The following is a 72,089-nucleotide window of genomic DNA, read 5'->3' on the forward strand; positions in this document are numbered from 1 at the left end:
TCTGTTGTCAGTGTCATTTTCATAACTTTTCCTGATACACAGCTCAGACCTATGACAACTGACATGCCATTATCATTGGCTTGTCACCATAACCAACTCAGGCCCACTACACTGAGCATAAGCATCACAGCGAAGCATAAAGTGCAATACAAGCACTCGTTTAATGGAAGCACACATCTTCTACCTAATCAAGTGCTGGAGTTTGGAGAATCAACATGTGGGCAGAACTGAAGCCCCTCTCTGAGTAGTGCTTTTTAACGCTCCTTTTCTATTGATCACATAAGGTAAAGAGATAGTTCTGCTGTAAAGCCAGACATAAAAACTGTAGTTTCCAAAGGAAAAGGTCCCCGTCATCAGAGTGCGTAGAGGATGTCACTTTCTCTGGCGACTCACTCAGGATCCCGGTAATGAGAAAGAACGAGTCCAGCGGTTGAACACACAGCTCACACTGGCCCCTCCCTGCACCACGTACAGCCATTTCCCTCGCGGGCCGCCAGACTGAATATTGATCAGCGAGCGGCTACTGATTGGATTCAATTAGAGTACAGCAGGCCAAGGAGCCAGAGCCAGTCGTTGCAGCTTGAACAAGAAAATGCATTTCAAAACTACAGAGTCATGGTTTAAGATGATTGGTTGACAATAAATACAGCAGGCGTCACGAAACGCCAGATGCGCGGCCATGTGAGCGCACGTGCAGGAGAACATGGTGGAGAGCTTAACTCTGTTAGTAGAAGGCAGTAAAGCAAGTTATTTCAGAATAAAAAGCTAAAGAGCAAAAAGTATACTCAAAATACAGACTGACAGAACATCGACCATACTTAATAATCTTCATGCAAACATTTTAATTTGCACCCAATACCACCAAGCTCTTGCCGCCATGTAGGCTGAGAATGGACTTGGAGTTGTAAACTGATGCATTTTTAAAATAGGTTGGTAGTGAGTTTGTCTGGATTTAGTAATTTTAAAATACATAGATAATTATGTCTCTATGATAGATAAATGTTCTTGTGCCACATAGTCAAGGTTTTTATATGGAACGGGAGGAGACTGCTTTCACTCAGTCTTTTCAATATTTCATGTACTAACTCCTTCACAAGTCCCCTCACTGTAAGAACTGAAGAAGGACTTTCAGCACTAGATCATGGAAGCACTGCAGACATTATAGTTAATCTTAGTGAACAATTGGTAACTATTCAATTTTGATGGATCCTTGTATATTAAACAATCACACTAGATCATATCAACATTTCGATTCAGTAGCAACATGAATAAGCTACTTTGCATGAAATTTCAGAGACCTACTATATTTTCCTATAATGACCTAAAACCTCTACTTGGACATTCTGCCTGCCCTCATTAACTGCATTGTAAGAGATTCACGCCACTCTATGTATTTTGGCCTGCTCAAAATTATTGGGGAAAAAAGTTAAAAGGTTACATTCAAAATATTAGTGTACATTTATTATAAATGAATTTAATAACCTCTAGTATTGGTTATGCGGTACGTTGCTAACATGAAGGATTTTAAGATTGGACTATTGCATGCAGAAACTTGTACACCATATACGCCTTCATTTACTATGATGGGCAAATAATTTGTGAGCGGTAATTAAATTAAATGAAAGTGTTGAAAAAAGTAGAGTTAATGAACTTTACAAGTAAGGCTATTAGTTTCCTTGATTAACAGACGCACTTGCAGTAAAAATATACTTATGGGGTTGGCTGTGAGCATGTCAGTGGTAATACAATTACCCCATACTGCTTTAATAAGTTAAACAGATACTTTTTTTAAAATACTATTTACAATACAGCATGGGGGTGATGGAAGAGATGGAGTGTGGGTAATAAACATTGCAGGGAGTAGGTGAGAAATCTCATTAATGCTCTTCCTCCTTTTTTTGGCAAAAAAATAAAAATCAAAAAGCAGGCTGCACTACAGCTGCAAATACAAACTATTCCTGTGCGGCGCGGTGTCTCAATTCTTGTAAACACATGCCTACCTCTCACGCGTACAATCCATTTATTGCGTTTTATGGACGATTTCCATTGGCCACTGCTAGTGTCACTTAAATATTATAGGATAATATTAACCTATCAGTGTTACTCATTGAGGCAAACTCAGATGTATGAACATTGAAGAAATATCTGCAGTAGGCGCTCAGCTCCTCGGATATCTTATAAAACGGCGCTGCCCGACGGGTGGTCTGAGCCCACGCCGAGACCTGAACTCGACATCAAGAATAAATAAATGAAAAAGCCAGGTTTTGGTTCCTCTCACAGGCGCGCGCTCGCTGCTCGTGAACCGTGGCTGCTGAGAGGACGTGGATATTATCTGGTAATGGCAGAGGGAGCTCTGGCCGGTTTTGTTTTCCCTGGTACTTCAAACCCCCCGAGCGGCTCATTTCATGAAGATAATTGCGTTAGGATTGCGGCCTTGCAGGCTGCCCCTTGGACGCCGAGCACTTTGCAGCGCGCGGCGCCAGGGGTGGCTTCACCCTCCGGATGGAGCTAATGTGGCCGGTTGTACACAAAGTCTCCCTTCCCGCTGAGCAGCCAATGTTTAACGACGCAGGGACCAGTGAGCATGGCGGCGAGATCTGCTTGTGGAAGAAGCAGCTGTGCAGGGGTCTTAAAATGGAGGGGACACCTGCCAGTAATGCGGCATAATTTACGTGCGCGAGCTGCAAGGGCTTCTGGGAGCAGGAAGATTTCTAGACGTACGAGTTCAAGATTTTTGGTTTGGAGGATTTAGCAAACCATTCCAAAGTCTAATGATAAAAAAAATATCTTGCCCAGTGACAAATGTTATGTGCCCCTCACCCACGCAGGGTAACCAGCAAACTGGGACAGAAGCGTGGAACCTGGCTGCAACTTATCCAAGTTGAGGTAATGATAGTGGTAGGGAGGAAGGCATGTGAGTACATGTATTTTGACCAAGTGACCTTTTTCCTCCACAGGTAGGAGGTCAAAGGGATAGCTTGTACATATGTCACCAAGTTTAATACCTAAGCATTACTAGTGGGTTTTTGTGAAAGATGGCAATTTTCTCAACCAAACGCGAAAAAAGGGTGTGCAGAATTTGTGTAACCTTTATGCAATTACACAACATTTTGGAGCTATATTTTTGTGTAAAATGCATCCTGCCATCAAATGTGGACGCAAGGACACATTCTGCGCCAAACAAAAAACACAACTGCTGCAAATAATAGCTGCTCGCATTCTACTCATTCGCTTTGTTCTTGTACCCAACATTTTCCAGTGAACACAGCTTAATTGCACCACGGGGCATAATGGTGTCATTTTGGTCGTTTCACATAACTCGCATAATGTGAAAGTCAATCAATCATAGGGATTTGTATAGCGCACTGCTCACCCGGAGGGTCTCAAGGCACTGGGGGGGGGAACGCTACTGCTCGAACAGCCAGGTCTTGAGTTGCTTCCTGAAGGCGAGATGGTCTTGCGTTGTCCGGAGGTGGATGGGGAGGGAGTTCCATGTCTTGGCTGCCAGGTAGGAGAAGGATCTTCCTCCGGCTGTGGCTCTGCGGATGCGGGGGACGGTGGCGAGAGCGAGGCTGGCGGAGCGGAGCTGGCGGGTGGGCTTGTGGAAGGTCAGGCGGCTGTTGAGGAACTTGGGGCCCAGGTCGTGGAGGGCCTTGTGTGCGTGGGTGAGGAGTTGGAACGTGATTCTTTTGTTGACGGGGAGCCAGTGCAGGTCTCTCAGGTGTCCGGAGATGTGGCTGTGTCGGGGGATGTCCAGGATGAGTCGTGCTGAGGCGTTCTGGATCCTGTGGAAATATGGATTTTTCTGGTCAGTTATGTCCCCTATCTTGGACCCCAACGGTTCTATGTGCATGTTACAAGTACATGTATGTTCCCTCCAGTTCCAGTTATGAAGACGCAAATACATGTGCGTCCACCGTTAACATGTCCTCTGTTGATCCGCCATGAATGGGCCGGATATTCCATTCCTAAGTACGAAAGGCCATCGCCTTTATATGGTTCACTTATGCCATTTTACAGTCCAGGCAAGTAGGCCCTGATTTTGTCGTCAAACTCTTCTTGCCTTCTGCCTCTGAAAACTCCAGTCTGAGCCTGCATCTGTGACCATGAACTTTGTCTCATTCTCTGCGCGGCTCACAAAGCCTGACATCAGCCTATTCTCTGCCAAGAACTGTATTTCACCTTCGAGTTATCTGCTTCACCCCTTAGCCGATGCATTCCTGTCTAGTAGTTTAAATAAACATTCTTCCAGCTACCGAGCAATGGCTCGGCTTCTCTGTCTTTATGCAAGTAATTCATAGTCCTGTTACCATGGAATATTCCTACCCCCTCGCATTTAGTGTAGACACTTAGACGCTTGTACACGCACGCACGGTCAGTATAGAATAGATTCTGTCCGAGAGTCCTTCTTTTGTGGATAACATAGTTCTTTAAACATAGGATGTTAGATATGATTTGGGATTAGGTTGACTTGACCCCCCAGACTTTTCGTCTCCACATATAGAGCTAAACGTCAAGTCCCCTTCACCCCCTAGTTGCACGTCAATCACACGTCATGCTGCTGCGCGCGCATCTATGCCAAGTATTATCTTATAGATCCACCTATATATGACATCATAACCAATTATGTTCCTTTTTACTCCTTATTACACCCATTTTCGGTTACGCATATGAATCGTCATTTTCCTTATCAATTGTTACGCCTACTGCATTCGCTTCATTGTAATGTATGTACTATAAAAGTCATTTCTTGTCAATAAAGTATGTACTTCACTTCCTGAACCTCCGTGGTGATGGAACTTGGAGCAACCGATTATAATCGTTCATTGGAATAAAGCCCATTCCGAACCTCTGATACCACGGATTCTGCCTCTCATTTTACTGAGCTATTTTATTATGTTTCCGTATCAAATTAAGTCCCGGTAATGAATTTTATTTACCACATGAATGGCGCCCGAACAGGGACACTTTCTCATCTCACGCGCCGGCGGTGAGTTGCAGGCCCGGTCTCCTGCCACAGCTGGACGGACAATAACGCGTACCAGCAGGATTTCCTGTATCTCCCTCCGGTCAAGCGGGGGCGACTGAGGCTGCGATCAACACCCAGACGAGGCGGTGAGAAGTGCGAAGTATCCCGACCAGAGCCTAGCTGAGAGAGCAAGATCCGAGGTATACAGAGGCCCACCAGTTCGAAGTCGAGTCCAGTTTCCGACGAGTCGAGTCGAGTCCAGTCCGGTCCGGTCCAAGTTCAGTTTCCGAGGCCTTCCGTTTCCGAAGCTACCCGGTGAGTACCATTGCTGGGGAGGCATTTCTGACGTGCACATAGGTTGTGCCGGTCAAGACGGGTTTGGGTACACAAATCCGGTCTGCACTGTTTTAGCAGTGTATATGTAATGTTTAGCAGTATATCAAGTATTCCGAAGTATCTAGTTATTGTCAAAGAATTATGCTTGGTGATTAGTTATGCAGACGATCATCATTGTTGGTTATTTCAAAGGTTAAAAAAATGTTTAATGTTTAATGTGTTAAACGTCCTGCATATTGTGGTATGAATGGTTGTTCATTATTGTGCTTTTGTACTAAGTGTGTTCAAGATTAAGTATCAGATCAGTTCTCAATATGCCGCTCTTTTCGAAACTAAGACAGATCACTACAAGAAAAGGGGTACTCGAAGAAGCCGTTCCTATTCCTCCTAGGGACACTCCAGGGTACTTCATGTATCATAAACATGGCTTAGACGCTATATTATTTCTTGATTTATGGGTAGACTACACCAAGGAATTACCAGAAAGCCAGAGGTGGCCCACAGCGGGAACCTGGGATGCAGAGTGCATCATGAAAGTAGAGGAAGAATTATGGAAAAAGAAAGCTAGACAATCACAGAAAGACGCCATTGAGTTATGGCGTAAAGAATCACATAGACGAACAGAAAAAGCACGTAGACAGGAGGAGAAGAGTAAAGAGAATTCCAATAAAATTCGAGAAAACGTGTTAGTTGAGGAAGGTATCCGAGTGAAATCAGAACAAGTAGACAGACAAAGAAATGCCCTTATGAATGGTATGTATCCCCTTCTGGCCGAAGGATTACCTAAAGCTACTCCAGAAACACCGAAAGACTTGCCGCCCCCATTATTCCCAATAAAGGTACATCCTAAGGGGCATCCTAGAACCGCAGAAGATGTTTTTCTTTCCTCATATTTAGATGACGCAGCTCCCGAGTATGCTAATTCCGCCCCACATAGACCGCCTATCAGGGAGGTTCAACGCCAAGACCCAGTACCCGTATCCCTACAGCAACAGATCGTGTCACAAGTTCCGACAAGCACATCTGTTTCTACATCTGTTCCTACAGCTGCTTCTATAGCTGTGTCCACACCTATAGTTGCTGTGTCACGTTCAACGAATCCTTTCACACCCGACACCCCAGATGGGGCTACGGGAGGTGCTAGTAACATTTTTTCTACGCCACCCAGAATAAATAAACTTACTTTTCAAGAGTCAGCACATTCACGTACCCCCAAACTCATAAATGCCCGTACGCTTAAGGAACTTCTTATAGATTGCAGATATGACCCTGTGCCCGGCAAAGAGGACGAAATGATCCTGGCATCATTGCGTATCAGACGAGCCGCAGTGTACTTAGGGAAGTTACCAGGAATGACTGCGCACCTAGATAAAATATACCATTTTGTCCAAACAGGGCGAGATCCAGAATGTATTAACAGAGCTATGGAATACCAGAAAGTGGAGATACAGGGGGAACTGTTACGTTTCCTCATAAATTGTGTGATCAGAAATGAAGACCGACCGGGGGTAGACCCGGAAGCAATGCAAATTCTTACCAGATGGAGCCAGAATATATCAGAAGGTAGACATGATAAACAAAATTGTATAATAGCCATGTGCCGAAAGATCCGTAAAGAAATAGAACGCCTACACGAAGAAAGATTAGAGGTAGACGAGTTCGAACAAAACGAGGAGGAAGGGTCAGGACTGCCCGCAGGACAGCCAGACACCATAGCCTATGTAGGTAAAGGAAGATCTTGTAATAGTAATAGATGTCCTATTGACCCGATACGTCCGATATGTCCAGATAATAACAGGAATTTCCAAATACCTATAATTAACATCAGGTCTAACGAGCATTCGTTCCAAGCCGCCGACAAACTACTCCGAGAACGAAGGGGTTATCATTTCCTCGATTCTATGGATGAACAAGATTTAGCTAGGGCAGCTGTCCATTGGGTGGACAGTCCCGGAAAATATAGTGATGATACAGTAGCACGCGCATTTTTGAATCTCACCCCAGATGAACAGCGGTTAGCTGGGATTTATATGATTCAACAACTCATTATACTATATCAGAGTCAGCATTCGGACCCTGGTCCCTTACCTGATATATTGACTGAATTGCTTATGAATAGATGGAGAGGTTCAGGTACTAAATTAATTAAAGAAATTCTAGAATCAAGAAAGCAGTATATTCTTTTTGTATGTTCAGACCGTGTCTCATTGCCCATCAAGGAAAGAACCACGTATTACATGGATAGACAGAATCCCTTACGAGAAGTGCACCCAATAAAGGGCGAGGACAACGAGTTTAAGCGCGTATTTGTATATACGCCCATATCAAAAATAGAATTGTTAGAAATGAAGAAAGTGGTACCCAGTCATGACAAAGATCCAGCGGGTTTTCACCGAGAAATTAAAGACATGTTACTCATGGGAGAGTATACCTATCCCGACATTATGACAATATTAAAGGTATTGATGCCTGCTGGCATTTATGAGAAACTCAGGGAAAAAGAGTGGGAGGTAGGAGACCAAAAGATAGAATGGTCAGTATTAGAAGCAGAAGAAAAGGCCCGAACTGCAGGAGCAGGACTCGGGGATAAAACTAAAGCACTACCAGGTTTATTAGTACAGGTACTGCCACGTTTATTAACTACGAAAAAGGAAGATTGGGGTACAATTTCAGCCTGTAAACAGAAGCAAGATGAAGACACTAGTGATTACTATGCCCGATTTGAAAAATGTTTTGGTATAAATAGTGGCATAAAAGCGAGTAGCGAATCATACCCACATTTGTTTGTAACAAAATTAGTAGAAAATGCCCTGCCCCAAGTAAAGAATAGAGTATTAAAATTCGAGAGTACCTGGCAAGGTAACACTCCATCACAAATGTTACAAATGTTACAGTACCATCACAATAGAATTAGAGAGGAACAAGAACATGAACACAGACGCATGAAAGACACGAAAATGAAAATGTTAGTTTCTCAGACAGTTCCAGCTGAAGGACATAAAAAGGGTATGACACATTCCGGTGATTCAGCCGGACCTGTAAAAGGGACATGCAATTATTGTAAAAAGCCAGGTCATTACGTACACGATTGTCCAGTTTTGAAACATAATATCACCATAGGTAAAACACAAGAAAGACCACGGCCACCTAGACAGGACCAGAATGAACAAGGAGCCCCGCAGCATGCACAGTCCATGCCAGCTCCACCACAGTCTGTACAGTTTGTGCCAGCTGCACCAGCGCTGCCCGTTGCTGCCACACAAACCACGACACGACAACTGTACCAGACCGCACAGTACGACTATCCTGATTATCAACGATACGCATGAACCAGCCTAGAGAGGGAAGTTGACTTACCCCTTATCGAGATCCCTGTAGATCAAGAAGGACCTTATGTACATAGTGAATTATTAGGCCAAGACAGAAAATTTTTACTCGATACAGGGGCAAGTCGAACGACCATAAAACGTAGTGAAGTTCCAGGGGCACCCCTCTCAGGCTCACAGAATATTTCCCTTGGTTTTTCAGGAAAACCTATTGTTAATGAAGTGTCACAACCTCTTCCACTTACGATAGGACCTTTGACCCGAACTACAGATTTATTGCTTACTAAATCATGTCCAGAAAACCTGTTAGGAATAAAAACACTGAAGGCTCTAGGAGCTATAATATGTTGTTCTCCGGAAGGAGTAAGATTGTTTTTACGTGATTTTAAAGGTCATTATGTGTCTAGAGACATGGATCCCCGACTGCAGACTTTACCTACACATCTATGGGCACAAGGCCCTACTGATGTTGGATGCATGAATATTACACCATATCGAGTCACATTAAAGGCAGGAGTGGTGCTACCACGAATGCGACAATACAAGTTACCACCAGATGCTGTAGTGGCTTTACTACAAATCATTGACGAGCTCATTACCCAAGGAGTGGTTGTAGAAACAGACTCCAATGTATGTAATTCACCGATAATTCCGATTCTTAAACGAACAGATCCAAAGGCCCCGCCAGTATATCGATTGGTTATTGATCTGCGCGAATTAAACAAATGCATTGTGCCACAATTTCCTGTGGTCCCAGATATCTCGTCATTACTGACAGCTATTGATTCCGAAGCGACATTCTTTACTGTAATCGATCTCAAGAATGCCTTTTTCAGCGTCCCAATAGATCCGGAAAGCCAATATTTGTTCGGATTTAGTTTAAATGGACGTAGCTTTAAATTCTCACGCGCACCTCAAGGATTTACAGAAAGCCCCAGCATCTATAGCCAAGCACTGAAACGAGAACTCGACCGTATCCACATGCCAGTTAACACTGCTCTGCTTCAATACGTCGATGATCTGTTGATCACCGCGAGAAGTGAACCGGAATGTGAAAAAGCATCACTGACAGTTTTACAAGTTCTAGCCGAAAAGGGGCACAAGGTGTCCCCTTCTAAGCTGCAATTCTGTGTCCAGCGAGTTATTTATCTTGGACACTCGCTGTCCAAGGAGGGAAGGCAGCTTACACCCGACCGCATTCAGTTAATAGCTAACATGCCAATACCCAAGACACAAAAGGAGGTGCGGGCTTTCATAGGCCTCACGTCATATTGCAGGCAGTGGATCCCTCAGTACGCATTTCTAGCAAAACCACTCCTTCAGTTGACAACACAGGAGGCAGCCACATCGACTGTTCTCCCTTGGACTCAGGAACATACACAAGCTTTTGAAAGCCTAAAGAAAGCTTTATGTCAAGCACCTGTTTTAGCAACGCCATGTTACAGAAAACAGTTTACACTCTGTTACAGAACGCGAAGGTACTGCCTTGTCAGTACTCACACAGGAACAAGCAGGAGCACACAAACCATGTGCTTATTTTTCTAGTACATTAGATCCCGTAGCTCAGGCTTTGCCTGCATGCCTAAAATCAGTGGCAGCGACAGCTTTAGCAATCAGATAAAGCGATGCCATAGTGTTAGGACATCCATTGACAGTTCAAGTACCACATGCAGTAGAGGTTCTTGTAAATAGAACGCAAACACAACACTTGACTATAGCGCGACTTACAGGGTACGAACTTACATTGTTTCAGCCACACATAGAAATCAGACGCTGTAACACATTGAATCCTGCCACACTTTTGCCAGTAACCGGAACAGACCCACTAGCCCATGACTGTATTGAAGTTATTACAATAACGACGAAACCTAGACAAGACTTAACCGATGTCCCATTGTCAGACCCAGACCAGACATTGTATGTAGATGGTTCATGTATGAGAACAAATACAGGAGAGTTGGTGGCTGCTTACGCAGTCACAACAGATACTGAAGTCATTGAAACTAATCGTATAAATACTTTGTCAGCTCAAGCCGCAGAGCTTATTGCTCTGACACAAGCCTGTATTCAAGCCACAAATAAAAAAGTCAACATATACACTGATTCACGTTATGCATTCGGAGTTGTACATGACTTCGGCGTGCTATGGCAAGAGAGAGGTTATTTAACTTCCCACGGTGCCCACATTCAGCACGGACCCCTCATTCATGCCTTATTAGATGCAATACATCTACCTACTGCAATATCAATTATGAAATGTAAGGCTCATACGAAGGTTACTGATATCATTTCTCAAGGCAATGATCTAGCCGACAGAACAGCTAAACAGACTGCTCAAACCCAAACATCCGACATGACAAAGACAATAGTCCCGATGCCGACACATTGTATGACAGTTAAAGATCCTACCCTTGACGTAATTGACATACAGACACATGCTACACCAGACGAAATAAAGAAATGGACTGAATTAGGAGGGATCCAAACGGACCAAGGATGGATGATGAAGGAAAAGTCTGTGTGGTTCCTTCCTGATTCAATGGTCCAAGTTATAGTTAACACTATACATAGTCCAGCACATCTAGGAGAAAAAGCTATGCTAGACAGCATTCAACACATTTGGTTCAATAAACATTTACGAGCAGCAGCCAAACAAAAGGTCCATACCTGTATGATCTGTTGCCAGTTCAACCCAGGAAAAAGTGTTCCCGTAGAACAAGGTGGATTTCATCCTCCTAATCACCCTTTTGAAGTACTCCAGATGGATTATATCCAGATGGAACGATGTCGAGGATTCAAATATGTTCTCGTAGTTGTCTGCGCTCTGTCCCGCTGGACGGAGGCATACCCGGTTTCAGATTACACTGCCCCGACTACTGCCAAACAGTTAGTTCGAGAATTCTTCCCACGATACGGTTTACCACGTGTTGTTCACTCAGATAACGGCCAGCCGTTCTCATCCGAATTAATGAAACATGTTTCACTTCTGTTAGGTTATCAGTGGAAATTTCACTGTGTCCGACACCCCGAAGCAGCAGGTCTCGTAGAAAGACATAATCAGATACTGAAAATCAGACTGTCCAAAATATGCAGAGAGAAAGGTGTCGACTGGGTAGTAGCGTTACCAGTTGCACTCTTCTACATGAGAATGGTAGCACACTCTCGAACAGGGCTATCCCCGTATGAGGTGATCTTCGGCAGACCACCAAATATGTGGGGGACGCCTATACCACGCAAAATAACTGATGTTGACTGTAATATGCTGACAGATTACTTGGCTTCCTTGATGTCTGCACTACAATCTTGTCGTTCACAGGTAGCTGCAGCCTTTCCCGACAACACTGAGGTGAAACCCCATGACGTAGTTCCGGGGGACCTTGTGCTTGTGAGAAATTTCGACCGAAAGACTCAGCTGGAGCCCAGGTGGAAGACACCCCAGCTGGTCCTGCTGACCACAAGGACAGCCGTGAAGATCGAAGGCAGAAAAGGATGGATTCATTCAAGTCATATCAAGAAATTTCATGGACTGAAATCAGATGTGAATACCACACCTCGTGTGTCCTCACCAATTGACTCAAAACTACCTCTGGCTGAGGCCGACAGTAAAGAACTATATAAACTGAAATTAAGGCCTAGACCGTCGGACGATTTGATTGTTTAAGTCCTCTCCTAGGTGAAGCGGTTGAATCTGTCTCCGACATGTATCGCCTAGACCTGAATCATGGACAGTCGCGAAAAATGATGAAACGACAGGCGTATTGTAAATCACTGCGTAGCCATTGCATAGTGACATTATTAATCTTGTTTTTCTTAAGTCTTTTAATAATTACTGCAAGTATATTGTTGCACATATATTACCCTATTGCCAGAAATGTTTACAATGTTACTGCTGAACATTCTTTTAGTGACCTACCGCCACATGAATTGTCTTATAGACTTGCGCTGCGCAATAACACTTTCATTAGTATGTTACATCATTCCCATCAGACTAGTAATGCAACTAATTGTTGGGTGTGTGGCCGGCTCCCTCCCTATCAGAATTATGAAGGAGTCCTGCCTTTCTTTCCACATCCGTTTACACATAATGGCTCCTGTGGAGCATGGTTTAGTTTAATCAATTCCATAGACTCAGATACAGCCGTTTACCAAGACCAGTGGGTATGGGGAAATCTGAACCTAGTTTTATTCAAAGTCTGTTACCCTGACAAGGAGGGTCGCCCCAAAGGAACAGGAACTGATCTAGAAAATGAAGTATATGGATTAGGTAACTTTACTCCTAATCTCATGGTTCTAAATGTCGAATCCGAAGTTGAACTAGTTTTACCAACCATGTCAGTATTCCCAGCGAAAGGTGAATTGTGTGTAAGAAAAGTTGTTTCCATACATATGGGCCATAGTAAATGCACTACTACAGTAGAATTCAGTGATCAAGGCAAATCTTCATTTAGAGCTTATCGCCACTCCTACTTTATATGTGGTCAGACTGCATATATGCGTCTACCTCTAGATTGGGATGGTACCTGCTACATTGCATTCCTTTTGCCACCTGTTTTCCTAGCTCCTCCTGATTATTATAGAAATATTCATTTAGTACACAACAGAGAGCGGAGAGATCTCCCGATAGTCGATTACACTGAAACGGCATGGGAAAAATACACAGATTTCAATAAAGGTCTCTTTCCCTATATAGGTACTGTTACTAATAGTAAGCTGATACGTAGATTGACTAGAACCCTTGAAGCAGTAGTGAACGAAACTATTTCCGCTTTAGGCAATTTAACAGAAGAGCAGTCTGCTATGCGGATTGTTGTGCTTCAAAATCGTCTTGTCCTTGACGTCATCCTGGCTGATAGGGGCGGAGCTTGTAGGGTCATCGGATCAAGCTGTTGCATTTTCATACCAGAAAATTCGCCATCTGTATATAAGGCCATAACCCGCCTTCATAAGATTGTAAGCCAGATACACCAGAATCCAGGCACCTGGACTTGGTCCGGTTGGTTTTGGAGCGTGATATCAGCCTGGGGATGGAGAGTTCTATCCTTCCTAGGTATTGGCCTTCTCATATTATTCAGTTGCTGCTTATGCCTGCAATGTGGACCAGCGATTTGTGGTCTGTGTGCCACATCGTGCATTCCACATCAAGATTTTCATTCAAGATCCCGGAAGAAGAAGGAAGAACAAATGATGCTATATGAACAGATCAATGGATTAATGAAGATTGATATCTCTTGACGGGCAAGTAGGGGACAAGGAGGGAATGTGGAAATATGGATTTTTCTGGTCAGTTATGTCCCCTATCTTGGACCCCAACGGTTCTATGTGCATGTTACAAGTACATGTATGTTCCCTCCAGTTCCAGTTATGAAGACGCAAATACATGTGCGTCCACCGTTAACATGTCCTCTGTTGATCCGCCATGAATGGGCCGGATATTCCATTCCTAAGTACGAAAGGCCATCGCCTTTATATGGTTCACTTATGCCATTTTACAGTCCAGGCAAGTAGGCCCTGATTTTGACGTCAAACTCTTCTTGCCTTCTGCCTCTGAAAACTCCAGTCTGAGCCTGCATCTGTGACCATGAACTTTGTCTCATTCTCTGCGCGGCTCACAAAGCCTGACATCAGCCTATTCTCTGCCAAGAACTGTATTTCACCTTCGAGTTATCTGCTTCACCCCTTAGCCGATGCATTCCTGTCTAGTAGTTTAAATAAACATTCTTCCAGCTACCGAGCAATGGCTCGGCTTCTCTGTCTTTATGCAAGTAATTCATAGTCCTGTTACCATGGAATATTCCTACCCCCTCGCATTTAGTGTAGACACTTAGACGCTTGTACACGCACGCACGGTCAGTATAGAATAGATTCTGTCCGAGAGTCCTTCTTTTGTGGATAACATAGTTCTTTAAACATAGGATGTTAGATATGATTTGGGATTAGGTTGACTTGACCCCCCAGACTTTTCGTCTCCACATATAGAGCTAAACGTCAAGTCCCCTTCACCCCCTAGTTGCACGTCAATCACACGTCATGCTGCTGCGCGCGCATCTATGCCAAGTATTATCTTATAGATCCACCTATATATGACATCATAACCAATTATGTTCCTTTTTACTCCTTATTACACCCATTTTCGGTTACGCATATGAATCGTCATTTTCCTTATCAATTGTTACGCCTACTGCATTCGCTTCATTGTAATGTATGTACTATAAAAGTCATTTCTTGTCAATAAAGTATGTACTTCACTTCCTGAACCTCCGTGGTGATGGAACTTGGAGCAACCGATTATAATCGTTCATTGGAATAAAGCCCATTCCGAACCTCTGATACCACGGATTCTGCCTCTCATTTTACTGAGCTATTTTATTATGTTTCCGTATCAAATTAAGTCCCGGTAATGAATTTTATTTACCACAATCCGTTGGAGTTTCTTCTGGAGTTTGGCGGCGGTGCCGGCGTAGAGGGCGTTCCCGTAGTCCAGCCGACTGGTGACGAGGGCCTGGGTGACCGTCTTCCTGGTCTCGGTGGGGATTCACCGGAAGATCTTTCGAAGCATGCGCAGGGTGTTGAAGCATGAAGACGAGACGGCGTTGACTTGTCTGGTCATCGAGAGGGAGGAGTCTAGGATGAAGCCTAGGTTGCGTGCGTGGTCCGTTGGCTTGGGGGTGGCTCCCAGGGCGGGGGGCCACCAGGAGTCGTCCCAGGCGGAGGGTGATGATCCCAGGATGAGGACCTCCGTCTTGTCTGAGTTCAGTTTCAGGCGGCTGTTCTTCATCCATTCGGCGACGACTTTCATCCCTTCGTGTAGGCTGGCTCTGGCGGCGTCCGGGTCGCTGGTGAGGGAGAGGATCAGCTGGGTGTCGTCGGCGTAGGTGATTATCTTGAGGTTGTGTTGACGTGCGATGGTTGCGAGGGGGCTCATGTAGACGTTGAAGAGGGTGGGGCTGAGCGATGACCCTTGTGGAACGCCGCAGATGACTTCGGTGGCCGCTGACCGGAACAGGGGGAGGCGGACTCTCTGGGTTCTTCCGGCGAGGAATGAGGTGATTCACTCCAGGGCCTTCTCCTGGATGCCGGTGTTGTTCAGGCGCTGTACCAGGGTGCGGTGGCAGACAGTGTCGAACGCTGCGGAGAGGTCCAGGAGGATGAGGGCCGCAGTTTCCCCGTTGTCCATTAGGGATCTGATGTCATCTGTGGCTGCGATGAGGGCGGTCTCCGTGCTGTGGTTGGCTCGGAAGCCGGATTGCGAGTGGTCGAGGGATCCGTTGGTCTCGAGGAAGGCGGCTAGCTGTCTGTTGACGGTCTTCTCAATGACTTTGGCAGGAAACGGGAGGAGCGAGATGGGGCGGTAGTTCTTGAGGTCGGAGGGGTCTGCAGTTGGTTTCTTCAGCAGGGCACTGATCTCGGCGTGTTTCCAGCACTCCGGGAAGGTGGCGGTGTTGAAGGAGGCGTTGATAATGTCGCGGAGGTGGGGTGCGATGATGTGGTCGGCCGTGTTGAAGATGTGGTGTGGGCAGGGGTCCGTAGGGGATCCGGAGTGGATGGTGTTCATTGTGCGTGTTGTGTCTTCGGTGCTGACTGGGGTCCAGGTGCGGAGGGTGGCGGTGGGGGGCATCGGTTCGGTGGTGGGGTTCGTGGTTGGTGGGCCGAAGCGGTTGTGAATGTTGGCGATCTTGTCATGGAAGAAGGCTGCGAGGGAGTCGCAGAGGTCTTGCGAGGGAGTGATGTCATTGTTTCCGGCGTCTGGGTTGGAGAGCTCTTTGACGATGTTGAAGAGTTCCTTGCTGTTGTGGGTGTTGTTGTCCAGTCGTTCCTTGAAGGCTGTCTTCTTTGTGGCGCGGATCAGTTGGTTGTGTTTGCGGGTGGCGTGTTTGATGGCCGTCATGTTGTCTGTGGTCTGGTTGGTGCGCCAGGTGTTCTCCAGGGAGCGGCAGTTCTTCTTGGAGGTGATGTGCTCGTCTGTGAACCAGGAGGCTTTCTTGCTGCCGCGTCTGCTGGGGGGGTTCTTCTTCAGTGGTGCGAGGGCGTCTGCGCAGTTGGTGATCCACTGTGTGAGGTTGTTGGCGGCTTCGTTGGGGTCCGTTGAGCTGGTGGGGGGGTTCTGGCTGAGGAAGGTGGTGAGCTGGTCGCCGGTGATCTTGTTCCAGCTCCTGCGGGGGGCTTGTTGAGGGTGGTGGTGGGTCGTCGTTTTACTGAAGCTGAAGTGGACGCAGCTGTGGTCAGTCCACTGGAGATTGGTGGAGTGTCTGAAGGTGACGTATTTGCTGGATGAGAAGACTGGGTCAAGCGTGTGGCCGGCGTAGTGGGTGGGGGTGGTTACCAGTTGCTTGAGTCCGAGGTTGGCCAGGTTGTCCAGCAGAGCAGTGGTGTTGCGGTCCTTGTTGTCCTCCAGGTGGAAGTTGAGGTCCCCCAGGAGGATGTAGTCGGTGGAATTGATGGCGTGCGGGCTGACGAAGTCTGTGATGTCTTCACTGAACTGTGTGCGTGGTCCCGGTGGTCTGTAGACGAGGGGGCCTCTGAGCGTGGTCTTGGGGTCGGTGTGTATCTGGAAGTGGAGGTGTTCGGCGGAGGTGAAGGTGTCATCGGAGTTGGTCGTGATGCGGATGGTGTTCTTGTGGATGATGGCGATGCCTCCTCCTGTCTGGTTGACGCGGTCCTTCCTGGTGATTTTGTAGCCTTCTGGGACGGCGATGGCGACGTCGGGCGCTGAGGAGGCGTTCATCCAGGTTTCCGTCAGGAAGGCGATGTCTGGTGCTGTCGAGTCGAGGAGGTTCCAGAGTTCGACGGCATGCCTGTGAATGGAGCGGGTGTTGAGCAGGATGCACATCAGGTGTTTGTTGCTGGGGCTCGGTTTAGCAGGTGCGGTGTTGGGTCGGAGGCCGGTGAAGCGGCAGGTCAGGCAGGTGAAGGGTCCGTGGGTGCATCTCGGGGTGGCTCGGTAGCAGGCGGTGTTTCGGCCGGCGTTGAGTGCGTGGAGGGTTTTGGCGTCGTAGATGTGCAGGGTGTGCTGGCGAGGGCGAGGACCAGGGGGTCTGGCGCTGGGCGCGGTCCAGGCGCAGACGGGCTTACCTTTGGCGCACCTTCGGCGCTCAATCGGCGCTGCCGCTGCGCGCGTCCGCTGCGCGGTCGCTCCGGGGGCGTCATAAGTAAGGAGCCGGGAGGGAGGAGCAGCTGGGTGGCGGGAGCGGGGAGGCGAATGGAATCACAGGGGGGCGGGGCCGCAGGGAGGCAGCGGCGGGAAATTCCAAGAAGCAGCGAGCAGCGGGAAATTCCCAGGACCAGCGGGCAGCGAGCGAAGGAATCTGCAGGCAGGAGGCGGCAAAGGCAGGCAGGAGCGGCAGCAGTGAGTGGGGCGACCAAGCCCTGTGGAGGGCTGAGCGGTCACCGCCAGCCAAGTCATGAAATTATGCAAGATTATGCTAGTTTAATACAAAATTTGTCCACGCCTATTTAGAGGATGCAGGGTACAAATCCTTGCACAGACAAAAAGTAGCATGAAGACAGTGGTGTAACGAAATTTGAGGAGGCCTCCCCTACAAGGTGCAGGGAGGGGTCCGCTCTGGATATTATCAGGAGCTCTCGGACAAGAGTACTGTGCTGTGGTTGCCCCCTGCAGCTCGGGCCCCTCCGCACTGCGGGGCTCTGTGCCCCTCCGCACTGCGGGGCTCTGTGCTACGTCACTGCATGAAGATAGTTGCACTAGTTCTGGGTGAAGAATGGCTCTCATGGACAGCAAGGTCATACAACCGGGTGCCCTTTTGAGGCAGATGGTTTAAGTATGGGTGGGCGGAGATAGCACAGCACATTGTTTGCCGAAAGAAAATTTGAGGGTCACTCAAACAAGCTAATTGAGACACCCATTGTGTTTGAAGCTGGACTCCTTTCTACACATGTCCCCTCTTGATGACAATATAGAGCAGGAGAGAAGATGACTCATTAATATGGGATGCTGCGCGCTCATCACGGACGCTGGGCATGGGATCGGAGAGGGCACTGTGGAAAGCGGTAAAGGTCAGCAATCCTGCTTGCACCTGATAGGTGGTGGCAGCGCTTTACTAATAAAAAAAGAAGATGTGCAAGGGGTGAAGGTTTTTCTTCCAAGCTTACCAAGAATACTGCCAGAGGTGTGAAATGCCAAGGCTTCCTAGATTTTAGACCCGATCAATCCTCTTTCTTCCACCGCCCTACATTTCCTGTCTCTTTAGTTCACTGTAACTGGTTATTTTTCACCCGTGCATTCTTCGTTTGTCACTCTTTCCTTCATCTTTCTTCTACCTTCGTTCTTCTATTTCTCTCTTTTGCTCTTTCTCAGAGTTTTATGATGAAAAATAAACCCCTGAAAGCTGTAACCAGAAATGAGTGCCAGAGCTCGCCACCCGCAACCACCAGCACAAATTAAGCACTGTCCGTGGTGCCCAGTATGAATGTTGTGCAGCTTAATTCTGTTAACTAGAGCACCTCACGTAGCTGAAAGGTAAGACTGGCTCTGAAGGAGGTTGGAAGAGCGGGCTATTTTCTGCTCTGTGCTTCTCTGCAGACGTCAGATCCAAGGACTATGCTGTTCCGAGGCTGGGGCTCCGCGCGGAGGGCTTAAACAGGCCGCGCCGTTCGCCGGGCCCCGTAGTCTTGTCACAATACGTGCCCGTCCGCCACTGACTTCGGCGCGAAAAGCTGCAATTTATGTGCGCAGACAAAAGTGTTCCAGCGAACTCCGCCACCTCCAAACAGTGTTTAAATGACATCCCCGAGCGGCTTTAATCGAGTGGCGCGCCCACGCGCAGTCCCCAAATGAACGTCGTACTGTGGAGGTTCACCGAGCGCGGGCTGCCTGAGACCTACGGCAAGAGAGGCGGCGGAAACCGGAAGTAGGCGGCGATGGAGGGGCACTGAGCTCAGGCCTCGGGTGGGAGAAGTTCACCCACTCCTGGGTTATAAAGGTGTCCTGTGACAGCGGAGTCAATCGACAAGTCCGGGGATCTCGAAGTGTCCGGTTCCAGAAGTGAGACGCTCACACAGTCCAGAGAGCTCAACTTTCAGGCGGCGTTAATTCTTCCATTCCAGAGATCCCAAGCGGCCCCATATCCGGTGCGAGTCATTGCGACCTATCGCCGTCATGCTATTGGGTGGATCGGTCTGCCTCCTCAGGAGTCCTCGCAGTGCAATGCTCTAGGGACTATTTTACATTTAAAAAGCACACCCAGCTACATTCTTTTGTTGCCATATGAAAAGGTTTTCGTATACATACACTGTATACAGAAAGTAATGATGTTTTTGAACTGCGGCAGGCACTTTTTGGATGCTTTTGTCTCGAGTGTGTGTTTAACCATAACCTGACCTTCGGATACATTTTTATGTAAACAATAACACTACCACCCCCAATAACACACCGTGATCAAACCATTCCATAATGAAAGCCACCATCAATAACATCACCACCACCAATATCACCACCAACAGTAGCGGACACCACTAGAACCACCATAATTACCACTATTATTAACAATGTCATCATTACCAACACCACCCAAATCACTACCAGTACCAATACCACCATCAGTACCAAAAACAATAACACTGATGCCACTTACTTAAATACAACCAATGCAGGGGCGTAACACAGGCCCCCGTGGTGCGGGGGGCCCCCCAACCTACAGGGGGCCACCTCAGCACCGCACTTTGGCTGGAGAGCTCCAGATTGAGTTCGGAGGGGGCCCCTCCGTGCACCCTGCAGGGGGGGGCCCCTTCAATTTTCATTACGCCACAGCACCAATGCTGCAAAATATTATCAATACCACCATTATCATCAATACCACCACAAATAGCATCCCCAATACCAGCACACCACCGCCACCAATACCACATCTCTTCCACTATTAATACCCCTACTACAAAACCAATACCACTAACACCTCCACGACCACCAATCCTAACACCCCCAACATTAACACCAGCAACAACGCCAGATCACCAACAGCACTACCACAGCTACCAAGGATTTGCTAAGAAAACAAATTCTGCCAGTAATGTGCCATTGTGAGGAAACATAATTTTGGCATGCTATTGCCACATTAAACCCAGACCTATTGGCTTTACTTGCGCGTGTTCACAGATGGGAGTGGCACACAGATTTATGCATTTTGGTCAAAGCAGCTTGTTAGTTAAATTTGATACCTAGGCCCTCATCAGAAATTACTCGTAAGCTCCAATGTGCCCGGTTATTCAGGTTACTGAGTCAATCCTGAGTGCAAGTATTGCATAAACGCTGCTGTGCTGCACACTTTTATTCTGGGACTCTAGCTACTCAAAGCAGCCAAACTTTCCTGGTGAACATGTGGCTGTGAATGAGGAATAGCCATGGGGATAAGATACAGTAAATTCAATTTCCTGGCGATTCTCAATTTTTGGGTGAAACTTCAAGGTCCAACTAGTAAAAATGCCCTGTTTTTCCAGCCTCTGTATTTACCGTATTAGTAAGTACTACAGTGATTAACGTGGATTTTGCAATGATGCCCTTAATACGCAACAGCTTTGGTTTGTTCCATTACATCACATTGGCGACTCGGCCTCGTATTGAACCTAACCGTGGCACTGCACTGTTTACATTTTAGATGTTCCCTGTCGATTTATTGACTGTGGCTCATGATAAGGGTGTTATACAAAGCACTAAATAAATACCTGTCTGCTCTCTGATGTCAGTTTCTTTTCAAGGCTCTATTCATACATTTTGTGAAGAGCAGATTTCTAGTTCCATTGTATTAGGCCCCATCCTTGGTTACTACGGACTCCTTAAGTCCAATGGGGTCGGAATCAGGAGTTCATAATGAGGTCCTTATTCTATAGGAAAAAGGTAATGTTTTTAAACCTCTAAATTTGCATCAAGTGATATGAAAAAATACAATGCTGCCTAAAAGGAAGAAAGGGAAGGCGGAGGTAATTCAGAGCAGATGGGAGTTTGGAGCACCACTTGACGAGGGTGCCCAGCAGGCACGGAGATGCAACAGAAGGGATTTTGTAGGCCAGGTACCGTGCAAGCCTTTTAAGACACTGTCGGCTTTGTTCAGTCGCTTTGGGGCTTTGCTGCGCTGTGCTGCTTTGCATGTTGGTTGTTCTTTGCGACCCTAATGCATGGGCTTTGCCTGGGGGCCAATCATGGCATCCACTTAAGACTAGGTCGGCCGTTCACCACCTGATGCTGGAGTGATGGGGGAATCTGGGTAGGGGGAAAGGGGGAGGGATAGTGAGTGGGGAGGGGAGGGTTTGGTTTAACTGCTCTTAATGGATCGGTGTACATGTACGTCTCAAGTTTCCAAGGTCCATGTGTGAGTAGAGGAGAGTCAAGGTTTTTACTGTGTATTCTGGGACTTGTAGTCCTGATTTTAAGATGGGATAAACAATACTAAAAGTCCCATAAAGCAAAGCAAAAGCCAGGACAGAATGGGTTACTCAAGTATGGACCTAAGACTGGGAAACTTGGGTGCTCCCCTAGCCCCGGAGCGATATATCTGGCGAGGATCCTAGTGCTACTGACTGCCAGTGTGACCTTAGTGCAGGTGAGCTGAGGCTTAGCTGCATCTGCCAATGCTTTGCTATTTGTACAATGCAGAGCATATCGCTCCAACCCGAATGGCACGACACGGGCTCCTGCTTCAAGCCGAGAACACCTTCTGGATATCCTGTATGACAAGCAGGGGCACCTGAAGTGGCACTCGTCTACATACGGCAAATAAGTGAATTTTCTCAGTTAGATTGCAACACACGAGATCAGCACATGGTCAGGCTGGACTTAAAAACTGCAAAAATGAGAAAGCCAGAAGACAAATCTTCATCTATGCTCCAAAGATCTGGAACAACACCCCCATCAGCATTAGAACATATGCAATCTAGAAAGAAGCCGAAGAGCCAGAGATTCAAAGACAAATATGGTCCCACAAATAGCAGCATAAGCCGCACACATCCTGCTTCGTCGCAAACGTATCAAATCATAACTGAAGGACCTGCCCTGCATCAGTGCTCTGTTATTCACTACCAGGGTTTGCGCCCTATGGGTACCTATACAAACAGATATACATGAACATGCAAATGTCCAAGGTCCAAACCCAAGTGGTGCGCCCAGTCCGGGTCTACGCTCTTCATTCTGGAACCTGCCAGCCTGATTTTATGATGGAATAAAACAGGACTACAATGCCCAGAATGCAAAGCTTAGGCCTGATCTGAATGACATATTCAAGCAGGGACTTGGGGGAAAATTGAGAGCTATGCTTTTTTTAGCTTTATGTGGTGCCACCAGGGCTGCTTTGTAGCACTGAAAAAGGATGCACTGGCAATTACTGAAGCATACTTGCGAATTCCTAGAAAAAGAGACAATCAGCTGTAAAATCAATAACTTGGCAACTCCAAACGACACGCTCCCGTTTAGCAAGTATGACTGACTCCGAGTTCATTGTGTCAGCTTTTTAAAAATATACAAATATATTTTGCTACTTCATCCTGTTTCTCTTTTTTGAGCTAGGTGCATTGAAGTTTAGCAATAAATCAAACAACCTTAAAGACAAGATATACCTACTCAGACACAACAGAACATTCACGTCTACCATCAGAAAGGCAAAAGAACTATACTATTCCAACCAACCCCATAATGCAAAGTGTGCCAATAAAGAATATTCAAAAATACAGAATTCCATAAGCCAAAATGCACAGAAGCTACCTACCCCATTTCACACGAACTTTTTTTTTTTATCAAACTGGCATATCATTACACAACTAAAGCAAACATGTTCATGTTGAATTCTTAAACAACAAAAACAGCCCAACCCTTTTCCTACAAAATCCTCCAGGGAAAGGAAAGCACTGCCTCTACGCTCCTTCAAAGAACTATCACCAACTGAATTTCTGGATCTTGTCAAAGCGAGTAAGCGATTGTCCACCTCAAATCTTCAAACACATTCTACTACCAACTTCTGGGGCCATCCCGGTCAGAACACTCATCAACACCTTCGTAACAACAGATTTCCCATAACACTTAAAAAAGACAAACTTACACTTTATATTAAAAAAAAACCTCATCACATCCTACCTACACAATAAAACATGACCAACTACGCTTCTCACAGTATAGAGATGACTTTGTTGTTAAACATGTGTCATTGTACATTGAACTATGCTTCTGTTTTTTTTTTAATATTTAAAAAAATAAATAAAAATAAAACTATGCTTCTGTTATGCACAGATATATATTCATATAGGGAGAAAAATGTATGTTACACCACAAGATATGTGTATATTCGACAAAGTCATAATTTCTGCTTCTGTGTACATATAGGTGCATGTATAGAAGAGTTTATGCCTGCTACTAAAACTTTAAAAAATGTTATGAATACATTTGTATTCTTCCCACAAGATACAAGTGCACATCAGAGCATGTAAATATTACTGCTCCTGGGCAGATGCGGTTATTTATGTAGAGGCTTTTTCCCCCCAGCCAATACAACCTTGCCAAGTGTCATGTGCATATGTGAATATATAACTTAATTTCAGTTTTTTTTGATGAGAAGTCCTCAATTCAACCCTTTTCCTATTTCTCCTCTCTCTGACTCATTCTAAACCTTTCTGACTGCTATGAACCCCAAACATCCTTTCCAAACTGTTCCCTCCTTTTTAGGTCTCGCTGGCGTTGCAGCGCGAAGCGCTGCCGCCAACGAGTACTATTGTTGCCTAGTTGCCTCCCAAGGGAGACAGATCGGGGCACGCGCAGCGATCGGGGTCTGTGGACGCGCAGACGCACACACAGACACACGCGCGCGCACACCCCGCCGCTGCCGACCCCGGCTGCCTAACGCGCGCGCACACACCTCGTTGCTGACTTGCTCCACGGAGACGGCCTGTTTTTGTCAGTTAATACCTCCAGCTAAATCATCTTACCTCAAACTGGCAGCCGCGCGGGATGCATCGTAGATCTTCTATGACGACAGCTTTTCCACCGCGCGAGAAGTGACTGAGGACACAGTTTGGCGCACCTCCGTACCACCCGTCACAAAGAATTGTACGTGCCTCCATGTTTTTTTCAAGTAGTCACCAGAAGTAACGCTACGGGGCTGTTTACTTCAAATGCACTTTTGTGCGTGTTTTGAGATGAAAAGGCATGAAGAAAGTACAGTGGAGAGTGAAGTAACAGGCTTCTCGCCTCTAACAAACCTTTTGTTCCTGACTCTTGTGTTTTTCTGTTGCTTTGACAAGCACACCTCAACTGGCTGGCTGTAAGTCATTATGTTCTGTGGCGGGTGATACTTCTTTGTGCTGGCAGTGCATATAGACACACAGCTTTCTGGGATTTGATTATGAACGCATTTTCGATCACACGATATGTTCCAAAGCCACAGACTTCCTGTTTTGTTTTTAGCCTGTATTGGCTCCGGGAGTTATATGTCCCATTTTCGCCCAATTTCTTGTTTTAGATCTTGCTTGACAGCACAGTTGTCTACATGATATATTATCAGTTCTTTAAAATATGCAAATAGCCGATTTTGTCCCCTCCCACAGGCTGAATCTCTCTGACTTGGTATTGACTGGTTGGTGGGTGATTCTGCCTCGAGTGGAGTGCTTGCATTGCAATGAACGAGGGACAGTTTTACAAATAAAAGTACATTGAATCATCAAACATTAAATTCTTTGTCTCATAAATGCATTGTGTATGTAAAACGATAATTTTGCTGCTTTTCTTCTCTCTGTGGCAGGCTTTTTGCAGACTTAAAAAAATATATTTGTCAGGATTCAAAATACAAGCCAGAACAATTGGCTTTGCCAATGCTTTTATATATAGCAAACTGATTCCATCTTGTCACATCTTGAGACGATCCATGATTATAGTTATTGTAGCAATGTGAATCCCATGCATGCACGGACCTGCCTTTAGGATTATGGGAAATGGAGAAGACCCTTGCATGCTACAATGCCTTACTAGCAGATGTCCGCTGGCACATAGAGTGCACTTTTAATTCTGAAAGGACTTAAATGGGAGGCTGTCTGCCAGTTGAAGTCTGAACTCTATTAGTAATGAAGCTTAACACTAAACACCATCACTAAATAGCTAGTACATCTGTTCTGAGGATTTATTTTTGTAGTGTTTTTCTCTTGCATACATACAGCTGTAGTTGTCTGTCTGAGATGTCATGTTACCAATAAAATACGGCAGACCTAAGGCATCGGTATACATTAAAAAGAGAATGGGTTTTTGATCAACCACCTCCAACCATTGGCATTTTACATAAGACTTGCCATTGGTTGTTTGGCTATACTTAAAGCCATGGTTATTTCATGGAAGTTTACATTTCTTAACCATTATATTTTGCTCTGGCTTTTGAGATAGAGAGGTCCTTTATGTAGGTTCTTCTGGTAATCACTCCCTTGCTCCCCAGATCATTCTACTCTTCTTGCTGTCTCTGAGCACACACTCATACTTTTGACTTTGCCAATGTTTGTTTAATTGCTGCTTGTTTAATTGCACCTCTAGCAGTGGCAAAGCCAATTGGATAATTCAGACATAACGAATGGAAAAAACATTCAAGAATGCAGGAGCCTATGCACAGTGGTCATATTGTAATTTTTGTTTATGCTTTGACAATGCATTATTGGATGACTGCCCTGTTTGCACGTGCAAGTTTGGCAGACATTTTGCAATTGTTTTTCATAAAGCATTAAAAAAAAATTCGATTGACCACTGTCCATGCATGCATATGTTCAGCAGCCATCTGGGCGTTTAAAAAAAAATAACACCAAAATTGGCTAAGCGAATTGGTTGGTGCCCTGTAACAAAGGTAAGACCTACTGGCTTAGTCTTGGTTTAGTTATGTTGGAACCTGATAGTAAACAATTGGCTTAATTACTGGTAAGCAATGTCCAACTATATATGTATTTAGGAATATGTAACAAAGCTATGCTGCCTAAATGTAATGAAAGCTGTGGTTTGTGTTAGAAAATTGGGTCGTTTTTCAAGTATTTTTTTTTTTATACAACTTTTTTGTTGTTCATAAAAACAAGCATAATCACAGATTGTCATGATACATAGGAAGCACAATAATAAGATCCATACATGCAATGCAAAGGCACCAGCAGAGAACAGGAAATAAGGCTAATAATCCAATCGGCCGGTAAATCTCACAAGCAAAATCAACCCATGTCTAGTTAGAACCAAAATGTGCCTGCCCGGTTGCCCAAGTCAGCATCTGCTTCTTTTAGCTTTGTAAATTGATTTCTGTAATGCCAAAAATCTAAACATACCTCTCAGACAACCCTACGGGGACGGGCAATCGGAAGATCACTAGTGCTGTGCAGTATCTTGTTGTGCTGGGTGTTATGATCCATTCCACGGCTGACAGAAGAAAACCAGGACCTCGGTGTAGATGAAATAGGCAGTATGTTTATTCCGTAAGCTTCTCAGTGCAGCCAACCCAGGAGGAGGCAGCATTCAACTGCCGCATCCCATTCTATTCATAACAACATCCAACGAATGATATGGTGTCTTTGTGTTTGGGTGTACAACATTCTACGTAATTAATAAGTATTTCATGTCCTCATTCACATCCATTTCATTCAGTATATGTAGGAGAGCCAGGTTTTGTGTAAGGGAGACAAACCGGCCCAATACATTAAGCAATTCTCCCAGAAAACTTGCACAATTAGACAACACTAAGTCTTGTGTAGAAAATCCCTACGGCCAAGTGACATTGAAGACAAGCCGGGGACGATCCTTTCCTCATCTGCCACAGCCTCTTATGGATGCAATACATTCTAAAGGAGGTAATTAAACTGGATCACCTTGTAATGAGATGGTACCTTCTCTTGGTAACTTTAATGTGTCTTACCAATATTCATCTGTATAAACCCCCACGTCTGCCTCCTTTGCTGTCCGCAAAGCTCGGAACATGCTGGTGTAATAATATCCAAGGATCTGAGAGGCACATCTTGTCGCCTGGTGCATTCAGTGTTAGTTTTGCCTCAAGTAGACCTATGTCTGGGATGGCCTCCCATGTTCTTGGTGAACAAGAGAGTTTGTGTCACAACTGAAGTTTGCTGAAAAATTGGGTTTTATGGAGGCTATGTTCCTGCTGCAGTTCCAAAAAGATTCACATTCAAGTCTAGCGTATGTATCTTTTACCCCTGAGAGTTTTTTTGGTATCTTCAATGTCATTGTTTTGAATATGTTGACCCACATAACCTCCACACATATCTATTATTCTCCTTTTGCTCTGCTTGGTATTCCATTTTTCACTCTTGATGGCCTAGTAATGCCACCACTTAACTGGCCAGCCATTTTTGCACTGAATATCACAGTTACACTAGATAACAGGACTGTTCAGTACAAATGGTTTGGGCCATGCAGTATAGGGTTCGATACTTGTTACTGGATTTATTTAGTTAATTGGGGCATCCGTGGCCAAAGTATCAACATTTTATACCTTTTTTTTTTTTTGCTAATGACTCCTCTAATCCAGAAGTTGTATTGAGTTGAAGGGCGTGGTTTGTGCAAGCAAGTTGTGTTATTACCAGTTGACTTAGGTCTTCATGACAAGATGGGATCCGCTTGTCGTGATCAGCTCATTGATAAGCAGAATGTTTTGTTTAGATTGTTTCATATCCACGAGTATGTGAATAAGCTGCCGTACACACCTGTAAAACGTCATATAAACTCAAGTAAAAGGTCACATACATACCAATGTAAAAAGGTCCTTGGCACACTATAAGGAGACCTACACACCTCAATAAAAAATCATACTCGCCTAATAAAATGTACTTGCTCCAATATAAAGACAACACTACTCATTGGAGGCAGCTCAGAAAAATGTATTAAAAAATCATTTAAAAATACACATACGCACACACACTCACTCCAGTAAAAAAAAAAGCTTTGCATGCCAGAAATGAAAGCTGTACATAACTTTCAAAAACGTTTATGCTTATTATAGTAAAGTCATACACCCCTGAGGGAAACCTCCCACTCGCCTCCATCTTTGAAAGCGCCATAAACCACATAAAGTAATCTCTGCATGCCAAGCTATAGTCAATCACACCCCTTTACAGAGCTGCATAAGCATATATTTCCCCGTGAAATGTGCATTTATAATCTGGCTCCATATCCTTAAATGAACTTGGCAAGGACTAAGCCATACAACTTGCTCGAGACTCCCTTGGTGTATTTTCCATGTCAACTTATCTTTTTTCCTGCAATCTTAGAAGCCCAATCTCACCTGAAGCAACTTCGCTCTGGAATTTTAAAACAAAAGATAGCCATTTCCTTGTGTACATCAAGCTGTTTGCCTCTTACTTTTAAGAATAAAACCACAATGGGTGAGCATGAGAAGCACTTTGGTTTAGTACTTTCTGCCGCTTGTCTAGAACAGCGTGCTTAAAAAAACAAGCATTTGCAATGCAATAGGTCTCGCAATTACGCAAGTTTGAGCTATTGGCACTGTAAATGACAATGCCTCTTATTTATGTTTTTGTTTGTAAAACATAAATAAAACGCATTGTCAATTACAATGCCAATAGCTCAAACTCCCGTAAATGCGAGACCTATTGCATTGCAAATGCTTGTTTAGCCATGTCACTCATCTAACACAAACACACAACCACTACTTACAAAAACAAATTACTACTTCCCTGTTAACCCCTTGTGTGCCCCGCCCTTTCCCCGCCCTGTGCCGGGCGTTGAATTAGCGGGCGGGGTTCATGACGAGATAGTCTAGTCATGGGCACAGCGCAACCGCGGCCCATGACGAGACTATCTCGTCATGGGCACTCAAGGGGTTAAATCTATTCTGATCATTCTATCCCTATTCTCAACTCTACTAACCACACAAGAAACCAAGAGCACAAACCTAATACAACTAATTCACAAAGAAAAGACAAAAATTATGAGTCTACTATTAACCTCTTATCTTGGGTTCCGGATTAGTGTGCGACTCACCGCAAAGCACTTCAATGCCTTCTTAGGGGTAGTAAGCGCTATATAAATACAATTGACAATTATAATGACAGTACTGAAAACAAGTGGTTTTAGAGCTCAAATCTAAAAGCTGGTATGTTGATCTGTGGGTTAATGTGCATGCTGCTGAGCTCGTGTAAACTGCGGGTTGCGTGATCCTCTTTTGTTACCAAAGCGCAGTTGGTTAATGCAACGTCTGAGGAGATCTCTGTGTAATTACAGGTCACAATATCAATGCCGGTGACAGAGCTCGGTAGGCTAATGTGGCTTTCATAGTAATCTGTGTGTAATCGCGGGTGATTAGATCGAATACTGATATCAGTGTGTTAATGTATATACAGCAGAGATATCCGAGTCAACGGCAGATCACAAGATCTAACTTTGAATGCAGTACTCTTCTGCTGCAGAGACCCCTGTGTATTCTACAATTCACAAAATGCATTCATGGACAGAACTTAGAAGGTCGAGGCACATGCTACAAAAAACTGTGTGTAACTGTTGCAGGGATTCTGCTTATACACAGAACTATGCGTAGAACCCCAGGACCTCAGTGAATTGTGGTGTACCAGAAACTCACCTCAGAACCCATAACCCAGTATCCGGCTAGCATAAGTGTCCCATTCGTTATCCGAGGTTTAGCTCGGCGGTCCCAATGAAAAGACAACCCAGAACAAGCGACTCCGTGTACTCTCAGGAATGGTGGGAATCGGAAATACCTGTTCGTATATTATTCTCACATCAGTCCACAACAAGAATAAACAAAGACACGGTGAAAATAAAAAGAGTTTATTTTATAGACCACGTGTCCTAAGATGCAGTACTTTGGCTAATACAAGCATACAAATGATTATAATTAAAACCATCAGCATCGTTACAATACCATAGAATATAAAGGGAGTGATCATGTTATAAATGACAGTGGATACTACCACCTTCCCTTTATTAAGAAGCTAATATTATTATTATGCTAATAAAAGGTCTCTTAGGCTTGAAGGGTGGACCCCATACCTCAAAGATCAGCTTAGTGAAATCACATCACAGGAGCATCAGAAGTCTTCTCGCAGGAAGGCTCGTCTTCGGTCTGAATATTAAACATGATGTCTGCAATATTAAAAGCACCAACTTTCAGGTATTCGCAGCTGCTTGTATGTTATGGCTAAATAGTGAGTCGATCAACCTAGAGTGGAAAACATGCATTGTCTAACGACCCAGACTGTTTGTTACACCATGTACAGACCAAGGTCGCTGCGCAGAGCTCGGGATGGTAACAACAGATTGCTCTCATGTGAGGCAAAGCGCGAGCCAGCAGTTTGTTTAAACAATAACATGTAGATGCAGTGTCGTGCGCAAAAGCAGCAAGATGGCTTTCTAACATCTAACGTGGTTATGCTAACTTAACAATGTATGTACGTATTAAGGGATTCCTTACTACATAACCTGTATGTGGTAGGCAAATATCAGTGGCTGCTGCAAAGATATGGGTGCAAGCTGAAGTCACGGGTTAAAATCTTGGCTTGAAGTTGTAAGTATTTCCAACTTCTGGGGTCAATTGGCCAATTATGACACTTGTTAAGATCCAAAGGGCAATTCGAGTTGTGGTGTTTACTTTATAAACTCCTATGGTAAGCATTATTTTTACAGCACTCTCTGGCATGACAGTGTGGCACCATCTACACCCAGGATGGAGGACCAATAGCTGTCTACAGGCCCTTCGCATCACACTCAACATGTAACCCACTGTTCACAAGATAGTGCCTCAACATGGACCTCCCTTGAGGCACTATATGCATCCTAGTACTTCCACAACTGCATCCATAATGCCAAGGCCGTCTGGACATTCCGTCACGCAGGCATTTCCCCAGTAGGCTGCAGGCTAGGGTACTGCCTTCAGAGCACGATGGGCTGCCGTCACCCAACTACGCTGCCATTCCTCTACTCGAGGTTTGAAAAGTTGTCTAGGACTCGTCTTGTTTTCCAGTTCACCCTTGAATGCCTTCAGAGCTTTTCCATATATTCCACCACCTGTCAATCCTTCTGGCAGCCCTACCATACCACTAACCTAGGGATCTCTGGAGACCGGAAGCAGTTCAACGCCACGGTCAAGGCCCACATCTCATGCTAAGCCCCACCACCCTCCCAAAGTTTGACCGTGTCACAGAATCTGACATCATCAAGCCAGGGGCACCAAGCAGTAATAGTGAGTACCGACAGCCTCTGACTTGCTCTCCAGTATGCACAGCTTACCACTTGCCACCCCTGTCTATAGAGGTCAAAAAGCAGACGCCAAAGCAAAAACATGCCTAAGGTCCAGTAGCCAACAAGGGTGTCAGTGGGCCTCTTGCGTGTCAGGAAAATTGCGCTCACCAACCCCGCAAACCCTTTTTTGTCAGTGGTCATAGGTGGGGTTGCAGACCATTTTGCCCACGCATCTGTTTTACTAATGGTATCCACGCCCCATCTTACTGTAGTTTAATTTCGTATCTGACCTGTGACCAAGAGCACAAAATGCAAGACTGGTTGGTTGAAAGTAGAGCTATTTGTGGACCTTGGGTGTCAAAAGGTATGTGATGTCACCTTTGCTACCGCTGGCCTTTTGGGGACTTGAAGGCCACGTGACTTCATATCCTTCTTGGCATCGGACGGCGTCTGCATCTCAAGAATGCAGTCAGCCATTTCCTGTCTTGGAACTTTCCTGTTTCACAACAAGACTTGAAACCGAAGTCTCAGAACTGCTGCAAGCTCATGACCTCCCAATAGGCTGTCAACCAGGTGTGCGAAAATATAAAAACTTTGCCCATGTAAGGGCATCAATTGGCATTGGAACCATTCATGTCTGCGACCACAATCATACAGTGAGGAGTACTTGAAGTTCCTGCCTCATCTCCCGGCTTCTTCAATAGATACATGCTGCATTGGCCCTTAGCATCCACACCACATGGCTAAGCCGAGGACACTCAGCTATGCCTTAAGTTACAAAGCACCCTCAGGGCTGGTCACCATTGGTCAGAGCGTAAACACTTTACAAGTTTCAGATCCTCCTGGTCGGCCATGTTGTGCCATGTGCTACTCCTATGTCCCAGGCCCACTACAGACTTCAAAGTCTGTGACCTGTAATCTGGACATTTAATCTGACACATGCTTTATGACTCTCCCGGGTGCGATTACTCTGTTTCTTGAGTGTGTAGTGATGTTTTCAGTTACAAGCGAGCCATGAGGTACTCAACTAACAATTTGGAAGACTGAAAGATTGGTGCCAAGACAGGACTAGATATTAATACACCCACTTCTCTGGGGTGTGTGGCTAAAGTCCAACAGGAATGGATGCGTAGGATCGGAGCTCCAGACCCGAGCGGCTTCTGACCATGGATCACGCTTGCTCACCCACACATTCGGACATACTATTGTGATGGATAACAGGGGCACCCGATGCAGTATTCAGTGCACCTATGAGGGCGCATGTCTCCCCTCTATTTGCCAATCACAAGACCTGAGGTGGAGGCGGACAAGATTCCCAAGATGGCGCCCCTGGGGCCTCACCTTACTAACAATTGAGCAGCGTGGAAGTGCTCCTTTTCCATCGGTATGAGAGCGATGCGAATCTTGCGCTGCCCGCATGCTGAGTGCTCTGCTCCCCCACCAGCCCCATGTTACTTGATTGGGTTTATTGTGGATAATGAGCTGTTTTTAAAACTACCTCCATTCCTATTTTCTGAAAGGGGAGTAGCATGCTTCTGCAATTATGCTGCTATAAACAACGCTGATCAGATCTAGGAGGCCTCGCTTTTGCTATCCTGAAGTGACATTGCTGTTGGCATTTTGTCTCTTCACACCGCCCACACACATTGCGTGTCTCAGTTTTTCCATACCATTAAGGGCCCCCTTGCTGACACATTTGGTGTTTGATGAACAGAACATTTATTTCCAATCTACAGCTACCCTACACATCCCATCTTGTGGTCATAGTTCGCCTTTGGGATCGATGTTCTTTACCATCACTTACGTATACCTGTGTCACCAGAGACAATACATCAGCATTATTCCACTCTACCTTAAAAAGATTTCAATTATGTCCGAAAGGAAGGAAAAAGACATAAGGGGGAGCACAGAGGTACCAAGCAACAGAGAGAACAGGAAACCTAACCAAAATCATTCTGAAACCACTCTTCCCTTGTCAGACTCCCCCAGTAGAGGGGTAACAAGATCTCTCTAATATTATAGAAACCATATTACAACACATCAGTTCCCTGCATGATCTGTCCCAGTCATCTAAATCTACCACAGAAAGTCTTCAACTGGAAATGGTGGGTCTACGGCAGGATGTTAAGGCCCTAGCTAATTGCTTGGAAGAGGCGGAAGCTAGGATCAGTAGGGTTGAGGACATCCAGAACTCACTGATGACTAAGTCGGATGTAATGCCACGTAAAGTAGTGTCCCAAGAGAGGGAGTTATGCGATTTGGAAGACAGAAACAGGAGGGGCAATTTAAGACTTTGTGGCCTCCCAGAAAATATAGAAAGCAGGGAACAATCTTGTGTTGCCTTCCTGGAATCCTGGCTCCCATGAGTAGTTGAAATATTGTTTAAAACGGACTTTGAAATTGAAAGAGCGCATAGAATCCTGATGAGAGCCACCTCTGCTTCATCATCAAATCCAAGAGCCCTTATCTTCAGACTTCTGAGATACCAACATACAGAATTAATCCTGGATCGCATGAGATGGATAAAGTGGAAATCTACAAAGACTATGCCAAACCTACGATGGACCGAAGGAAAAAATTCATAGAATTATGCATGGAACTGAGGTCACTAAATATTATGTACTCTTTTGTTGGCCTGCTAAGGATGAGGATTACACGCAATGGCCGCACATCCAACTATGATGAGCCTAGAGACTTTAGTGAAGAACCTGTTGGACTCCCGTTTGTCTCATTTCACCCAATTTCTTTTCCCTTACTGTTCTATTACAGGTGCCTCCCTCTAGTCTCTACAACCAATATTGACTCCTAACAGGTATCATTATGTATCCTGTATTGTTTTGATCCGATTCCGGTTTGTATTCAAGCATATAATTGTTGGCGCCTTATCCTTGCAACAATATGGTCACATGTATTTTAGAATGGGTTCCTTCCTATGATTCAGCGTCTAGGTTATAACCTACTTTTATGAACTACGTGCAGTAATGTTATGCTCTGCGGTAGACAACTTAACTATGAACAATCTGTTTGACAATGTCGGCCCATTAGTTGCCCACGTTCTTTTTGGAGGCAAGTTGGTGTTTGCGGTTTACTGTTTTTATGTTCCAATGCTCACCTAGCATTTCCAGTAGTTTGCCACTCAAGCCCTGAGGGAGGGTCTCCTATAGGCTGGTTCGCCTACATGGCTTCCCTTTCTATGTTTGGGGGGGTTGTGGTTCTGGACCTGGGTATTGTATATGGAGCGTTTCCTTGCAAACCGATTTGTTAATGTGTCTTATACCCTTTATAATTTTTGTACTCCACTTTTTCTCTCAATCTTCCACTTCTCTCTGTATCATGTCTTTTCTCTACCCCTTTCCGGAAGGAGTTCCATCAGGTACATCATAGTGAATCGGAATTGGAGATAGGTTGAGGACTCCATCTTATCTCAAAATCATATCCCTCAACATAAAAAGTCGCAATCATCCAATCAAGTGAAAGAAAGTTCTAGATGTGTGTCGTAAACTTAAGATACTATTCTCATCCAGAGCTTGGCCTGTAGAGCCTTGTAGTATGCAACTTGCTTGAGTTAATAGTGCCTGTTCCCCTGCAGTTAATAAGAAGAAAGGAGCATTTACAATGACTACCAAAGAAGCCTAATGCACCAGCGACACTATTGCACATGAGGATGAGTGTAGATGGTTATTATCTAAGATCACCAAAGATGGTGCTTCCTTCTCTGTTATCAATATATATATGCCCCCACGGTGGACAACCCTTCCTTTTGGACTTCACTGAATAATAAGTTGATTGAATGGCCCAAGGATAGTAACATTTTCTCGGGGAGAATTTTAACTTACCACTCAACATTTCACTAGACAGACTCTCAGGTTGCCAATATAGGCCCAATCAATCTAACATACGCATGCATACCCTAGCTGATGATAACAATTTGGTGGATGTATGGAGACTATACAACCATATGGGTAGGGATTTTACAAAACCTTGTCCAGAATTAATTTTATTTTCATCAGTAAACATTTTGTTCATACAGCCACTGATCCCACTACTGAACCAATGCTCATATCAGACCACTCTGTCAAAACTCTATTTCGGTAGAAAACCATAAAAGATACAACCATTCAAGACAAGCATCTTACATTCTGGCTTAAGAGTCGACATTCGGGTAGATATTAAAAGAAAATACAGTTAAAACAATGGCTGAAGTTAACAAGACAATAACAGCATACAAGAAAAGCGTAGACAAGACAATTATCAAATAATTCTTGGCTTTAGTGCCACAAACAAGCCAGAGGTTACTATGCAGAGTGGCTAGAACCCTTGTCTAATGTGCATTCAAAAGGTTTTGTGAGAGTCAGACCCTGAGTTTGCATTTCAAAACATAACACTACAAGATTTGTCTAAGTACATTAAAAGCACCATCGTTTAAGATAAAACAGCGAGAGCAGAATTAAAAATGTGTTAATTATTAACAAAAAACAGCTATTTACAATATACAGACCACTCATGTACTATACTAACCATCACCTCTCTATACAACACTCGAAAACCTGCTCATGGATAATGAGCAATACTATACTATCAGACCAAATCTCCAAGGGCTGAATCTCTCATTCTTTATCTAAATTCTTTCATGACAATAAAACTCAGGGTATTGATGTCGAAATGATCTGGGATGCGATTAAGGAGACTATCAAAGAAGAGACGATTGGCGTTTTGGCCGCAAAAAATAAACAGCTAAATGCGAGGCTGAATCTTTTGGAGACACAGATTAAAAATAAATTGAACAATAGGAAACAAACCCTAGATACCACAACTTCCGTAAGAATTAAACACCTTAAATATGAATATAGCAAAATCCTAAGTGAAAGAGCCCATGTTTGGTCCTCAAAAACTAAAGCCAAAAACCTCCTGGAGTGTAATAAGGCTGCTAGACTTCTAGCCTTAACCTTTAAGACACTATATTTTTCATTTTCCCCTCTTTTTTCCTTCTCTTTTACTCCCATACTCTCCCTTTCTTTCTTCTCTATTTGGGGCTCAATATCTATTTTCCTTCATAATATGTTGGTACGTTGAATTAGATTTACACAATTGGACAATGTTTCTATTTATTGTAGGATCGCCTTCTCTTCCTATTCTCAGTTTGAAATACTTTTGAAATGTCAGTTTGCATGTGTCACTTTTTAGGTCTCGCCTAGTCAGCACTTGCGCTGTCTCTTTGCTGTCTCTTCGAGACATGCTGTATTCAGGATATGCAAAAGACACAATTGATGGACGGAATGCAGAACAAATCAAAACATTCACCCCCAGTCAAGAGATCTGGGTTAAATCCATCATTCTTTTGCTCACCATGCCACCCCAGTTTAGACCTGGCCATATGCAAATCAGTCTTGACCCTGTGCCTCATGGGAACAGTCCAGTCCGAACTGCCAAGACCTGGCCTGGCATTTCGGGCTGGACTGTTCCCATTGGGCACAGGGTCAAGAGTGATTTGCATATGGCTGGGTCCAACTCGAATGGCATGGTGAGCAAAAAAACGATGGATTTAGGCCCAGATATCTGTACTGGGGTGAATGTATGACATTGTTCTGCATTCTGTCCCACAATAGTTCTTTTTGCATTTGTCACCTCGAGTGGGACGGGTATGCTCAGACGTGAGTCCCGTGCTCTCCATGCCACTGGAATCAAGCTCTCCTGGCTGAAGAGGGGTGAAACCCCAAAACCGGTCCTAAGATGCTTGTTTCCCATCCAGGGAGGACCTGGCATGGCAGTTCGGGCTGGACTGTTCCCATTGGGCACAGGGTCAGACTGATTTGCATATGGCCATGTCTGAACTGGGGTGACAGAGTGGGCTAAAGAACGGTGATGGATCAAACCCAGATCTGTTGACTGGGTGTGAGTGTTTGATTGGTTCTGATGCTCCGTCCATCACCACCCCCTTTTGTACCGCTTTGTTCACCATAAGTTGGCAGGGTATGCTCAGACGTGAGTCCCTTGCTCACTTTGCCACTGGATTCAAGCAAGCCTGGCTGAAGACGGCTGAAATGCCAGAAACCGGTCCTAGGAAGCTTGTTTCCGGTCCAGGGAAGGCATGGCTTGGCAGTTCGGGCTGGACTGTTCCCATGAGGCACAGGGTCAGACTGATTTGCATATGGCCATGTCTGAACTGGGGTGGCAGAGTGGGCTAAAGAACGGTGATGGATCAAACCCAGATATGTTGACTGGGTGTGAGTGTTTGATTGGTTCTGATGCTCCGTCCATCACCACCCCCTTTTGTTCCGGACTGTTCCCATTGGGCACAGGGTCAAGACTGATTTGCATATGGCTGGGTCCAAACTGGAATGGCATGGTGAGCAAAAAAACAATGGATTTAGGCCCAGATATCTGTACTGGGGTGAATATATGACATTGTTCTGCATTCTGTCCATCAATAGTTCTTTTTGTATTCAGGATATGGGCATAAAGCTCCACTCACTTTCCGCCCATCTTTTTAATTGGCTCCTATCCCCGTTCTTTGTAAATGGTGGCTTGTCATTGGTCAATAGGCTCAGTACACTCTCCTTAGTACCGCCTTGTCTCTTCTTGTAACCCTTCACTATTTTCTGAAAGGGCATCAGGCAGGACACACACTTGGTCCTAGGCAAGGCTGGGGGTGCTTCTGCTTACTTTACTCACTAGCATATCTATACGAGACCGTCTATAAATTTCCCTTCATCAGCTCCAAGCAGAGTACAACCTAATCCAGAATTAATATAATAATTATTTTGTCACATTTCAAAGCTGCCGGTCTGCATCTCCTTTTAAATTAGAAATTGTACGCCCCTCATTGGGCAGCTCTAAAGAGACTGTACGTTGCATTGGGTGAGGTGAAGTCGCCGAAATATTGTCCTTGGATGGATGCACTTTCAATATCTGTTAATGAAAAGTCCTCGTTGGACCTCGGCAAGCGTTTCCTTCCTCAATCCATATCTGATGCCCCACTTAGGAAAAACGATCTTCTTCGTGCTTCATGGCCCCCTTCACACAGGGGCGTACTATATCACATTTAAAAGGAGATGCAGAATGGCATGCACTTTTCTGACGGCGTCAGCCTCTGAAGAAGAGAACTACTCGAAACGCGTAAGGCGGCTATGTCAGCTGTTGTAATTATCGACAGGCGCTTTTCCTCCATACCAATAAAGACTGTTTGGCAGTATCCTGGTGCCCGAGTGCTGCTTACCGGAGGGGTAACTTCACGAGCAGAATATATGTATTTAGAGAGAGGAGAGAAAGAGAGGGAGAGAGAGTGTGTGTATGCGCGTGCACAAGCATGCGCAGAGTATTAGCACAATTGCTGAGTGTGGGTATGGGCAATGACTCATGAGTGGACCCCTCACTGAACAATTGTATGGAAGAACAGCATATTACTGGATGAGGATTTGCATAAAAGTATAATGCATGCCGGCTTTGTATGTATAGAACTTGCACAGAAAGGTATATAATTAGATACAGGTGAATCTCATTAAGTAGAGCTGGTGAGTGTGGGGTGGGGTTAGTTGTTTTTCGCTGTAGAGATTTTAACAAAGAATCAGTGAAGTAGGCTGCACGCTCCTAATAAGGTAGAATTTGACCTTAGCACTGTAGTAATAAATGCGCAAGGCTGCGTCTACTGCTGCAAATGTTCCTGTATACATTCCAAAGAGATGGCGGTAACCATCATGCGAGGTAGAAAGTGGGCCACTTTCTTTGCGTTGAGAGTTTTTCAGGGCCAGGCCTTCTCTTCGCTGCAGGCTGTAGCAAGATTTTACTGTACCCAAGGTGGCCCTTGGCGCCCCAGAGGCGAGGCGGTGAGTGACGCACAGGCAGCCGCAGACAGACTGGCGCTCCCACCAGGGCCGGGGAGGCTTTTTATTCTAGCGGGCATTTCCCCAGTGGGCTGGAGCCCTTCGAGGCTTGATTTCACCCAGATCTCGGAAGTAAACTGCAGTAAACACAAGGCTTCAAGAGAGTGAGAAAGTGAGGGAGGGGGAAGACAGAGAGAAAGCGAACAGAGCGAGAGAAAATGGATGGATAGAAAGACATTACGCGAGGAGACAAAAGGGAGCGGGGCTGGTTTGAGGATTTTTTTGTCAGGGCTGCATTTGGCACCCTGGTCTGGCCCTGGCTGCCACCGGCAACGAGGGAGCCCCTGGTTCCAATAAAACTGCACAAGAAAAGGAAGGGCGTCACAAAACCTACTGCACGTAGGAAAGATATGGGCTTCTACTCGTTGGTTGTCTAGTAAAAGACAACCATCAATGGGGTGCACTGGCCCGCTACACCCGCAGCCAATCTGCCACTGCAACAGCGGCATGAAGGATCGCTACGTCACCAGAGGCACGAGGACGCAGTACATCACACAAGATTTCCACTCAACAGAGGATATGAGCTAGTGGTCTTAGAGGGCAAACATTCATTTCTAGTTTTTATATAGTGCTTAATACTGTTTTCCAACCTACTTATAGGTGTTCCCCATTTTGTCACAGGAAAGGATGGAGGTAGCCAGCAATAATGCCATTAATGTTGTATCCAACAAATTTGGTCGATGGGAAGGGCAGTTTTAGAAGTCGCGGCTTTTGCTCCCCTGGGCCCTCAGCTCAACCACAAGTCCACACTTTCTCAGAATAGATGGGTGGGTGTTCAACCTGGGGGATATGAACGCCGACGTGTCACCCCCCTCCAGATCTAGAGGGAAGGCATGTCTTTCTGGGGATCCCATGTCTTCAGCTTTAAATGTGGTGGTATTACCAACTAATGATGTCACCCATGCACACCATGACTGGGCACAGGCGCCAATAACCGGTACACCTCGCATATAGCGTACACTAGGAGCTAGGTAACATCTAGTCTTTGGTCTTCAGCACTCACTGATGGTGTCAACTGAAGCTGGTGGAGACTGAGCGGATCCCCACTGTAACACCATGTGCCCTAACTGCCCACATTAACTTTCCACCCAAGTCTTCACACAGTGTGTCTTTGTGCCCTCACAGTACCCGTCAATATGATTCAGGCTCCTAGTTCCATGAGCGGCAAGTCCCTCACTCTGTGCATGTGCTCCAAGCTCCTTGCTGTGTAGGTTCATGTACCTGAACTCTCGCGGTATGTCCTTCTGAACTCAGCTCGGAGATTGTTTGAGGCAATACATGAAGCTACATGTTTACATAAAATGTTTAACATTACTTTGTACGTATGTGTGCATATAACTAAATCTACACAGACATGTACCCACATACAAAGTCATATTTAACCCTTTAAGCAAACTTGTGTATTTATTAGAGGTGGGCGAGCCAACAAATTGACATGGAAAACCAAGCCACGGGTCTGGCCTGGCTCTAAGAGCCCATCACGAGCCGAGCCCTAAAAATGTTTGCCTTATGAATCATGTAACAAACATCACATCAAATATAAGAAAATCTCTTTAAAACTAAAACACATATCTTTACTATGCAGCAGGGTTGACATTAGTAATTCACATTATAGGTGAGAGGTAATTATTAAAAGTGACAGTTCTTAAACATGAAAGTAGAACCATTGCTGCCCCCGTCTTGGCGACAATTCCATTAGGATGTATGTAGCCCACATTTTTATAGATGGATCAACATTATAGTGTACTGAATCAAATACAATACATTTGGACAGCTCGCACTCTGAACACATTTATTATAAGGTACTTTCACATGCAATAATGAAGAAAAAAGGGCCCTGGTGGCAAGAAAATATTTGCCTAAAAATTACACAGTTTGGTTAAGTGGGGAATCTGGGGTTAACGTCAGGTTTTCTGGCTTCACTTTGTACAAGTTAGTCACTAAATGTTTTTTTATTCATCTCTCCTTATCTCAAATGCAAATGCTTTTTTAGGTGAAACCTAGTTTGCTAAAGACATCTTGGGGACATACAGAAAGCAGACCTAGGAATGCATTCCATACATTGCCGGCCATTGGCTTTGTGGATTTTAACTCAGATTTTCTAGCTTTCTATTTGTTTTAGGCTGTCCAGCTTGAGTTTGTCCCTCCCGTTTCCCAAACCATGTTTACTGTATTTTTCCACAAACTCGCTTTCTGTAAAAAGGCCTTTAAATCTTGTTCTTATGTTGTCACATTTACTGTGCATTCAAAGACAGAGGTCAAATGTCAAGCTATCTTCAGAGGGAGCTTGGTGTGCACTTTTCTTTCTCTGCCTTCAAAGTGAGAGAATTTATGTGACAATCCTGCTGAGTACCCATGTACGAGGAGAGGGCGTTTGATGTTTTTATTTCTAGCACACAACAAAAAACAGAACTGTGCTGATGTTTCAGAATATATCAGAAATAGTACAAATGAAGCACATTTTTTTTGTAATTTTGAAGTGTGGTGGAAACAAATATTTGAATAAGATCAACACATCAATAGACTAGGTGAGGACATTTGCACACATTACCGTTTGTATGCAGTAAAGCCGTATTTCTGTGCAAATGTAATGGTCATTTTGTTAGGTTTCATATAGGTACCCCAATATAGGCTCAGGTAGCAACCAAACCTTTCACCTATATTTCCCCTGCCATTATACTACATAACGGTTCTTGGGACTGACCTTTTACCTAGTTACGGTACAGCTTACAGGACGTGGGGTTTTCCCTGAAAACTAGCCTCATTTATTATGGATTCTTAGAAACTCAGCAGGACTACTATATCCTGCATAATAACTATGTAGGATACTTTCGTCATCCTAAGTCCGACATGACACAGCAAGGTAGATCCCCTGAGGGTACCACTTTGGGTATATAAACACCATATCTTTGGTGAGGCAAGGAGTGGAGAAAAAGGACTTCCATGCTGACGCAAGGCGCGGAGGTTCCTGCATGCAGACACTCCAGCTCACAGTGGTCTGACATCCCTTGCGGGGTGTCCATCTCAAGACCAAGCCTGGGTCCCACAGTCTCTTGACTTCAGGTAACAGGGTTGACATTATCCTAGAGTGATTCTTGGCTCTACACCTACATACATGCTAGGTACACTTAGGTACATCTAGTTAGGGTCGCATCGTAGGAGTACGCATTATTACTGTCATGTATTTTTATACCTGCCTGTATTTATTGTTTTAGCACTATGGTAGAGATCTACCATTCTTTTACTCTGTTGGTGCTTATAATCATTTAAATCTGTTTCTGTCTTATGGTTGTTTCAGCACACCTATTTTACACTAGAATGACGCTGGTTCAATAAATGCTTATTGAAAACACCCCCACCGTTTATTCTGTGTATCTCTCTAAGACAAAGTGAGCACGAGTGACTGAGCGCAAAATACTGTACGGTTTCCACGATCGTAGATGGGACAGAGTTGTCATATTCGATAGTTGCCAAGAACTATTCTCTCCTTGGTAAAGAGAGTTAGTCAGTGGCACTGTGAGCTAGCTGGTATACAGACAAACAGACCCGGTGGGGGTGTCTGGAATCAACCCGGACACCAATTCCACAGTCTATGTTGTCTAAACGTGCAAATCCTATATAGGTTTATAGGAACTACACGACAATTTCAGTTGAAAATATGTTGTCTGTAAATGCAGTGCGCTATCACACCATGCATACTCTACACTACATCACTCTATGTCCTTCCACTCTTTGCCACGCCACTTCATTCTACAACACTCCACGACATGCCAATCCACTCTACACCCCGTCACTCTAAGACACTATGACAAGCCACGCCACTCGACTCCACGCTACTCCAATCTACACCTCTCCTCCACAACACACTACTCCACTCCACAACACCTACCCCACTCCACTCTACCCCATCCCACTCTACCCATCCCCACTCTCACCCCACCCCACTCTAATCTACCCCACTCTACTTCAATCTACCCCAATCCACTCCACTATGATCCAATCTACCCACTCTAATCTACTCCAATCTACTCCACTCCAATGTACCCCTCTCCACTCTAATCTACCCCACTCCACTTAATCTAACCCAGTCAACTTCACCCTACGGCAATCTACCCCACTCCACTCAAATATACCCCACTCTGCTCCAATCTACCAAGTCTATTCCACTCCAATCCAGTCCAGTCCTCTCCATCCGACTCTAATGTACACCAATCCAACCCAATCCTCCAGTCTACGCAACTCGACTCCAATCTATCCCTCTTCAATCTACTCCACTCCAATCTACCCCAGTCCAATTTAACCTGCTCCATTCCAATTTACCCCACTCAATTCCAAACTCTACTTCAATCTATCCAACTCCTCTTCACTCCATCTACCCCACCCCAATCTACCCCAAACTACCCCACTCCACCCCATCTACCACTCTCCAATCCACCCCACTCCACTCCAATCTACCCCACCCCACTCCAATCCACTCTACCACACCCCACTCCACTCCATTTCTCAAACCCACCCCACTCCAATCTTACCTACTACAACCCAATCCACCCCACCTCACTTCAATCTACCCCACCCCACTCCAGTCCAATCTACCCTATTCCAGTTTAAGCCTCCCCAATTTACACCACCCCAATCTACCCCACTACAATCTACCCCTATTTATTCCACTCCAATTTACCTCACTCTACCCCACCCCACTCTACTCCAATCCAATCCAGCCACCCCACTACAATCTACCCCAATACACTCCAATCTACCTTCCTCCACTCCAATCTAACCCACTACAAACTACGCCACTCCAATCATTCCTCTTCAATGTACACCACTCCAATCTACCCCACTCCATTTCAATCTACCCTACTCTAATCCACCCAAACTACCCCACTCCACTGCAATCTACCCCACTACCCTCCACTCCAATCTATCCCACTCCACTCTTGCCCAATCTCACTCCACTCAAATCTCGACTCCACTCCAATCTGTCCAACTCCACCCCACTCCAATCTACCTCACCCCAATCTAGCAAGTCCAATCTACCCAATCCGCCCCGATCTACTCTCCCACACTCCATTCCACTCTACCCAATCTACCCCACTCTACTTCAATGTAATCTATCACACCCCATTCAAATCTACCCCAATCCGGTCCAATCTACTTCCTTTAAAGTTTCTGGGTTACATCAGGCAGGGACAGAGAAAAGCGGGGTCCCAAAATGTGCTTTCCTAATCATTACGTCAATGCCTAGCTGTCTGGTTTGCTAACGACATCATGAGGACATTTGGAAAGCTTCCCTTGGAATGCATTCCACCCATTGCTTACCATTGGCTTTGTAATTTGTAATTCACATTTGCTTGCTTTCCATTTGCTGGCTTTATTTTGTTTTGGGCTGCCCTGCTTGAGTTAGTAATTAGGAATTGGGCAATGAAAGGAACTATGTTCTTCCACCAGTGCTAGATTTCTATAAGCAGGCCAATAAATCCTGTTCTTCTCTTTTCTCATTTGTTGTGCATTCAAATACAAAGGTCAAATGTAGGCTCTGTCTTTCTGAGAACTTGGTGCTTACTTTTCTTATCATGACTTCAAAATGAGGATTTATATGACAATCAAGCTGGCTACTGGGGAAATGCTCAAGGAAGGCTGTAGAGTGCTATTTTTTTCTAGCACTCAAGACAAAATTTAAATGTCAGTGAATAAGCTGTACAGATATTTCAGAAGATATCAGAATTAGGACAGCATAAATGAAGCACATTATTTGGCAATTCTGAAGAGTGTTGGAAATAAATATTTTTAATACGATGAAAACAAATCAATACACTAGGTGATGACATTTCCACAGATCATTTGTGCGCTGTATACTTTTATCAGCAAAACTGTACATCTGTGCAAATACAATGGTCATTTCAATTAAAGATGGGTTGTCTGTAATGGCAGTATGCGACCGCACCATGCATGCTCCACTTTACCCAACCTCACTCTACCCTGCACCAATCCGCGCGGCTGCAATTTACACTGCACCACGCCACACTGCGCAACTCCACACCAACCGTCACTGCACTCTACTCTGCACCACTCCTCTCTACACCTTTCTACTCTACACCACTTTACTCTACACCAATGCACTCTACCCCACACTACTCTACTGTGCACCACTGCACTCTTCTCCAATGCACACTACGCAATTCCACTCGGCGCTACTCCACTGTATTCTACTTCACTCAGCAACACTGTACTCTATGTCACTGCACTCTACACCAATGCACTCTAATCTGTACCACTCCATTCTATGCCAGTGCACTCTATGCCACTCTAATATACTCTGCACCACTGCACTCTACTCTAGTGTACTTTAACATACACCACTCTATTCTGCTCTGAAACAATCTACTCTACTTCACGGCACTCTACGCCAATCTATTCTAGACCACTGCACTCCGTCACTATACTCTACAACACTCTACACCACTGCACTATAGGCCAACTGCACTCTATACCATTGTGCTCTACATCACTGTACTCTACACCACTCTAATCTACTCTGAACCACTGTACTCCATGCCACTGTATACTATGCCATTCTACTGTGCACCACTCTGCTATACGACACTGCACTCTACGACACTGCACTCTACGACACTGCACTCTACGACACTGCACTCTACGACACTGCACTCAATGCCATTACACAGCATGCCACTCTACTCTGCATCATTCCACTCTATGCTACTGCATTCTACTCTGCACCACTCTACGCCAATGCACTGTACTACAATGTATGCTGCTCTGCATCACTGAAATCCATGACACTGCGCTCTATGACACTCTATTCTACACCGCTGCACTCTATGCCACTTTACTCAGAACCAAAGCACTCTACACCACTGCACTCAAACTCTGCTCTGCAATGTTGCACTCTCTGCCACTGAAGTATACACCACTCTACTCTGTGCTACTGCACTCTACTGTACACCACTCTAATCTATGCCGCTCTACTGCACTTTACGCCAATGACCTCTACGTCACTACACTCAAAGCCGCAACAGTCTACGCCAATCCACTCTACATTACTGTAATCTACTGTGCACCACTGCCCTCTAGGACGCTGCACTCTCTGCCACTTCAACCTAGCCCTTTCTAATCTATGCGACTGAACTCTTTTTTGCACCACTCTACTGCACTTTAAACCACTACACGCTGCTCTACTCTGCATCTCTCTACTCTTCACATTGCACTATGCTCTATGACACTCTACTCTATGTATATGCACTCAATGCCACTCTATGCCACAGTGCACCATTTCACTGTGCGCCGCTCCACGCCACTGCAATCTTCCCTGTGCCACTCCACACCACTCTATTCTAAGCTGCTTCACTCTACTCCAACGCACCCTACACCACTTTACTCAAAACCAATGCACTCCATTCTAATCCACTCTGCACCACTGTACACCACTATACTTTACTCTGCAATACTCTAACACTACTGCACTTTACGCCATTGAAATCTATGCAACTTTACCGTAAACCACTCTACGTCACTGCCCTTTACATCAATGTACTCTATGCCACTCTACACCACTGTGCTCTGACACTCTACTCTCTGCCATTAAAGTATATGGCACTCTACTCTGTGCCACTGTACTCTACTCTGCACAGCTCTACTCTATGCCACTCTACTGCAATCTACCCCTATGCCCTCTGTCACTCCACTCTATGCCACTACACACTGTACCAATCCACTCCACTGTAATCTATTGTGCACCACTGTACTCTATGACAATGCACTCTACACCACTTCACGCTACACCTTTCTAATGTACTCTGCACCACTGTACTCTATTCCACTGCACTCTAAACCAAACCATTCTAAACCACTCCACTCTGCACGACTCCACTTTGCACCACTCCACTCTGACACTCTACAACATCGTACTCTATGCCATTGCACTCTACACCAATGAACTCTATGCTACTACTGTATGTCACTGCACTCTACCATGCACCACTCCACTCTACTCTGTAACACTTCACTCTATGCCACTTCACTGTACTCTGAAACAATCTACTCTATGCCACGACACTATGCTGCTGCACTCTATGCCATTGTACTCCACTCTGTGCTACTCCACTATGCGCCACTGCACTCTATGCCAACTACTCTGCACAACTGCACTGTAAGCCACTATACTGAACTCTGCAACACTATGCCACTGCATGCTACACCACTCTACACCATTGCGCTCCACGTCACAGCACTCTATGTGCCACTCTATTCTACTCTGCACCACTGTACCTATGCCACTGCTCTCTACACTACTCTACTCTACTCTGTGCCACTCTACTCTTCACCACTGCACTCTATGCCACTACACTTTGTGCCACTACACTCTGAAAGACTGCACTCTTCGCCACTAAACTCAACACCACTGTAATCTGCACTACTCCACTCTACAGCTCTTCACTGTACTCTGAAACAATCTACTCTACGCCACTGCAACACTTAAATCTATGCGCACTCTACGCCAAAGCACTCTGCCACTACGTTGTACTCTGTATCACTCCACTGCACACCATATTACTGCACTCTACACCACTTTGCTCTATACCACTGCACTCTATCCTGCACCACTCCTTTCTACAGCTTTTCACTCCACTCTGAATCAATCTTCTGTATGCCACTGCACTCTTCAGTACTTCACTCTATGCCATTGCACTCTATGCCACTGCAATCTACTCTGCACTACTCTACTCTATGCCAATGCACTCTACGCCATTTTACTCAAAATCAATGCACTCTATGCCACTACACTCTACATCTATCTACTCTGCATCACTGTAATTTACGCCACATCGCTCTCCGACACTCCATTCTGCAACACTACACTCGATGATACTCCACTCTATGACGCTCTACTCCATTAATCTCTACTCTAGGCCACTCTATGACACTACTTCTCTCTACGACCCTATATGCAACTCCCTCTATGTCACTCCATGCCACTTTACTCCTCTCTAGTCTATGTCAGACTACTCCACTCTGCTCCACTCCAATACTCCACCCTATCCCACGCTAAGCCATTCCACTGTAAACCACTCAACATTCTACTCTATACCATTCCAGACTCCTACACTACCCCACTCTTTGCCATTCCACTCTGACAATCTACTCTGCTCTACACCACTCTACGCAACACCCTGCATGCCAATCCACTATGTTCTACACCACTCTATGGCACTTTATGCCACTCCATTCTATGACACTCTACTCCAATCTGACACTCTACGCCACATCATTCAACTCTAATCCACTCTACACCCCTCCACTATATGACATTCTACTCCCTCCACAATACTCCACAACACTGTACACCACACTAATCTATGCCACTCCACTTCACACAACTCTAACTCTACTCTGCGTCACTCCACGCCACTCTATGCCAATCCACATCTCTCTATGCCACTCTATAACACTCCACACTACTCTCCTTTACTCCACTAACTTTTAGCCATGCTGAACAGCGGCCACACTGGTGTACAACATGGCTGAAACATAGTGGCAAAAGCCAATAGCTCTAGCATTGGCAAGACCTATTGGCTTTGCCTATGCCTGTTTTAGACAAAGCTGTAGTCCAAACACCTAAAGCAGATTTACACTAAATTTGGCAGAAAGCTAGATCTTGGTCCAGAAAGAATGCTTTTTGTGATGTGGTATAAATCTGTTCAATAGTTTTTGAGTAATTAATGCTCAGAAACGTTGGATATTTTACACCATGGAGGATCTGCAGAACCAACAGATCACATGATGAGATCTGATTGGCTGTCACCACATCAACAGCAATTGGGTGGCAACCATCTTGGTTAGGACTTGGGACTCAGCGGTGGTGGGTCCCCAAAAAGACCCCGCCTGAGGCCAAAAACATATGTTTTAATTTTACTGAGAATTTGCAGACGTTCTGCAAATCTGTGGCAACATTTTTTAAAAAGCACAGGCTCCTGTACTACTCATAAGCCCCCCCACCCCCTGGGATGACAAGGGCCCGGAGGGTGGCGAGAGGTATTCCTTTTGTTTTTGGTAGGGGAGGGCATGGACTCTCTTCCCGCGGAATTATGTATAATAAGGGGACGGGCATGCAGACCCCATCCCTGAGCCTTAATAGGCCCCAGGGATGTCACCTCCTCAGGCCGGCTCAATTATTGTGTCCCGGGGAGCCCACCTCGGGACACAGTTGTTTCGTGCCCCCATTAGCATGGGCAGGGCAATATATGTCAGCTTCCACCTGGCAGGAGCAATTTTAAACCTCCCGCCGGCTGGGAGCAGACATGCCTTACCTTACCGCAGGTATGTGTTTACTATAGTGTGTAACTATAACTTGTGCCCTAAGGTAACTATAACTCCCACTCTTGCCATGCACTGCTAATTACAACACATATTACATCAATCATTATATCTTCCAAGACATCATTGATAATATCACCGCAGCATTTGAAATAACATCATTAATGAGAAGACTGCATGGTAGGGGTATGAGTTATAGTTATCTTAGGGCGCGAGTTAGAGATACTTGGGGTAACTATCACTGATGAATTTCAGTGTTTTTTTTTAGTTTACAACATTACATTGTCACTGAAATGCTCACCTAACTATAACTTTACTTTAACGTGTGCATGCCTCCCTTTTAAAAACTTTTAGAGACACCACAAAAGTTATCAGATGTGTCTTCTCTACAAAGTACCCCAGTACCATCTGCCTAGCCATTTGTGTTACATGATCTCAGCACTCTGGACAGCTCCAGAACTCTCTCAATAGTGTTGAAACTCTTAACAGGGGTCTCCAACCTCTTCTGCAATTAGAGCTACTTATGATCAATGGAAATCCTCTCGAGCTACTAATATTATTAGAGATCTAATAGTTAGCACATTAGACAAGATTACTTTAGGGCCATCATATGCAAAGATTACCAGTAGGGACTATTTCAGTGCATTAGGAACAGGTGATTGGTCAATGTGGAATGCTCTAAATAGGTAACACTTAACAGTCCTGGCTGCAGTACACCAACTTATTAGTAATGAGACTCCCCAACGCCGTTGAATTTTTCACTCAAATATCAGCTTTTAATATATTTTAAAAATGTATCAATTTTTCGCAAACATCAGTTTAGGAGTCCTGAAAATACACATGGTTTCGTTTTCAATACTTAGTATACATACATTAATTCAACCAAGCAAAAGCTAAACATTTAGTTCAGCAGGCTGCACACGGAAGAGCTTCTTACAGTCCGCTGTAGAGAAGCTCTATAGGATAACATTGGCTTGATGTTTCCAGGGGGAGATTCCCAAACTGGACCAAACCTGTCCAAAATTTGTTCACGAACCACAGACCAGCACCTACATTAGATCTCGCAGACAAGTATTCAGTAGTCCTACAGTAGTGGCGAATGCTAGTATCATCACATTTTGACTATTCGGCTCAGTTATTACTGTTTGACAAGTTTAAAGTATTAATAATGGAGCATTCCTATTTTTCAAAGTCCTAACCATGGGTGGGAGTTCCATCTTTATTGTGGTTGCTCTACTTGTATTACACTTTATCTTGCCATAGTGTTAACACCACCTCCTTTGAGCTAGTCCTCGGTTGCTCACCCAGGCTACCTCAGAGATCCAGAAAGACTGAGCACCCAGTTTTCCATATTAGACTATCCCTCACCCTGGTCAATGGTGACACGTGCCGTCTCACCTGTGATACTGGTAGTCGGTCCCCACAACTGCTGTAATCTGGAAAAAAATCTAAGTGAGTATTCTTGGATTATTCTCACAAGGCTGGAGAGAGGTTCTGCGGCGGTCTGTGAGGCAGCAACACATTGGTGTGTAGGTGATGTCCGAACCTTGGCGAATGTGTGACTATAGGACGACATCACGCCCCAGACATGCACGACCCATGACAGACCCAGAATAACGGTACCCCCCCCCCCACCAAGGACAGAAGATCGAAACAGGTGAGAGCCTTAGGCCTCATGTATGTGCATGGTATGCATGCGAAGCAAGGCAAGGATACGGTCGATAGCCCGGACGAAAGCTCCAGACCCGATTGGCTCTCAGTGCGGGCCAAAACATGTTGCCCCTTATATATTAGGGTCAATTGGACAAACTAAATTTAATGGAGACCCTGAAACAACTTTTTATCCATACCCCAGGTACCCTACAAGTAAAGAAATTCTTTGGGCATACCTGTAGGTATTTTAAGTCCTTTCTTCCCTGCTAGATCCCTGCTTATCCAGCTAGATTTTATCTAAGAACTCCCATTCTTTTGGTTGAGTGCTCCCTGGTGGTACCACCAAACCAGGGTGTGAATAGGTGCCAAGGAAAAAGCATGTCACAATAAATTGAGTGAGGCGTCTACTTTAATATCTTTGGAATCCCAAGAGGCACTCGGAATTGGAATCTTCCTAGAACAGGATCTGTATTTTTCCTTTCTCCAGATCAGTCCAGTGTGTGACTAGTCATTTTTAGATGTCAACTGAACAGGCTTTCACCAGAACTGGGTGCATCATTCCAGTAGTTCTGAGAATGGTAGCAGCAAGAGGCAATGAAAAACATGGAGTAAGTTGCATTGAAAGGAAACAACTTAAGTACTGCGGGTAAAGTGTATATCCCTTAGTGCAGCCAAGAAATGTTAAACACACTCTACACGCTTTCCTAGATTGAACTTATCCGAGGTTCCCATTTCACACTTGGCCATCTGCATGCTTGGCCTCTGACTGGAAAGTGGGGGAGACTGATTTCAACCTAGGCGTGGGAAGGGAAGCAGGAGGCATCTGCTCCAGGCCATCTGCTGCAATGAAGTGTGTGAAGAAATCTGCAAGGAAAGTCACACCTGATGCCTAGCGGAATCGGTTGTGCCAACACCACCACTGGTCAGAGAGTAGTCGGTGGGATTTCCGTGATGTTATATCAGCACTCATGATGATACCTAGAAACCCTACAGGTAGGGCCACTGGAATTACGCGTCAGGGGAGGACCAAATAATTCAGGAGGGTTGACTAACTTATGCAGCAAGAAAAGGAAAATTATGCTGTGCAATGCAGCAATATTTGAGACAGTATTACTTCCTTATTTTGTCATTTTTACATGGGTTAACATTGTTGGGGTAAAGTATTCATGTCATTAGTACCAGTTTAACACCCGAATACAGCAATATGCAACAGAAAGAGACCAGTCAACTTTTGCAAAGGGCCTTCTACTGTGGGGCAACATTTGTCACCGTGCTTTTAGTAACTTGTGATTCGTTAGAGCTGGAAAAGAAATATTTAAATCTGCAAATTATGCACATCATGTAGCAAATGCAGAAAGTCAATAATTATGGGGAAAACGCTGAAGCTGCAAAATTGCATAATTCCAGTAGGCCACTGGAACTAAGCGGCAGGGGAGGATCAAAGTATGTGTCAAGGATGGCTAAATTATTCAACAAGAAAACGCGAATTATGCAGCACATTTTGTGATAGTGTTACCCCATTACTTTGTTTTTTTTATTCCGGTTAACACTTTCTGGCCAAATGGTTTACCTCATTATTACCAATTTGATCCAACTACAGAAATAAGCAAGAGAGGGGTGGACAGTTGATGTTTGTGAAGGGTCTCTGCCTGCACTGCAACATGTCAACGTATTTGTAATGACTTGTGATCCGTATGGGCTAGGAACAAAAATGTTTTTTGTTAAAATCTACAGATTATGCAGCAGATGATGGGTTATATGGCAAATGCGACAAACCCAAAATTATGCAGAAAATGCCACTGCCGCAGAATTGCATAACTCCAGTGGCCCTGCCTATATAGGCTATGGGAGCAATGGATGCACGTTACCCACTACAAAGATCTTTAGCACGTTCAGGCTAATTTTATTTCCACATTAACCAACATAATCCCAGACATGACAACCTAAAGATAGTGTCCCCCCCCCCCATGTTAGGCTACAGGGAAGGAATCAATCAGAGTACTTGTAAAGCACGCTACTTACCCGTGAGGGTCTCAAGGCGGAGAGGGGAGGGGGGGTGACGCTACTGCTCGAAGAGCCAGGTCTTGAGGAGTCTTCTGAAGGTGAGTAGGTCTTGGGTCTGCCGTAGGTGGGTAGGGAGGGTGTTCCAGGTCTTGGCGGCGAGGTAGGAAAAGGATCTGCCGCTGGAGGTCGTTCGTTGGATGCAGGGGACAGCGGCGAGGGCGAGGCTGGCGGAGCGGAGCTGGCGGGTGGGGGTGTAGAAGCTGAGCCTGCTGTTCAGGTAGGCTGGTCTGGCGTTGTGGAGTGCTTTGTGTGCGTGGGTGAGGAGCTTGAAGGTGATCCTCTTGTCGACGGGGAGCCAGTGTAGGTCTCTCAGGTGGGGGGCGATGTGGCTGCGGCGGGGGACGTTGACGATCAGTCGGGCGGAGGAGTTTTGGATGTGTTGTAGTCACGGTAGGTGTTTGGCTGGGATTCCTGCGTAGAGTGCGTTGCCGTACTCCAGTCTGCTGCGGACGAGGGCCTGTGTCACCGTTCTTCTTGTTTCGGTCAGGATCCACTTGTAGATCCTGCGGAGCATGCGGAGGGTGTTGTAGCAAGGAGGAGGAGACGGCGTTGACCTGTTTAGACATGGAGAGGGAGGAGTCGAGGATTAATCCCAGGTTGTGTGCATGGTCGGTGGGTGTCGGTGCTGTTCCCAGTGTGGTCGGCCACCAGGAGTCGTCCCAGGCTGAGGGGGTGGGTCCAAGGATGAGGATCTCCGTCTTGTCCGAGTTCAGCTTCAGACGGCTGCACCTCATCCGGAAGACGAGAGGTATTAGAGAGGCAGGGTCATGGACAGGGGGTATGGTATGAGGATCCAGGACTGCATAAGCATTCACTCCTACCCTCCCACAAACACATACAAAAGTGTTGGAGGCCACCTCTCCTGGGGAGGTTGCAAAATCTGAATAGACTACAAAAGTGTGGAGCCTCCACACACAAGCTTGAAACCGAATTTGTGTAAAGCTTACCAGCTCGGCTTAGTGTTCACTATGTGGTCAATCGTCTCCAATGGGTATTCGTACAAATGCAAATTGTGTGGCACACATTGGAATCATTTGAGTTGGCAAACCTGCAATCTATCACTAAACTAGACCCTCAACATATTTCTCTTAATTATACTCAAACAATTATTGGCAATGCCAGATTTTAAAAAAATGCTTTGGTGTCATACTAATGATAGAAGGCACTGTACAAATGCTGATAACATAATAGATACTTGACAGAACCAGGGTGGCCTGTCATTAAGTGGGGAGTCGCAGGATCTCTTCAAATTATATTTTACAAGCCCTCCATTTATTGAAACAAGCATTTGCAATGCCAGTAACTCTGTCTTATAACCGGAAGTGCCTTTTAGTCACTCAATAATTCATCATTCATTCACTCTGTCACTCATCCTTGCACTCATGCGTCCATTAATTCGCCCTCTGACACAATCTTGCATTCACCCGCTCACCCCTCCACAATAACACACACGCACAGACTGAACAAGCACCTGTAATATAAAGAAAATAAAAGTGGAAAAATATAAAAAGCCACAAATAAATGTGGCAGGAATGTGCTAGCAATACATAGCAAGTACAAAATTAAACATATCAGTGGGCAGCAAATTAAGAATGGTAGTGTGGATAGTGATTCATTATTTTACAGATTCGAGATGTCTAGCATACGGTTTCTGAATGTGGCAGCCACATTGGAGTGGTAAAACAAATATACACTATAGCCAATACCATTTCAAAATAGCTAGCAGATTTAGAGGCAGTGGCCTTGTGGCATGAGGAACGCTCCAGATGAAATGAGCAGCAAATGTGTAGTTTGTAAGCACTGTCTTGGGACCTGATCGATACTCCAAAAAGAAACAAACCAAGTACAATCAAAGGAGGAAATGTCAACCAACCCTGGCACTAAAGCACACTCAATTTAAAGTGTATGTGCATGTCATAAGGCGAAATGCATCACACACAGGGGAACAGAACCAATGGTTTGGGCTGACACCCTGCCACAAGCTGTATGCTGTCACAGGCAGAAAGAGAATGTGAAAGGCGCTCATACGAATGGCTGAAGAGAACTGACCAAAGCCCCTCTATACATTTTTAAAGGTATTTTTTATGAATTGTTTTGATTACCGGTGCCAAGCCAACAGCTTAAGCTGTCAATCCATATCGAGAATGACTTTGATACACAGCTGAGCACTATGGGGAAAATGTTAAAGTACATACAAAATTACTGTTGTCAAGACAATATACAGTCTTTCCTAAGCGGGTCTAGCCAGTGCTTAATTTGTAAAACAACATGTGCCAGGGCTCTTGTTGGGAGCCACAGTAGCTTGCATCACCCATTGTCCATTCCAGCATGGCCAGTGACAACTACTAACCCTCACACTTCTATTACAAGTGTAACAATTCAGACTAATCCAATCCCCAAAGACATAAATATAGCTAGGCAGCAGGTATTACTATGTTTTAATATATATTCAGTTAATAAACAACTGTTCTTGTGCTCATCTGTCAATAAGACAAGCAGCGCTATCATGTCGCAGACTTCCATAAGTGCTGGTACTGATAATTAGGTGCCGGTGCTGAAGCCTTGAAACCACCGGCTCAAATTAAGCACTGGATTTAGCAAAGATTATCACAGTGCATATCTTCTACTCCTAGAGTTTTTTAGAGGTGGTAAACAACAGCAAAACTTTTGCCTACCATTGTCACTAGTGAGATTCATGTAGCAAAATACCTGTGTGCAGGATTTAACAAAATCTAATAAGAAAATCCTCCTAAAGGCTTCTCGACTTGAACTTACTTTTCACAATAAGAAAGCCAGGTCTTCTGTCTTTTTCATAACTTATCCTAATCTATGGGATCTGGCATCGTTTTACTAATAAATCAATAAGGCATATATACTTTATGGATGGCCAACCCCCATCAACCAACTCAGGCTTACAGCATTCGGCATAAGCATTACCACTACCCACTTCTGTCATTGTGTTGCAGGGGAGTAAACATGCGGTATTTGGGCTAGTATCCAATACACAGCCCACAGAAGTACCAAACTTCACTGAACCGTATCTCAATAGCAGCATATATTTTTCATTTGGTAGGGACCACCCTTGGAACATCCATTTAACCTTCTGGTTGAAATTGAGGAACAGGGATTTTGTGTCAGAGTCCAAAGGCAACTTCAAGCCGCAGTACCTCTGGAACCACAAAGGGAATCGATGGATGGTTGAGAAATAAAGCGACTGGCTTCAGCCACAGGAACACACTAAGTTCTACAATAGGGCAAAGAGGGAAGACTTCTATGACCCTATGACCTGGGAATGGGGTGAAGTGGGCTCCCACAAAGCCAAGGATGGTAGAGATGCCATGGACAATGGTGGTTTACCAGGCTCGGAGCACTGTGATGTTCCCCACAGGGTTCTCAACCCTCTTGATGTTGTAGAAGTTCTTGGGACAGTTCTGGCCAGCTGGGCGGCAAGGTCGCCAGGCCTTTACTAGATCCCAGACTTTGTTCGGCTCTAGGAAAAAAGCAACAAACATTACACTGCAAATATCCCCTATTGCTCATGCAACCATGTTATGTTAAATGTGATGTGTTATGCTATATGCGATATATGTTGCAATATGGGATATGTGTCGTGTGTGATATGTGTTGTGTTATGTGATATGTATTATATGTGTTATGTTGGGGTATATGTGTATATATTGTGTTGTGTTATATGCTGTTGTGTTATATGTTATGTAGATTTATAGAGCACACCATCGCCCAGTGAGGGTATCCTGGCGCTAAGCAGCTGTGATTTTAGGCACACCTAGGGCCTAGTGGGACTACTCTGATAGCCAGGTCTTCCGCTTCTTGTGGAATTTAAGAAGTGAGGACGAGGCGCTTATGATTGCGGCAAGTCAGCCCATACTTTAGGAGTGATGTAGGAGAAGGCTAAACCACCAGATCTGGTTTTCCGTATATGTGGGATTTGTGCAAGTAGGAGTCAGGACGAGCAGAGGTGTCGACATGCTTTGTGAAAGCAGAGAGGATTGTTGAGGTTTACTGGGTCACTGAAAGTGTGGGTGGTTGGGGAGTTTGAATTATACTGGTTTGTGGAAGGGGAGCCAGTGGAGCTCCCTCCGGTGTGGCGTGATGCGAGTGCGGAGTGGGAGGTTTAGAGTGACTCTGGCCGTCAAGTTCTAAATGGTCTGCAGCCTTCTGGTGAGTTTTTTGTTGATCCAGCATAGAGACTATTCTCATAGTCCAGCTTGTTCTTTCTGGTTGCTGGTTGGGAGTCATTTGAAAATCTTCCTCAGCATCTTCAGGTTATGGAAGCATAATGCGGCAACGACCGACTAATGCGGTCATGTTGAGTTTGCGGTTGATGATCCCGAACTTCTTGGCGTGGGTAGTGGGCGTGGTTGTTGGACCTAGCTGTGTTGGTCGCCTGGTGGAGTCCCACAGTGATGTGCTTTTCCCAAAGATCATGATTTCGGTCTTGTGGGTGTTCAGCTTTAGACAGTTGGTCTTTATTCAGAGGGCAATTTCAGTCATTCAGGCTTTGAACTTGATCCGGCTACTGGGTATCTTATCTGTGAGGGAGAGAATAAGTTGCACATCATAAGCACAGGAGAGAATGTCAATATATTGTGAGAGCGGATAATGCTGGCTGGAGAAGTCATGTATGTGTTGAAGAGGGTCGGGCTCAGGGATGATCTTTTCAGAACTCCTCAGATAAGTTTGCAGGTGTTCGAGGTGTACGGTGCCAGGCTGGCTGTCTGGGTCCTTCCAGACAGGAATGAGCAGATCCATCAGAATGCGTGTCCTTATGTTCCAATGTCGCGGAGGCCTTGTATGAGGATGGGGTGGGAGATTGTGTCAAATGCTGCAGAGAGGTCCAGGGAGATGAGGGCCGTTTGTCTCTTCTGTCCAGAGTCATGCGGATGTCATAAGTGACCGTGATAAAGGCAATTTCCGTGCTGTGGTTGCGTCAAACCAAACTGAGAGGTGTCTAGTAGTAAGTGGTCATTGAGGTACTCGGTGAGGGGTTTCTTGATGATTTTCTCTAAGACCTTGGCTGGGAAAGGAAACAGCGGTATTGATCTGTAGTTAGTGAGCATTGAAGGGTCCTCAAGAGTTTCTTCAGCAATGGAAGGACAGTTGTGACATGCCAAGCATCTGTGAAGGTCGCGGAAGATGTGGAGGCAATCAGAACAGGTGTGAGCATGGCACTAGTGGATTGCAGTCCTCTAGGGTAGGTGTGATGGGGGCAGGGGGTCCAATGGGGCCACTGATGGATAGACTGCATGGTGATGCCAGTTTCTTCTGGGGTGATGATGGGCCATGTGGTTAGCATTGGTTCTTTGGATAAGATCAGGAGGTGTTTTGTGAGCTATATAGGGTTGAGTTCGGGGCTGAAGTTGCTGTAAATGGCAGTGATTTTGAGGAGTTCAAAGGAAGTCAAGGTTACCAGCTCACGTGAAACGTTTATCACACTTGGGAGTACAGGTGGAAAATCTTGGCCATTTAGGGGGTCTCTGCATCAAGGGTAAAAGTGTAACAGTAACACACATTCAGTAACACACTCTGACCCAATTCATGTGCGGACTCGATTTTGAAGCCAAAAAATGGCTTTGTTTGGGCTGTGTCTCACTAGAAATTTCTTCGGATTCAATTTACGTCAATGTGGAAAATACGCTACACTGATTTTTTTTGTCCAAATTGCCCACTTTCCTCCTTTAAAATGTTGGCATGTATGCAAGAAGTGAAACCACAGTTTTGTGCAATACTTTCTACACAATCTATTTACATCATTCACAACGCACCTGGTTGCCCAGTCACAAGCGGTGGGTAGCGCACCACATGCACACACAGCAGACACACTGTATCCTCCGCTATACCCTCTTGTTCGGGTTTGGCAGGTGAGGTGAGAGGCATTCGGACTCTTCCCCAACAGAGGTGCCGATACAAAGGCATACGTTTTCTGAACCACAATCAGCTGCCACCAAGGTCTCTCTACAGCCTGACTTGAGGGAGCACGAGCCATGCCCTACTATTGATGGGGCACGGGCATGGCAACCACTGGCAGTGACAGCCTGGGGTTCTGCCGAGGAATAAATATCAGCAACAGAATGGAGTTGCATAGGAAAGCTCGCACATTGCCCAGCACACTAAGGGAAACAGAACACAAGCCAGGCCATAAAAAGACAACCATGGCAGCGTTGGGCAGCTCTCCATGCCACGTGACGTAGATAGCCCTAGAAGCTTGAATGAGGCATGACGCCAGGGCTGAGTAAGTGAAGCAGGCAGTGGTAATGGAAATTGGCCCCTAAGTAATGGAAGCAGGGCACACACATGGAAGCAGGACTCCGCTGAGGAAGCGTGCAGCTCAGCTGTGGAAGGTCTCGGCTTCGGAGGTATGCTGTAACAGAACAAACCGGTAGCAACCCCAAAGAAGGAAGGCGCGGGAAGCAGAGGTACCATTCCACTACTCCAGGAAGGAGCTAACAACAGAGAATGCAGGGGAAGGGGAAGAAGGTTTGGCATAAATCGTGAACTTCTGAATGAGGCAGCAGCTCAGTAAGCCTGGAAGGACCTGGGAAGCAAGGAACCAACCTCTGGAAGCAGATAACAGTTTAGAAACCAGTGGGAGGCCCAGGAGGGATACCACTCTTAGCTACTTCTGGATAGGGGCAGAATCCTCAGAAAATAAATGAAGTGCAAGAAAGTCCAGTGTAGCGACCTGTGCCCAGAGGCAGGAGACCATAAGCAGATAGAGTTCCAGGAAGCATGGCACCATACTGCAGCCGGTGGAAGCAGGCCGGTGCATATGGTAAGGTCCTGGGGGCATGGCCTAGGTCCTGCCTTCTAGAGGGAGTCAGCAGCTAAGGAAATACAGTCATGAGAAGCAAAACTCTTAATTCTGGAAGCATCAAGCAGCCCAGAGAGCGGGAAGCAGGCACCCCCCGCGCCTTTTGGACTGTGGTAGAAACCAGGCAGCACGGTGAGACTCCAGTAGTATAGGACCATAGCGTGACTTCGGAAGGAGGCCGCATCCTAGTAACCCGGGTGAGTCCTGGGAAGCATGGCACCATCCATAGACTTCTGAACGTAGATCATGCCCCTGAGAGCAGACAGCAGCTCAGGAAACAGACAAGTCTGTTTACCCAGGGTGCTGTCGCGTGAGCTCACGCACGTGCCGTTTGTACGTGCCTCGTGCCCACAGCGCCGACAGGGAGTGCAGGAGAGTTAATCACAGGGCTGTCACCCTGGCATGCGGCGCGAGCGCTTGCCTGAGCTGCCAATCAGAGCCGTCTCTATCGAGCCGGCACGAGCTTCCTTCGCCCACGGCATCGCACGCGCGCAGGGGGGATACCTGCGCCCCTTTCATTCTTTTCAATTTCATTTTAAGATGTCAAAGACGATTAACCGGTCCTGGGCAGCGCAGACAGATCGATCGATGAAGAGACAGAGAGCAAGACGAGACAAGCTTCGCACACACACACATTCACATACGCACGTACACATAGCAGCTTGCTAAGCTTCCCTCTGACACATAACTGGGGTAAATCAGGGCAGCCTCCCACCCACATCAGCAACACAGACACACAAGGGACAGCAGGGAGGCACGCGTTGATCGCACACATTTCGGAGGAGGAGTTTACATGCCAGGATTCCCTCCAGGGACAGCAGAGAGATAAGCTTCGCTCATACCCAGAGTACAGGGGCTCTGGGTATGCTCTGGGACAAAGCATGCCAGGTTTCCTCTCATATCCCCTGACACAAATAGGCAGTGCTTTAATTTGAGCCGGTGGTTTCCGGTGCCTGCCACTCACTTAATTGTCAACCCCAGGCCTGTAACTGTGTGCCACATGGTGGCTCTGTCTAATGTATAGATGAGCACAATAGTTGTTTATTAATTCTATATACAGTAAAATGACTATTGACTGCCGCCCAAGCCATTCTAATAGTTTTTGGGGCCTGGAATAGACTGAAATGTCACACTTGGAGGCGTGTGAGGATTAGTAATTCTGTTGGGACTGCCATTGGCAGTGCTGGGAAGGGCAGTCTGTGATATTAGCTGCAGTAGCCAAGGGCCCTGACTCTTATTTTTACAAACTAAGCGATGAACATAGAGGCAGGTAGAACTGCGTGAGACAAAGCATGGCCAGCACTCCCGCACACACAGAACAGTGGTGCAAAATGAACACGCTTCAGACATGCCAAGAATACAGACGGCAGCGAGGATAGCTTCGAACATGTACAGAACAGTGGGACAGAGCAAGAGGGCATATGAGAGGCAGGGACAGTTTCAATTTGGTTAAAAGCAGGTAGGTGGCTCTAGACTTTGGGGTGTGGGAAGTGCTACAGATGCTCAAAATAACTTTACAGGTATCCAGAAGGAGAATGAGAAATACAAAAGGCCTTTACATTCTGTTTTTTATCTTTTTACATTTGCTTTGCACTTAAAGACCGAGGTAAAAAGTCAGCAAGTGTCTTCTGAGAAATTGGCGCTTCTTTTAACATGGAGATTAATGGTCACTTTTCCTTCCCGTGACTGCAACTTTGGGGACTTTTGTAAAGTAAACCCAGAAACAATTTGGCTGGCACATGGAGTGTGAAAGGGTAGACTGTCAAATGTTTTCTAACACAAATTTGAATACTGTTATTGAACTAAACACAGATTAAATAAATGTCAGTAGGACAGGAAGTATAAATGAGGCACTTTTTGATAATTCTGAAGTTTGAAAAACAAATATTTTAATAGAATGAAAAAAAAACCAAGACACCTTCCTTGTGTGATGCACAAATATTAACTTGTGTGATGCATAAATAATAAATGTGCGCAGAAACCCAATTTCCACATATTATCATTCGTATACTATATCGCTTTAACGGTTGAACTGCACTGCGTGTTTGACGCAAATTTATTGGTCCTTTTCCAGAGGCCATTTTAATGAAGCATGGGCTCTCTGTAAATGGAAGTCCCCTTTCACACCATGCTTTATTCTTCTATCAAGGACGATGTGCCTCCCAATGCACCATGGAGACATACTACTCCCTTCCCACTCGTCTGCTGCATGCACGGGCTCATTAGGTCTCGCCTGACCCAGCGCATGCGCTGGTCTGGCGAGACATTTTGTGAGGGCTCCAAAAAGTGCTACCAGGCCAGCCTAGACATACAGTGCATGTGCGCGGGTCGCGCTTTCCCGCTATTACTTTCACTTTTGCGGCCGCACGGCCGCTATGATGTTTGATCGCGATCACTTTCACGGCCGCTTTGATGTTCTCCGTGAGGCTTCAATAAATTGCAGCAGTTAAAACAAGCATTGGCATAGCCAATAGGTCTCGCTTTTGGGACCTTATAAGTGTTTAGTTATAAGTATTTAGCCATGCAACAGTTGCATAAGGTCCCAAAGGCGAGACGTATTGGCTATGCCAATGCTTGGTTTTTTTTGGTGGCACTTTTATAAAGCGTGAACTCGACCTGAAGGTATCAGAGCGCTCTACATGAGCACCAGTTGCATTACAGATGGACACATTTATTTTAGGCACGGGAAGATTAAGTTATTTGCCCAGAATCACAGGATGCTTCAGCCTCCTGCCAGACTCGAACCTGGTTCCCCAGCTTCAAAGTCGGCCGCCCTAGCTCTTACTCCACTTGATCATTGAGTAGCACCTGGATTTTCCCCACTCCTACGTTATGCGGATGTAGCATTGAAGGCAGCGCCTCTACTCTAAAAACAGTTCTAGAGCCAGTCCGGTTCATATGTCGGCGGCAGTCATTCAAATGCCATGTAGGTGCCTCTGAAGTCCCTTTGGCCTGGTGCAAAATCGGCCACAAATCATGTACTATTTGCGAAAAGCTAGTAGGGCCGAGGTAAACAGTCATGTCAGGTCAGAGCCATTAATTGCCACCCAAGGAAATGGCACAGTAGGTTGCATTCTGTTGACAATGGACTATCGCTCTCTCTGGTGAGGCCCTTACATGGTCACTTTTTTACATCTCTCGTGTTCCCCTAGTGCTTGGAGACCAGCATGAGGTGGCATATATCATCCTGCTTACAACCAACATAAAATGTCAGACTGAGGCCTTTAAACAGACTCATCGGGCAGAGTCCTCTCACATGAGGCTGGTGACGCGCATTAGAAAGGCCAGTGGGGATGGGGAAGAGTGACTCATGTCAGCAGAACGGCAGGGAAGGATGGGACAGAGTTAATCACATGTCACACCAGAGTCCCAGAAAGGGTGGTCACTGGCATGTTAATGCTTCTAAAATCCTGTAGGTTTGGTGCAGAGATAACCACGGAAACAGAACAGAAGGCAGAAAGAAAGGTATTTTACCATTTTAAGTGGGAAACAATATCAAATACATGTATTCTCTGCCTATAAGCTTCTTTTGCCATTAGCATGCAAAACCTCGTGGTACCACCATATTCTCGTATGTCTCCAGGAGAAACACCAATTAAGTGGTCAAAAAAATGGAGGAAAACGTTTGGACACTAGTATGGTGTGTGGGTTAAACTGAACAGCTTAAAGAAGACTTCGTTGCTAATGTATTGTTAAGGAGTGGAAGGCCAGAAAGTGGTCAAATTGTACCAGACTTGTAAAATGAAGAGGAGGCGGCTTTAATTGAATTTGAAATGTGCAAAAAAAAATAGATCTACACTATTTACCTAAAATAGGTATATGTACTGGAAAGATATTATGTAGGTATGACGGAACAGAGGTATGGTGAGAGTGTGGAGGAGTATTTCGCCGCACTGAGAAAACTGGCATCTTGTAAATTTGGGGCTACTTTGTTTTGTTACTTTATATTCGTTTATGTGGATTTTTATAGCGCCTTATTACCAGGAGTGTGTCCTGTTGCTCTGCCGGTGTGTGGGACAGGCCTCGGAGCCTTGCTCGAGGAGCCAGGTTTTCAGCTTCTTGGGGAATTCAAGAAGCGATAAGGCTCGAATGTAACGTGGGAAATCATTCCCGGCTTTAGGAGAGATTTATGAGAACGCACCACCTCCTGATCTGCTTTTGCAAATGTGAGGCATGTGTGCTAGAGAGAGTCAGGCTAAGCGGACATGCATGTTAGGTTGATGGAACTGCATGCAGCTGTTCAGGTAGGCCGGCCCCCTATTGTGTAGTGCTTTATATGTATGGGCGAGGAGCTTGAACTGCACGCGCTTAAGTGTCGGGAGCCAAGTAAGTTCCCTTATGTGTGAAGTGACACGAGACCGGGAGGAGAAGTTTAGGACGGTCTGAAGAGGTTGGTTGGTGATTCCTGCATAGAAGGGGTTCCCGCAATCCAGTCTGCTGGTGATGAAGGTTTGGGTGACCATTTTCCTGGTATTGCTGGGTAGTCACTTGAATATCTTTTTCAGCATTCTCAGGGTGTGGAAGCAGGCTAAGGCGTTGGCCTGGGTGCACATGTCCAGCTTGCTGTTGATAATGATCCAGAGGTTTCCTTCTTATATGGTGGAGGTGGGTACGAGGTCCATAGGCCACCAGGCAGATATCCACGGCAAGGCCTCTTTTTTGAAGATCACCACTTCGTCTCGTCTGTGTTAAGTTTGAGGCAGTTGGACTTCATCTAGTGGGCCACTTCAGTAAGCCGCAAGTTGAAGCTGTTCCTGGTGTTGGGTGTCTTGTCTAAGAAGGACAGTATTAGTTGTGCGTCATCAATATAGGTGAGTATATCGATTTTTATTGCATGGATGACATCTGCCAGCAGCATCATGGAGATTGTGAAGAGGGTCGGCCTGAGCGAAGATCGCTGCAGGACTCTGCCAATGAGTTTCTGAGGAGTATGGTGACATGTATACTCTTTGTTACCTTCCGGTAAGAACGGTGCAGATCCATTGAAGGGTGGATTCATGGATGTCGGCCTTGTGAAGTTATCTTATCAGGATGGGAGAATGTGTTGAAGGCTGTGGAGATATCAAGTAGGATGAGGCCTGTGGTCTCTCCTCCATGGAGGATCATCGGATGACATTTGTTGCTGCGATTAGGGCCGTCTCTGTACTGTGGTTTGGTCATAAGCATGATAGAGCTGGTGGTTGGCAAAGTGGTCCGTGAGCCATTGTAGGAAGCTGGCTCTGTATATACTATACCAAAATGAGGTATAGTGTGTACAGAGTCCAGTGGAACCCCAAAGGTAGGCAGAGGTGAAAGTAGATATCACCTTACTCTCCATTTGTGGTAATGTGGGTGAGCAGTAAGGCTTTATCAGAGGGTAGTGTTAAGCATTTATTGTACAAACTGAAATGATGTCACACACTCAAAGACTGAACTCAGACCAATTTGTTTGTATAAAAATATTATTTACTTATTTTATTGCTAGAACCAAGCCAGGCCTGGTGCAGGTAAGTGAAATAATACTTTACAATACTTATGCAATTATTTACAATTGAATGCAGGTTCAAATGTAGTTGGTTGATTTACAGGTCAGTCAATAATCAGAATTACTTTTCAGTTTCTTTGTAGATTACAATAATCGTTACTTCTTGGATTACTTTTTAAGTTACTTTTGCTAATAAGTGTGATATGCCTAGATATCACACTGAGACATTTCCTAGACAAAAGGTAAGTAATTCACTTTTGGTACATTTGCAGTTTTTCAAGTTTTCATACAAACCAACTCCACAGAAGAATTTTCTAAGAAAAGCCATCAATGCAATCCTATGGGAGGAAATTAAGTTATCTGTTTACAGGTGTGGGAGCTGGTATTCTGGGGTGAGAACCAGGGTTCCCTCAGGGTCAAAGAAGCGCTCTCGGAACACCATCAGCAGAACTAGAGGCCCAATATTATCCAATAGGGGATAGGGGGTCTCCGGTTGGTGGCTGCTCATGAGCAGGCCACAGGGTGGAGGGAGCAAAGCTCCTGGACTTAGGCTCAGGGCAAAGGGGGATCCGGTTTAGCACCCAAGCTGCACCCACAGCGGCACAGGGGCGGCCGGGTGCAGGGTGCTGTTTTGGCTTCGGGTGCCCTGTTGCTTTCAATGGGAGTTGCTGGTGTGGGATTTTGGCTGCAGGCTCGGTCCAGGAAGTCTTCCAGGAGGAACCAACAGCTGGGCAAGTAAGTTGGAGGGCTCGGGGATGTAGGTGCACCTCAGGTTCTCTTCTCCAGGACGCAGGGCAGCTGGATGCAGGAGTGTCTTTTGAGGTCGAATTTCACCTTACCGGGCCACTCACGGTTGGGGTGGGGGTGGGGGGGGGGGGGGGAGGGTCTCCGTGCAGAGGCTGCAGGTGACGTTGGGAGTCCTGGAGGGGTCAACCCACAGTGGACTCAGACCCTGGAGCGCTGGGGGACCTGGCTGCGACCAGTGGGCCACTCTGACTTGGGATGTAGGCGTCCAGTGCACTGGTGGTTCCAGGCATCGGGTTTCTTTGTCCTCAGCAGGCTCGGAGTCTTTCTTGGCTGTTTGATTTGAACAGAGCTGCTGTTCACTGGAGGTACGGTCTTTGTTGAAGGCAGTCAGTCCTCCCAGGGGTTCTGGAGGTCGCTGGAAACTGTAGACGGATCCCTGGAAACTGTAGATGGGTCGGTAGGGCTGGGGCCAAGTCAGTTTTCTCTGCAGTCTTCTCTGCTGGGCGTCTTCCTTCGCCGTCCTTCGTAGATTGCGGGAATCACCCTTCTTGGTTCAGGGCTGCCCCCTAAATATTGTATTTAGGGGGCTCAAGGTCGTAGCCAATGGGCTATTGACCTTAGGGTAACTACACCCTTGATGTGCTCACCCCAAGTGGAGGAGTGGGCACAATCCCGAATCCAGATTGGGGGGTGCCTGCCATATGCAAGATTGCGGGCACTGAATAGTGGGCTTCACCTTGCCTCCCCACCTGAGGGGTGGGGTTGGCAGAGGTAGGCACATCTTCTGGGCTGTTCTAATTTTTCCAGCCTGTCCTCCTGCAGAAAAAGAGTAGAGACAAGAAGGGGGATGGCTCCTGGTAGCAGGAGAGGCTGGGGGTCGCATTACAAAGGCGGCAAGGCCACAGATGGCTCTTCCTGACCTGGGGGGGGATGTGTGAACACCTCCGCCCAGGAAAGTCTTTCTTTCTGGGCTCAGGAAACAAAGGCTCCCACCCCAGGGGTCCAGAATCAAGTCTTGTGGTGGCAGGCTGGTATTTACCAGTCAGGGAACCAACCAGAGGCTTGTCGTTTTTCAGGGGGCATCTCTAAGATGCCCTCTGAGTGTATTGTATAATAAATCCCACACTGGCATCAGCGTGGGTTTATTATGCTGAGAGGTTTGATACCAAACGTCCCAGAATTCAGTAAAGCTATTATGGTGCTATGCAATTCGTAATGACAAACTCCCGTACCATATACTATTTTATGGCTTTACTGCTCTTGTAATGTCTAAGAATAGACTTAGACACTGTAGGGGTTCAGTGCTCATGCAACTGTACCCCCATCAGCGGTATAGTGTACACAGCTAGAGGGTTGTCTTACCTATACCATAGGCAGTGTGTTGCAGGCATGACACATATGTGTGCCATGTCGACTCTTCACATGCTCTGCACCAAAACATGCAGCCTGCAATGGCAGTGTGTGTGTGTTAAGGTAGAGGACCTCTATGGGTGGCACTATATGTGCTGCAGCCCTTAGAGGCCTTCCCTGGTCACAGTGCCCTTGGTACCCATGGTTCCTTTTACAAAAGACTGATATGTGGCCAGAGAGGTTCCAATTGGGGGTACAAGATAATGTTTTGGGAAAGAACACATGCCCTGGGAACCTGACTGACAGGGACCCAGGGCACAAATTCAAAATGCATCAGAAATCTGGCAAACGTGTGTGTGTGTGTGGGGGGGGGGGGTTACTGCATCAGAAACCCAGCTTCCCACAGGCATCTGTTAAGGACCTTTTCTAAGACCTTTGCTAGGTATAGTACTTTGGAAGAACCAGAGGTACTTCAGAAGGACACATAAGAGATCAATTTAAGCTTAAATGTAGATTGGATAAGGTCTACAGACTAGAACTATGGTTGGGAGATGATCCAACACTGAGTGAGGTTGTAACACTTGCTAAACATATTGAACACTCAGAAGCGTGTGTTGAAGATTTAATAGAAATAACAAATCCTTCATTAATAAAGTTGAAATAAGGGAAGAATTTCCAAGGAAATAAATCAACAACCTAGGACCTCCACATTTAGAGGGGATTGTTACAGGTGTGGGATGGTTTGCAGTGTGGCCTCTTACAAAATATGTTATGATCTTAATGTTGTGTGCAAGTTGTGTAACAAGAGAGGCCATTTACCCAAATGTTGTCGGGCTATAAAAGATGCTGTCAAAGTAAAGGAAGTGGTGTCAGAAACTAATCAAGTGTGGCAGGACTATTTTTTTTCCATAGTTTTGGAAAGTGAAATGAAGAAGCAGAATGTAATTATGGTTGATGGAGTTTGAGTGGAGGCTTTGGTGAGCTCTGGTGCATGGTTGCCACTCATATTCAATTACGTTTTTGGTAAACATATTCTGGGAGAAGTAGAGTTGTAGGACACTGATGTAATTCCTGTAGGCAATAGAGGAAAAATCTATTAATTTAAGAGGTTATTTTGAAGCTTAAATTGAATTTTGGGGTCAAAAGCTATGAGTAAAGTCTATAGTACTATAACAGTAGATTGTGTCTTGTGCTGGCCACATCAAAGGGATGAGGGGTATTCTTAGTTCCTAATGCCAATACTTTGGTCCAACTTAGGGAAAACTATATCAAAATCTTCAAGGAAGCTACTCTAGAGAATTTGAATGGAATTGATGTGGAAGTGTGTGAAGACTTTGTATCTGAATTCCCTGATGTGTTTGCCGACACATTGGGGTGTCCGAAGGGTTCTGTGCACCAGATAAGGTTGAAAGAGTAATTAATTCCTGTGGTCAGCAAAGTCAGGGGCACTCCTATATCAGCGAGGGAAGCAGTCCAAGTTAAAATTGGAGAAATTGTGTCAAGAAGGAATTATTGAGTCAGTGGAATGTGCATGGTGGGTTGTTCCTATAGTCGTCTGTATCAGCTGATATTGGACTGTATATGGATTTTACATCACTCAACAAGTGTGCGTTGTTGACCATTTTCTTTTTCCTAATATAACAGAAATGGTGACAATGTTAAATAGAACCAAGATTTTTTCTACACTGGATCTTATCACAGAGTACCATCATATTAAGCTATATCAAGACTTGAGGGATTTAACAACTTACATAACACCTTTTGGAACTTTCCATTTCATAAGAATTTTCTTTGGTCTGGTGTCAGCTGAGGCAGTATTCCAAATAACGATGTACAATATATTTGGAAAAGTGGAAGGAATAAAACTCTTGCTGGATGGATGATATTCTGTTTTTTGGCGAGGCTTCAGAGATACAGGACTCAAGAGTAAGACAAGTTTTAAAGACATTTTGTGAGAAAGGTGTACGTTTGAAGCTCAGCAAATACAAGTTTGCAAGGGAAGTCATTGCGACACAGAGCATTGAATCATGAAGCAAGCATTGCTGCTTGGCATAGGTGCAAAGGTGACGTTTGAGGGGTGCAGTTGCCCTTACTAGTGCCGAATTTACGGAATGCTGGACACCTGCATCCAGTGCCTCCACGAGGTCTTGTTCTATAGACCCAGAGAGTTCCTCCTCAGAATAATAATAATAATCCTCCTCGTAGTACTCAGCCATCTTAACACACCAAGTGTGGATTCACCGACCCAGGAGAACAGCCTGTAATTGTATAAGTTAAATACAGGTTGGAATAATGTATATAGAAGAGGTCAGGGGGAGTGGTAACCCCAGGCAAGTCCAAACAATCCATTAAGGATGTGTAAAATACTAATTTCTGACGTGGAGGGAGGAAGAGCTTGCTTAATACCCACTCTAGGAAAAGCCTATGCGTTATTGTGCAGCCACACAGTATTTGGAAACAAACAGGGCATCAGGGGAGCAAAAAACAAGCCTTTTTTGCTTTAAATTGGAAAAGCACGAGGGTCTGAAACATAAAAAACGCTGTTTCGGCGTTCATCAAATGCCCGATAGTGTATTTCAGGGCAAAATGGCCGCCGCGCATGCACGGTGGCAGAGGCTCATGGAAATAGAAAGAGGACCGCGCGTCACCCAGACGCGCGTCCTCACTCCCCGGGACCTCCCGCTCCACAAAGTAACCGCGATCTCCGCTTGAATTCGGAGAAGTACTGCGCAGCGCTGAGGGTAAATAGCCACGAACGGAGCAACCAAGGGCGCCGTATAAGCGAAGGTGAGCGCACACAAGCGATTAACAGCACTGCATGGCGATTTCAATATTCAGGGGGAAAAAAACATAGGTTAAAAGCAGTCGCGCAGGAATAATTAGTCATAAGATTTTCAAACAGCGATCATAAACGCAAGCATCTGACAGCAAACCGCCATACATCAGATAAACATATCCCCAGTACAAGTAAAGTAAAGGGCACTTAACTGGCTGCGGAGCAGCAAAGAAAGAGGACACTATGGTTGTGCTGAGTCCTTATATATCATGATACTCTATGGTTGGTCACGTGATTTTGTTATTGTATTTTCATTGGCTGCTGAGCTTCTAGAGTAAAGAAATGAGAAGCATAATCGGAGCCTTCGATCCGGACATAGAATTAATAAAACCAATGATAGTTGATGGAATTGATAGAATAGGACCAAGCACAATTTAAAGCAGACCATGATCAGCCCTGGTCATACAGAACAAATGGATGGGTCCCGGTGAAAGTCAGGAAGAAAAAAGTTCAAAACTGTTTTTAAGTTCTAACTCTGAAAGGGACTTTGTCAATTTTTGATAAGAAAATTCCTGCCATATCAGACCTCCGCTGAAATTGCAGCTGAAGCTGTGAAACACTTGATGCAGTTTAGACCTACAGGAGCGCTAGAGCGTGTATATTTCTTGCTGAAACGGTTTAAAGTCCCAATGAGGAATGGGAATTTCATAGGTGCGGGGAGCATTGACCATGATGAAGATGAAGTTTGATCTGAAGCTGTGGAACTGCTGACTAAATACTTCTCCCCACAGGTCCCCCAAAAGCTTAGGAGAAAACATTTCCAAAAGTTTCCAAACTTTCTTCTGGTGCCCAAACAACCACAGGAGTTCTAAGGCCCCCAGGACCTCCGAGGAGGGCACTTGGGAAACTCTCAGTGTGTTAGGCAGATGCCAATAGAGAAATCCATTCCAGGTCCAATCGCCAGTGGTCAGCTGTGTACTTCTAGAAAAAGACCTCTTGCGGTTTGTTGTGTCCCTATAGTGTCCCTATAGCCACACAGGAGGTCAGTCAGCTGATCCTTGAAGTTCACGTCTTTGTCCTGTGTACAAGAGGGAGCTGGTCAAGTCCTTCAGGGCTCTCCTCAGCTCACAGAAAGCAGGTCTAGTCCTCTTCTGATATTTCTGCAGGTCCAGTAAGTGTTCTAACGA

Source organism: Triturus cristatus, chromosome 4_2, assembly GCF_964204655.1.
Source record: "Triturus cristatus chromosome 4_2, aTriCri1.1, whole genome shotgun sequence".
NCBI classification, from domain to species: Eukaryota; Metazoa; Chordata; class Amphibia; order Caudata; family Salamandridae; genus Triturus; species Triturus cristatus.